General features: G+C 38.5%; 2 protein-coding genes across 2 annotated transcripts in view; both read right to left on the bottom strand.

The window, feature by feature from the left end:
- Positions 1–26884: 26884 nt before the first annotated feature.
- On the bottom strand, positions 26885–36530 carry LOC114027176 (GTPase IMAP family member 4-like). The gene is made up of 3 exons (XM_027841112.1): positions 36369–36530; positions 33571–33643; positions 26885–29275 (listed from the first exon to the last, which is right to left on the bottom strand). Exons 2-3 carry the CDS (start codon positions 33590–33592, stop codon positions 28344–28346), a joined length of 954 nt encoding a protein of 317 aa, XP_027696913.1. The 5' UTR covers positions 33593–33643; positions 36369–36530; the 3' UTR covers positions 26885–28343.
- A 32419-nt stretch (positions 36531–68949) lies between these two features.
- LOC114027099 (GTPase IMAP family member 4-like) overlaps positions 68950–72089 on the bottom strand; it is a 17797-nt gene continuing 14657 nt past the window's right edge. The window contains exon 4 of the mRNA XM_027840965.1: positions 68950–70853. Coding sequence (XP_027696766.1) covers positions 69931–70853 — 923 coding nt within the window. The 3' untranslated portion in view covers positions 68950–69930. The remainder of the gene's footprint in view (positions 70854–72089) is intronic.

The raw sequence follows: 72089 nt of genomic DNA, 5'->3' as shown, positions 1-72089 counted from the left end.
CACCACTCTATTTTGTAGCCAGTACCAAGCAGTTTTGAGGATTACTGCTTTATAATATAATTTATGATCTGGAATAGCTAGGCCAACTTCCCCTCCATTTCTTTTCATTAGTTTCCTTGATGTTCTGGACCTTTTGTTCTTCCAAATGAATCTTGTTATCATTTTTTCTAACTCTATAAAATAATTTTTTGGTAGTTTAATTGGTATGTCACTGAATAAGTAAATTAGCTTAGGTAGAATTGTCATTTTTATTATATTAGCTTGGCCTACCCATGTGCAACTGATGTTTTTCCAATTATTTAGATCTAGCTTTATTTGTGTGAAAAGTGTTTTGTAAATGTATTCATAGAGTTCCTGGGTTTGTTTTGGCAGGTAGACTCCTAAATATTTTGTAATGTCTACAGTAAGTTTAAATGGAATTTCTCTTTCTATCTCTTCTTGTTGGGCTTTGTTGGTAATATATAGAAATGCTGATGATTTATGTGGGTTTATTTTATAGCCTGCAACTTTGTTAATGTTGTTTATTATTTCAAGTAGTTTTTTTTTTTACTTAATTCTCTAGGATATGATCGTATCATCTGCAAAGAGTAATAGCTTTGTTTCTCCTTTGCCTATTCTAATACCTTCAATTTCTTTTTCTTCTCTTATTGCTAAAGCTAAGGTTTCCAATATGATATTGAACAACAGAGGTGATAATGGACATCCTTGTTTCACTCCCAATCTTATTGAAAATGCTTCTAACTTGTCCCCATTACATACGATGCTTGTTAAATGTTTTAGGTAGATGCTATTTATTATTTTAAGGAAGACTCCATTTATTCCTATGCTCTCTAGTGTTTTTAATAGGAATGGGTGCTGTATTTTGTCAAAAGCTTTTTCTGCTTCTCTTGAGATGATCATGTGAGATGATCTGATAGTTTTGGTGTTGATATGATCAATTATGCTGATAGTTTTCCTAATATTGAACCAGCCCTGAATTCCTGGTACAAATCCTACCTGCCCATAGTGTATTATTCTTGTGATAAGTTGCTGTAATCTCTTTGATAATATTTATTTAAAAGTTTTGCATCTATATTCATTAGGGAAATTGGTGTATAATTTTTTTCTCTGTTTTGACTCATCCCAGTTTAGGTGTCAGCACCATATTTGTATCATGAAAAGAATTTGGTAAGACTCCTTCTTCACCTATTTTCCCAAAGAGTCTATATAGTATTGTATAGTATAGTATCTAAATGTTTGATAGAATTCACTTGTAAATCCATCTGAGCCTGGAGACTTTGTCCTAAGGAATTCATCAATGGCTTATTCAATTTCTTTTTCTGAGATTGGGTTATTTAAGTATTTTACTTCCTCTTCTGTTAATCTGGGCAATTCATATTTTTGTAAATATTTATCCATTCCATGAAGATTGTCAAATTTATTGGCATACAGTTGGGCAAAATAGTTCCTAATTATTGTTTTAATTTCCTCTTCCTTGGTTTCACCCTTTTCATTTTTGATACTGGTAATTTGGTTTTCTTCTTTTTTTTTTTAAATTGAATTAATCAAAGGTTTATCTATTTTATTGGTTTTTTCACAAAACCAGATCTTGGTTTTATTTATTAGTTCAATAGTTTTCTTAATTTCAATTTTATTAATTTGTCCTTTGGTTTTCAATATTTCTGATTTGGTGTTTAATTGAGGATTTTTAATTCGTTATTTTTCTAGTTTTTTTTAGTTGCATGCCCAACTCATTGATCTCCTCTTTTTCTATTTTATTTATGTTAGCATTTAGAGATATAAAACTTCCCCTAAGAACTGCTTTCACTGCATCCCATAAGTTTTGGTATGTTGTCCCATTCTTGTCATTCTCTTGAAAGAAGTTATTGATTGTTTCTATGATTTGTTGTTTGACCCAATCATTTTTTAGGATTAGATTACTTAGTTTCCAATTACTTTTTAGTCTATCTTTTCATAGCCCTTTATTACATATAATTTTTATTGCATCAAGATCTGAAAAGGATGCATTTAATATTTCTGCCTTTCTGCATTTGATTGTGAGGTTTTTAATGCTCTAGTATATGGTCAATTTTTGTGTATGTGCCATGTACCACTGAGAAAAAAAGTATATTCCTTTTTATACCTATTCAGTTTTCTCCAGAGTTCTATCATAACTTTTCTAATATTCTATTCACCTTCTTAACTTCTTTCTTGTTTATTTTGTGGTTAGATTTATCTAGTTCAAAGAGGGGGAGGTTGAGGTCCCCCACTAGTACAGTTTTGCTGTCTTTTTCTTCCTGTAACTCCCTGAACTTCTCCTCTAAGAATTTGGATGCTATACTATTTAGTGCATATATGTTTAGTAATGATATTACTTCATTGCCTATGGTGCCTTTTAGCAGGATGTAGTTTCCTTCCTTATCTCTTTTGATAAGATCTATTTTTGCTTTTGCTCTGTCTGAGATCAGGATTGCTACCCCAGCTTTTTTCACTTCAGCTGAAGCATAATTTATTCTGCACCAGCCTTTTACTTCTATCCTCTGTATGTTGCTTTTTTTTTTCAAATGTGTTTCCTGTAAACAACATATTGTAGGATTATGGTTTTTAATCCCTTCTGCTATCTGCTTCCATTTTATGGGAGAGTTCATCCCATTCACATTCACATTCACAGTCTGGGTCTTTCTCTCTATCCTTCCCCCCCCTCCCCATTTATACTTTTCTTTCTCCTTTCTCCTTTTCCCTCCTCACTAGTGTTTTGCTTTTGACCACTGTCTCCCTCAGTTCTACCTCCCTTCTATTAGCCACTTCCCTTTTCTTCCCCTTTACCCTTACTACTTTTTCCCTTCCTTTCTATCCCCCTCCCTTTTCTTTCCCCTTTTTCCCCTCCTACTGCCTATAGGGAAACTTAGATTTCTATATCTAACTGATTATATTATTCCCTTCTTGAGCCAAATCTGATGAGAATAAGGTTCAAACAATGCTCATTCCCCTCCCTTCTTTACCTCTGCTCTAATAGATTTTTGTATCTTTTCCCCTAATGTAAATTACCCTTGTCTGCCTCCTCCTTTTCTTTTCTCTCAGTACATTTTCTTAGATAAGATTAATCCACTTACTTGGATCCATTTATCCTTGATTAGATTTTTTTAAATCATTAAATCAAAGTTAACTTATACCCACTCCCTTTAAGCATACCCCTTTAACATGGTGTAATAACAATACAGTTATCAAGAGTTACAAGTATCATCTTCCCTTGTAGGAATGTAAACTGTTTCCCCTTATTAATATCATGTTGTATCTTTCTGTCCCATTCACCTTTTTATGTCTCTCTTGAGTCTTATATTTGAAGATCAAATTTTCTGTTGAGCTCTGGTCTTTTTATCAGGAAGGTTTGGAAGTCCCCTATTTCATTGAATATTCATCTCTTCCCCTGAAAGATTATGCTCATTTTCACTGGGTAGTTGATCCTTGGTTGTAATCCGAGCTCCTTTGCCTTATGGAATATCATATTCCACACCCTACAGTCTTTTAATATAGAAGCTGCAAGGTCCCATGTAATCCTGACTGTAGTTCCATGATATTTAAATTGTTTCTTTCTGGCTACTTGCAGTATTTTCTCTTTGACCTGGTAATTTTGGAATTTGGCTACTATATTCCTTGGCGTTTTCAATTTGGGATCTTTTACAGGAGATGAGCAGTGGATTTTTTATATGACTATTTTACCTTCTGGTTTTAGGACCTCAGGACAGTTTTATGATGTCCTGAAAGATACTGTCCAGGCTCTTTTTTTCATTGTGATTTTCAGATAGACCAATAATTTTTAAATTGTCTCTTCTGGATCTATTTTTCAGGTCAGTTGCTTTACCGGTGAGGTATTTTACGTTTTCACCTAGTTTTTCATTCTTTTGTTTTTGTTTGACTGATTCTTGTTCTCTCATAGAGTCATTAGCTTCAATTTGCCCAATTCTAATTTTTAACAAATTGTTATCTTCTATTAGATTTTGTACCTCTTTCCCCATTTGGCCAATTGTATTTTTAGGGACTTGTTTTCTTCAGTGTAGTTTTTTTCCAGTTGGCCAATTGTATTTTTAAGGGATTTGTTTGCTTCAATGTACTTTTTTTTTTGCAGTTGGTCAATTGTATTTTTTAGGAACTTGTTTTCTTCAGTGTACTTTTTTTTCAGTTGGCTAATTATATTTTTTAAGGACTCTTCTACCATTCTCATTTGAATGTTAAAATCCTTCTTAAGCTCGTCTAAGAAGGCTTTCTGGGCTTCAGACCAGTTTATATTCCCTTTTCAGGTTTCAGATGTGGGTTTGTTAATAATTTTGTCCTATTCAGAATTTCTGCCTTGATCTTCACTGTTCTCGTAATACGAATCTATGGTACATTTCTTTTTGCTCATAGTGTTTGCTTATTTCCAGGCCTTTAAAGAGATTGAGCTTTCCTGCTGGGGAGCAGAGGGCACTGACTCAAGCTTCTTCTGTTGGGAGCCTTGGGCCTGGTCACTGACTTTGTATGATGGGGCCTCCAATGTTGGCAGTTGGAGGCTGTAGAGTTCTGGCGGCTTACCTGGTGTTGGACTGGAATCAGCAACACTGGAACTCTAGGGGTAGGATTGGGTAGTCTGGCCCCTGGAGGTTGCCTGCTTTTCCTTTCCTTTTGCTTTTCTCAGTTCTTTTCCGATGGATGTTGCAGGATGTTTATCCACTTGGGGCCTCTTGGAGCACTTCACAAAGTTTTGCTGAGGCACTGGGATACTGATGTAGAATGCTGAGGCACCTGGTAGTTTTCTGAGCTGATTTCCATCGGTTCCCCCCACCCCTCACTGAGGCGCTAAGGGGTCCAGGTGTTGGTGTTTGCCTGCTCCACCACCTGGATTTCAGTATCTCCTCTTGGTATGCTGAGGTGGCACTTCCTGCTAACTTGCTGTGATGCCTCCTGTTCTGTACTCTCCCCCTTCCCCAAGGCAAGAGGGGCCTTTCCCATTAATTTCTCAAGCTACCTGGGTTACTGGACTGCTGCACCCCATCTTTCTTCTGATTTTGCTGTTCCAGGGTTTTTCCTGGGGTGATATTTTCTGGGCTCTCAGAGGTTGATAAGGGAGGGTAACAGTGACTTACTTCTTACTCCACAATCTTGCCTCCCAGAAGCAGAAGTCCTCATCATTTTTTATAGTATAATAGTATTCCATCATAGTCACATGCCACAATTTGTCCAGCCATTCCCCAATTGATAAGTGTCCCCTCAATTTCCAATTCTTTGCCATAAGGAAAGACCTACTATTAATATTTTTTATACATGTAGATCCTTTTCCTTTTTGCTTTTTTTTATTATTATTTCTTTTGGGACACAGAGCTAGTAGTGGTATTGCTAAGTCAAAGAGTATGCATGGTTTTATAGTCCTTCAGGCATAGTTTCAATTTGCTCTCCAGAATGGTTGAATCAGGTCACAACTCCACCAACAATGCATGAATGTCTTGTTTTTCTGACATCCCAAAAAACATGTCATTTTCCTTTTCTGTCATATTAGCCAATCTAATAGGTATGAGGTAGTACATTAGAATTGTTTTAATTTGCATTTCTCCAATAAATAGTGAATTTGAACATTTTTTCACTTGGCTATAGATAGCTTTGATTACTTCATCTGAAAATTATTCATATCTTTTGATCATTTATCAATTGGGGAATGGATCTTACTTTTATAAATTTGACTTAGTTCTTTATATGTTTGAGAAATGATGCCTTTATCAGAGAAAGATGCCTCAAAATTTTTTCACAATTACTTTTGTTTACTTTATTTCCCTCCATCCTATTTTCCCCCAGTTTATTCTATTCTCTCTCTCCTTTCACCCTGTCCCTCCTCAAAAGCATTTTGCTTCTGACAACTGCCTCCTCTAAACTACCCTCCTTTTTATCTATCACACACACTCCCTTATCCACTTCCCCTCCTACTTTCCTACAGGATAAGATAAATTTCCCTATCCAATTTAGTGTGTATGTTGATTCCTCTTTGAGCCAATTCTGATGACAGGAAGGGTCTCCCATTCTCCCTTAATTCACCCCTCTTCCCCTCCAGTGTAAAAGCTTTTTCTTGCCTCTTTTATATGAGATAAGTTACCCTATTCTACCTTTCCCTTTCTCTATCTCCCAGTACATTCCTCTCTCATCCTTTAATTTAATTTGTTTTTTAGATATCATCCCTTCATATTGAATGCACACCTGTGCTCTCTGTCTATATACACTCCTTCTAACTACCCTAATAATGAGAAAGCTCTTATGAAGTACAAGTATTATCTTTCCATGTAGGAATGTAAACAGTTTAACCTTATTAAGTCCCTTGTGATTTCCATTTACTCTTTACCTTTTTATGATTCTCTTGAGTCTTGTACTTGAAAGTAAAATTTTCTATTCAGCTCTGGTCTTTTCATCAAGAATGCTTGAAGCTCAGATTCTTAAAATCTAGCCAAAGACATAGATTCTTAAAATTTAACCACTGCTAGAATTCTTAAAATCTAGCTAGTAGCTCAGCAATGTTGAGATTCCTTAAGAGTCTGGCAAATAGGGTGGATGTTCTAATAAACTTTGTCTTTGGCTGAAAGAACCATTGGATCAAATTCATTTGGGCAGGACCTGTGCGTCATGAATTTGGGGTCCCAACACCCCTAAACCCCTGAACTTCAACATTTTGGTGGCCTGTATGGGGAAGCTGCCTAACTCCAAGTTCTTCTCCAGTCAAGACTGGAATGTATGTAAGCCTCCCCCACTTCTTTCTTGCCCTGCAGTTGGGGTCACTCTCCAAGCACCTGGGAAGGCTTGGAGGTGCTTTTCAGGCAGACAGTTACTAGGCTGTCTTGCACTCAGGCTGATACTTTCAGGCTCTAGGTCCACTGGTTTAGTTTGAGGCCATTGACCTGGGTACTGCAGCATAGAGGACAAGGACAGATGCCCTACCTGGAAGTGTATGCCCAATTCTGTCAATTCTTTTGGTGCTGGGGAATTGGGAAAACTGCAGGTGCTTTTTGGTTCCCTGGGGCTTACTTACTCCCTTCCCTCTGCACCCCTGAATCCTCCTTAGTGGAGGCTACATGGAAAAGTTAGAACAGCTAAAAACATCTTAGCAGATTCTGGAAGTTTTGTGATTGATCATTAAGGAGTTTTGAAACACTTCCTTACAACCCTGGTCACTCCCTTCTCTTGAGTAAGAAGAGAGTTTCACCCTACCCCCCGCCACCTCTGAATTCACTCTCTACAGCATGTGCCCCACTGGCAATGGCTTTGGGCCCTGGGGCAACTTTTGCCTGGAAGCATCACCCTGGTTCAGCACATCTTGCTCAAGGCAAAGAGGCTAGTCTCCAATCCTGGGCAAGCACACTCTTTTAAAGTTGTAGTTTTAACTGTTAATAATGAGATGTTGATTCTCTGTGTAAAGTAATTTGGAAATGCATTTAACAAAACTGAAGTCACTTGAATGATAATGAGTTTGTTTCAAGTTTCAAATTGGTGAATACTTTTTATCAGTTATGTCAAGCAACTTTTCATAATTTGGTTACCGCTAAAATAATTTGGCTATTGTTGGTTATTGTTTTAATGTGTAAACTTGCCAAAAAGTTTGTTTGGGTTTTGCCTGCTGAGAATTTCAAATATATAGAAACAATCTCTAATGATAGGCTTTTTGCACCAGGACAAATTTAAATTTGAGATGTAAATCCTGGAAAAGTTTTTCCTAAGTTGTGATTAGTGAAACTTGCTATTTGAGGTAAAATCTCATGGGATTTTATTTTGAGTTGTCTGATGGATCATAATAATCCATCAATGATCAATAATCCACCATCTGAGAGAAATGCCACAAGTTACTCAGAGAGAATATGATACTGGTGAGAAGTCAGCATCTGGAAAAGATGAGAGGACAATTTTAGCCTCAGTCTAAGATGAGATCATCCTGGGTCAGTTTTCCCATTGTGTTCCTTTGAACAGGAATGTTACCTACCTGGCTACTCCTGAGTCTGGCTATGAGGTGAATTTGATACTGCATGATTGGAAAATGGAATCATCTGAATCCAAACTCAGCTAAGGATGTTTTATCCTGTCATATCTGGGCCCTGAAGTCTTTTCTGTCAGATTTGTGTCTTCCAGACTACAGGTCATTCACCTACAGTTGGTAGCAAACAGCGAGTATCAGCCAATGTCCCCCCATCATTCCCTGGATGCAGCCTGTGCTTGGTGGCAGTCAACTTCCTGTTTGGGACCCCCCTCAAGGCAGGGACAACTCTATGCCCCTTGCCAGCAGGAAGCAGTTTCAGAAGCCAAGACCTTCACTCCTTACCCCAAAAGAATTTGGGTCCCATTTGTTTGAGGGGGGGAATGATGAGCATGGGATCTGGACCCCAAAAAGGAAAAACCCTGGACTTTCCTACATGGGCAAATCTCTAGAGTTCACCTGAGGCTATAATCTATCAACTGGCCTTTCATTATCACCTATGCCCAATCTACCTCCAGATAGCCTCCGGCCACTTCCCACCCTTAATCCTATCTAGACTCCATTCGCCCTTGGCTACATGGTCCTGGTCCCAGGTGTTCTGTTCACCCCAGCTTTCTGGCTATTCCCATCCAGATCTTCCTTAGACCTTTCCTCCAGTCACCCTAAACTAGTTGGCCACTCCTAGATCCTACCCACAGTGTTTCTTTCTGTACATGAGGTCCATCTTGTCTCCATTAAGGTGCTCAGATTCTTAAAATCTAGCCACTGCTCAGATTTTTAAAATCTAGCCAATAACTCAGTAATGTTCAGATTCCTTAAGAGTCTGGTCAATATGGCAGATGTTCTAATAAACCTTGTGTTTGGCTAAAAGAAAAAAAATAATGCTTGTATATCCTCTATGTAATTGAATGTCCATTTTTCTCCTGAAAGATTATATTGTTTTGCTGAGTAGGTGATTCTTGATTGTAATCCTAGCACCTTTGCTCTCTGGAATTTCATATTCTAAGCCCTCTAATTTTTCAATACAGAAGTTGCTAAATCTTGTGTTATCCTGACTGTGACTCCACAATACTTGAATCATTTTTTTCTGGCTGCTTACAATATTTTCTCCTTGAACTGGAAGCTCTGGGATTTGGCCATAATGTTCCTGGAATTTTTCATTTTGGAATCTCTTTTAGAAGATGATCAATGGATTGTTTCAATTTGTATTTTACCCTCTGGTTCTAGAATATTGGGACAATTGTCCTTGATAGTTTCTTGAAAGATGATGTCTAATTCTAAATTATCTGTCCTGGATCTATTATCTAGGTCAGTTGTTTTTCCAATGAGATATTTTGCATTGTCTTCTATTTTTTCATTTTTTTGGTTTTTTTTTATTGTTTGATTTCTCATAAAGTCATTAGCTTCCATTTGTTCAATTTTAATTTTTAAAGAATTATTTTCTTTAGTGAGCTTTTGTACCTCCCTTTCCATTTAGTCAATTCTACTTTTTAAGGAGTTTCTTTTCTTCAATGAATTTTTGTGCCTCTTTTTTTCCATTTGGCCAGTTCTGCTTTTTAAGACATTCTTCTCTTCATTGGCTTTTTGTGCCTTATTTTACAATCTGGCCTAGTCTGTTTTCTGAAGCATTATTTTCTTCAGTATTTTTTTTATGTCTCCTTTATCAAGCTGTTGACTCATTTTTCATGATTTTCTTATATCACTCTCATTCTCTTCCCAATTTTTCCTCTACCTCCCTTACTTGATTTTCAAAATCCTTTTTGAGCTCTTTCATGGCCTGAGACCAATTCATATTTTTTTTCGAGGCTTTGGATGTAGGAACTTTGATTTTGTTATCTTCTTCTAAGTGTGTGTTTTGATCTTCCTTATCACCATAGTAACTTCCTATGGCCAGATATTTTTCTGTTGTTTTCTCATTTTCCCAGGCCATTTCTTGACTTTTAACTCTTTATTAAAGTAGGGCTCTGTTTCCAAGGAGGAGGGTGCACTGTCCCAAGCTTCATTGGTTTTGTTCAGCTGTTTTCAGATATAATTCTGGAGACCTGTAAGTGTTCAGAGGGGAGAACTCAGGCAAGTATCTGTTTTTTCTCCACCATCTTGGCTTCACTCTCTTGATACCAATTGTCGTTATGGAATATACTAACCATGTAATGCTGTCTCTCCTGATTAAATTTGGTTAGTCAGTCAGTCAATAAGCATTTATTAAGTGTCTACTATGGCCAGGCATTATGCTAGACATTGGGCATTTAAAAAAGAGGCAGAAGACATTCCTTGCCTTCAAGGAATTAAAAGTCCAATGATAGCTCATATTCAGTGAGGTGTAAGAGAGATAAGAGATTTTCTGTGTGTCTCAGTATGTGTCTCTCTCTGTCACTCTCTCTATGTCCCTCTCTCTCTCTCTCTCTCTCCTCACATACACACACACAGACACACACACACACACACACACACACAAAAGCAATTGTATGTTGGCAAATATTTAAAAATTTTTTCTCTCTGCATGAAGCATCTTAAAAGTTTAATCTGCATTATTAACATTTTCTCCATCATTCCTCAAGGTTAGACAATCAAAACAATAAAGCCCTGATTTACAGCATTTGCCAATTTCAGAGTTATAAATACATTGAACATTTTTAAAATTAATTTTTATTGACATTTTCTGTTTTTATCCATCATAGTTATGCCCAATATTCTTCCCCCCTCTGCCTCCCCATGAGCTTTCCTATTTAACAAATATTTTAATATTTGCCATATAACAATATTTTCCTATAACAATTATTTCCCATATAATGAAGTTTTTAAAGAGGAAGAAAATCACCACAAATGATTGACACATTCATAAAATACAAGAAAACATGTGCAATGTTAAACATTTGTGAATTCCCCCCCACCTCCATGAAGAGGTAGTTTGGGGGTATCCTTTCATATCTCTTTATTCAAGTCATGCTTGACCTTAATAATTTTATTGCATTCACCTTTGATTTTTTTCCTGTGTGGTTATTCTTTCTATTTACATTTTTGGAGTCATCATGTACATCGTTTTCTTGGTTCCACTTATTTCATTCTGTATCAGTTCATATAGATCTTTCCATTTTTCTCTGTATTTATCACACACATTATTTTTTATATGACAGTAATATTCTATTACATTTATGTTCCTCAATTTGTTTAGCCATTCCTCAATCAATGGGCATCTCTTCTGTTTCTAATCCTTTGTGACCACAAAAAAGGCCTCTATAAATGTCTTGGTGTATATGGGGACTTTCTTCTTACTAATAGCTTTCTTGGAGTATAAGGCAAGTAATAGAGTCTCTGCTTCAATGGATATAAATATTTTAGTCACTTTAATTGCATAATTCCAGAAATGGTTGAGCTTCCACATCTCTAGCAACAATGTATTATTCACACTAAAAATTTAATAATTAGATCTGTTTGATTCAAACTGGCATTAGTACACCCTGGAATATATGTATGTACATATACATAAATATATGCATAGTTCTAGTTCCCCTAAATAACAAATTTTTACATCCTAAGCAGAAATTTAAAAAAAGATGACCCTTCTGATCTTAAATAGGTCACTCATTACATTCAGTTAATTAGTGTCCTAGAAACATAGGGAACTAGAAAATTGAAACAATTCTAATGTGCATCCAAGATGTACAAAAAAGGAACTTTTCAGCCATCTTTAGTGGTGAGCTGCTACATTTCCCCCAGTGCCACATAGCCATCAGTGAAAGTAAAATCTAAGGGTTCTTACACCTAGAACTATAATGAATGCCAGTATCTTTCTGCTTCTTCAATTTGCTGATTGGAGGCTATGGGCCTCTGTGCTGCCTAGCTAGCAAATGAAAAACCATCTTTGGTGTTTCAGCTCTCTTAAGAACCAAGAAAGTTGCCCCCTAACTCCCCTCTAGCCATCTAGCAACTATCACCTTTTCTGCTTCCTGTCCCCAATCCCTTTTCCCCTCTCAATGACCTGAGACTCCAGAACTCTGTGCTTCTCAGATAGCTAGGGTGGAGATGGGGTGTAATGTACCTTGACACATAGGTCTAAAGAGTCTCCATTTTATTTCTGGCTTTCCTCAAACTTCCACTGGTTACAATGAATATCCTTTAATAAACATCTTTAGCATAATGAGTTCTATGCCTGTGTCTTATTTTTCCCCTAGGTCACCTAATCATAAAATCATTTATTTAGAAGACAATTGCTGCTAAATGGAGAAAATAATATGAATAGAATCTGACCAGCTCCTCTTTTCAATTATTTTCTACAAACCTCAAATACTGGACACATTGGAGAAAAGGAACAGGGTCCTAAAACATTCTTCTCCTTGTTAGCCGTACCAACACTTTATGAAAATCACCACATATTGTGAGCAGTCTGTGATTCCCATTTCTCCGGGTATTTCTGCCATTTTAGAGGGAAAAAATGATCAGAGTGGAGCTAACAATATGACAGGAACATCCACAAGAACAAGAGTGTAGGTATTTCATATTTGCATGACTCACATATATGGAGGCAGTGCTAATATTAATACAGAAGGGGATTGAAGAATGAATTTACATTGCTCAGAGTAACTCACAATTCTGATGTCATTGATCCATTTAGTACTATCTGTGCAACAGGAAACAGTTTCTCTGCTCACTTGTTTATCTTTGCCACTCTTCAGCCATTTTCTTTTCTTCTGTGTTCAAATATAATATTTACAATCTCCTTCACCTCAAAACCTCCCTTAAGCAGCATTTAGGGGCAGTTAGGTGGTGTAGTGAACACCAGCCCTGGAGTCAGGAAGACCTGAACTCAAATCCAAGCTCAGACACTTACTAGCTAGCTGTGTGACCCTGGGCAAGTCACTTAACCCCCCCTCGCCTTTCAGAAAAAAAGGCATTTAGAATGTGTAACTTCTTGATTTAAATAGCAATAGTCACTATGCTGACAGGAAAGATCAAAACATAAACTCAGAAGACAAAAAAGTCAAAGCTGCTGTGTCAAATCCCTCAAAAAAAAATGTGAATTACTCTCAGGCCTAAAAGGAGTTCCTAGAAGAGCTCAAAAAGGGTTTTAAAAATCAAATTAGAGAGGTAGAGGAAAAAAATTAGGTAAAGACATGACAGTGATGTGAGGAAAACATGAAAAAAAAAGAGTCAACAGGTTGATAAAGGAGGCACAAAAAAATTACCAAAGAAAATAATACCTTAAAAATAGAATAGGCCAAATTATAACAGAGGCACAAAAATCCAATGAAGAGAATACCTTTGGAATCAGAATTGGCCAAATGGAAAAAGATATTTTAAAAATTGACTGAAGAGAAGAATTCCTTGAAAAGTAGAATTGGCCAAATGGGGAAAAAAAAGGTACAAAAGCTCACTGAAGAAAAAAATTTCTAAAAACTAGAATTGAGCAAGTGGGAGTAATCACTCCATGACACATCAAGAAACAATACAACAAAATCAAAAGAATGAAAATATAGAAGAAAATGTGAGATATCTCTTTGGAAAAAGACTGACCTGGAAAATAGATCCAGGAGACATAATTTAAGAATAATGGACTATCTGAAAGGCATGAACAAAAAAAAAAAGAACCTAGACATCATCTTTCAAAAAAAATTATCAAGTAAAACTGCCCTGAAATTCTAGAACCAGAGGGCAAAATAGAAATTGAAAGAATCCACTGATCATCTCCTAAAAGAGATCCCAAAATGAAAACTCCCAAAAATATTATAGCCAAATTTGAGACCTCTCAGGTCAAGGAGAAAATTGTTTAATACATACTTCTATTTATCAGTTCTTTCTCTGGATGTAGATAGTGTTTTTCTTCATATGTTTTCATAGTTCATCTGGCTATTTATAATAATGAAAATAACATTAATTCAGAGTCATTCTTAAAACAGTATTACTGTTATTGTATACAAGGTTCTCTTGGTTCTGCTCATTTCACTCTTCATTATTTTGTTCAAATCTTTCCATGGTTTTCTAAAATCATTGAGCTCATCATTTCTTACAGCACAGTAACATTCCACCACAATCACATACCACAACTTGTTCAGCCATTACCCAATTGATGGGCCTCCCTGCAATTTCCAGTTCTTTGCCATCACAAAGAGCTGCTATAAACATTTTACAATGTATTTTCCTCTCTCCCTAATTATCTTTGGAAATAGAACAAGTAGTAGTATTGCAGGGTCAAAGGGATTTTCATTAATTGTTAACCAATCTCAGTTGATTGCCACACTCAGGAACACCTAGTCTTCTAAGGGCATATAAACTCTAAGCCCACCACCATGATTAGTCTTTAGCATTAGAGAGTGTCACTGACCCATGTTCTTTGTAATATGCTAGCATCATTAATGAAATGGTTAACCAGAAATTATGTCTCTGGAACTTTTTAAATGTCACACTAGGAATTGGTCAAGGTAAGCCAAGTCAAAATAATTAACTGATACCATTTTAAGATCCAGACATAGCATTGAAATCATAATCAAGAAAATAATAAAACACTTAATCAGTATTGAAAAAATAGCAAAGTAACAGGAAAATGAAATCAGCACACATTGTGAAATGAGTGCAATTTCATCTCCTTAGTAGTATTATTACTCCTTACTAGTATTAGAGTAGTTTATAAAAAAGATCTTCCATCACTCATGGTTCTGGAATGGGGGCAAAGTATGGGTAAAGTGTCAGCCATCTTTTTGTTTTGGGGCCTGGCTTGGTTTGACCAGAATGCAAAGTGTTTTACTTAAGGTTGGTGGGAATGAGGAAGACAAGACTAGATTAAGTAGCAATGACTGAACAATTGAGGACCAGAGTGTGTGAAGGAAATTATGATTTTTCATATTAATCAATATATGTGTAATGAATATACTGATACATTAGATTTTCAAAATTGCCCTTCTTGCCTGACAGTCAGAATTAGCAATGCAACTTGAAATGATTCATCAAAACCTTTGACAGCCTCTCACAATCACTTCATTCTTGTACCTGTGTACCTTAAGTGAATCAAACCAAAGATTGTAGAACCTGTTCCCATCACAGAACCCTGATTCTGTGCCTTGAGGCTGGTCAAGACCCCCCAAATTTGAAATAATCAGAGATTTTTTGTATTGTGGGATTTGTGGATTTGTGGTGGGAAACCACTCAGACCCTGGGATATGATTGTTTGTAATCCACCTTCTCCCTTCCTTCCCCTCCTGTGATTTGTGTATATAAGCTGTGCTTTTACTTCAGCTTAAAGAGCATTCCTCACTCTGAAATTGATTAATTAAACCACTACTTGATTACTAGCACTCTCATCTCTAGGCCTGCTTTGTACAGCTCTGAGCATTCCCAGTTAGAGACTGGCTCAGTAAAAATCCTGTTAACAACTGTAAGGTACTTAACTATACCTAGGTGTGCTTTCAATTTTGTTCTCTTGAGTTCCATTTTAGAGAGGCTTAGTTTTAGACATCAATAGGACATTAACCTATATGTAACAATCATCACAGCAGCAACAATGGCCATAATCTGTACAAATAGTGTTTCTTGGTATGTATACTCTTGGTTTTTTAAAGACATCCAGAGACTAGAGTACTTCTTTTTGCAGGTAATAATGGGGAAAATTAATCAATTATTGATCAATCACTTATGTTTGGTCACATCCTTTAATCACTTATATTGCTCGGTTCTTATTAATCATAGTGGATTAAGAAGCGTATATGGAAATCTGTGTAAGGCTGACAGGGCAGAGTTTTTTTATTTTGGTTTTCAGCCAAACTTCCCTGCTAACTGATTTCCTCTTTTCTGCATAGCTGAACCTCTGCAGCTCAACTACCAGGCCAAATTCCTCATTTCCATTAAAAGCCTCTGTCAGCATTAGCTCCTTATTTTTAAGAGCCTTGCCACCTTTCACAATCATGGTTATTCCATGGTCAAACACAAGTCACATGAGAATGGAAAACATCCTGAGCTTTACTCACTAGTCACCATTGCAAATTCTCTGTTCTCCTCAAAGATAATTATGTGAGACAGACTTCCATGATGACAATGGAAAACTTCAAAGCTACCCTAACCAATCAGAATGTGTAAATGCCTATGTGAATCAATATCATGTTCTTCAAATTGAGACTTGTGTCCCTCATTGTTTATGTTCCCTTTATGTCTGTTAAATGCCCTGTGAATTCTGCTCTGGGTCCTTAAACCAACAGAGAAGGTCTTGGATCCACTCACCATGTTGGGTGAAAGGTGAAATGACTGAGGAAAACAAGGTTTAAATTTCTGAACATATTGATTTATTAAGCAATGCATGGCAATTACTCAATAAACCAGGACCAGACCTCCTCAGCTTAGGCCTGAATCCCAAACACAGAGGGAGACAGACTACATATATTCAAAACAATTAGTCAAACAAGATCAATCAATTAAAAGGAAACAATTAACTAGGATATGTGAGGGACTGTCTGATGTTGGCAGCTACCAAGTTGGGCGCTGTGGCAAGAGTAGGGTAAGATCTAGGTATTTTGGAAGTCAAAGCAGGGACTGTGGTAGGCAGAGTCGTGTGTACTGGGATGGGCTGGATCAGAGAAGCCCTGAGGCAATTGGGCAGTGCTATGAGATAAGCTGGGTGCAAGGAAGTAGCTGAGCTTGAGCTCCTGAGGCAAGGGGCGGTGCCACGTGGGATCGGGATGGCAGAGGACTGAGTTCCCTCTGCTTAGTCCCCTCCCTATATGCAACGTCATCCCCAGATGCCTCTTGTGACCTTCCTGACTTCCTGGGTCCCTTTGTGCAGCACTGACCCAGACCCCTCCTCCCAGTGTCTGAGCCTGACTTCCTAGGTCACGTACTCTTGTCTATGCATCAATCCCAGATGCCTCCTTCCTGTATCCAATCCTAGCCTCCTACGTCACTCCCTCCCCCTTGGTGTGCTAAACTCAGACAGCCCCTTCCGGTATCTGACCCTACAATCTTTGGCTAGTAGCGGGCTGGGGAGGAGGGGCTAGGTAGGTACTTAGGAACAAGCGTGGTCAGATTACACGTGCGCTCTCCCCTGGCTCCTGCCCTGTTGCTCTGGCCTTGCTGCTTGGGCTTGCTATGATGGCTTGCTGTGTTGGCCTCTGAATAAAGCTCTGGTGTTGGCACCTCCCGATGGCTCGTCTCTGTGTGGTGATCTGGCTGAGAACCGAAGACCCAGGTGTGGGTAAGACTCTGGTAGTGTGCTCCTTATAGAAGGAGTGGGTACTGGCGCACAGCTGGCAGAAGGTCGGCGTGCGGCCAGTACAAGGATACAACATTAGGTAATCTGATTTCTAATTGGAGGAAACATTAGGGATTTTCCAAGTTGGGAGGGGGAGAACAAACAAGCAATTCTCTGAAATCAGAAAAGGAGGTGTCCCACTCCCCCCAGGTGCTTATAAATAATCAAGAGAACATGGAAAACAATACCTGATTGATCAGTATGGGGCCAGTTTTTAGATGAGACATACGGGTTACTTGAGATCTATAACTGTGAGAAAACTCCTTGCATCATTCTTTGAATGTGACTGGGTTTCTGGTCAGCATTGTCTGTTTACTTAGCTAAGGGTCTCTAAACAGCAGGTACAGGTGATCCAACTTACCAGTCACACAAGGCTAAGCTCAAACAATGCAATAAGGTTTTCTCCCAATTCTAACAACTGAATAAAGTTTTCACAAAATAGAAATTGCTCTAGACCCATAATTGAATAGAAAGGGGATGGAGCAAGCTCCAGAATTGAGTCACAAGATGGAGTTAATGTGGTTCACTCAGTTCCTACAATTAACCACTACCACTTGCTGCTCCATTCCCCTCAATGCCCTCAACATCTTATTGGCAAACTGCTAGCTATTGCTGATAAATTGATTTGCTTGGAGGTTTTTGCCTCTGTTTTTCAGGTTTTAATCATGACAATGCCATAGTTGGAGGCCTGATGTATCTAAAAAGATATAAGCTGCTTTTATAACAGGAAAACCACATCCTTAGTCAAAGCATAAGCATTTTAGATACTTATCATTATATCATTCTTGGATTCACTTTAGCTTTTTTGGATCTGCAATTACAGGTTTTGAGACCTGAAACACAGATTCAACATTCAGAGGGGTACTCAAACTTCTCTCTATTCCTTTAGAAGGGATATCACCTTAATTGTTCTTTCCTATTTTGTTTTCCTTTAATGCCAAGGTGGGAATGGATGTATGAAGAACAACTTCTGATACTGATTTTCTGATCCTTCTATAAAAAGTAGGCAACCAGTTATACTTCTTAATTCTCTATCTGACTTCTATCCTCTCATTCAACTGAAAACTTTTCTCTCCAAATTTACCAATGATCTCCTTGCAAAGAGGCTTTTCTTGAGAATGCCCAGATTGCCTAACATGGAGGCACCCTGCATTCTTATCTCTCCTGCTATAGGGGTGAATGTAGCTTCTTTTGATTGACTATGTAGCTGGAACAGCCTGTATCTTTAAACTGGATAGACTGGGAGAATCTTTCTTTTCTGCACAACATTCTTTCTTGCTGTGTCCAGAAGGTGAGGATCACACAGTTCATTCACAGCACAGGCACCATGAACTGAATGAATGAGAGGGAATGGGGATTTTTTCCCCTTTTCCCTCTTCTCCTTTTCACCCCTTCCTTAAAGTGTTTGTCTTGATTCCTTTGCTTGCCCTCAGTTTCAAGTGTAAGCAGTAATCCCCACCTGAATGTGAGTTCAAGCCATGATGATCTTGAAGCCAGGATTCCAGGTAGAATGTTGCAGCAGAAGATCCCAGAGAAACCAGAGTGCCTGGGACTTGAGCCCAAGTTAGGTTTTGAACTTGGAACATAGGACTGTACTGTATAGTACCTGAACTAAACTGTAAACCTAATTCCCTTCTCCCCAGAGACTGAGGGTTTATTGGGGGGGAGGAGAGATTAAGCCCCATGTGTTATGGAGTAATATATGTGAATATGCCTTTGATACAAGTATTATTCTGTAAAAACTAATCTATTATTGACTAAATGAAACTGAGGTGCAGGGGACCAACCCCTATAATTGGGCAAACACTGTCAATTGAGGCTGGAGCCATTGGCAGAGGACCTAGACCTGATAATCTGTTTAAGGTTACCAAAAACCCTGGAGGATGGGAGAAAATTGACATACATGGCCTTCAGGAAATCAGAGCCCAATCCCTTTTTAGGGTCTTGGAGTCACTTCATTTCCTTACTCTTGACATCTTCACTCACTGTCCCCCATGCCTGGAATGCTCTCCCTTCTCATCTCTGCCTCCTGGCTTCCCTGACTTCCTTCAAGTCCCAGCTAGAATCCTACCTTCTACAGGAACCCTTTCTCAATTCTTCTTAATTCTAGTGTCTTCCTTCCATTGATTATCCCCAATTTATCAAGTATATATCTTGTTTGTATATAGTTCCATTTGAACACAGTTGACCATTATTTCTCCCAATAGATTGTGAACACCTTGAAGGTGGGAACTGTTTTAACCTTTCTTTGCATCCTCAGCATTTAGCATAGTGCCTGGTACCTAGAAGGCACTTAATAAATATTCATTCATTGACTGATTGATTACTAAGAGGGAACACTTGAATTGCCTGAAGTTTCCTCATTACTTACTCTTTTGGATTAACATGCAACTGTTCTCTGGGAAGCATATAAATTGGAGGAGGAGGAGGGGAGTTACCATTATAAATGAAATCAATTAACAAACACCTTGCCCTTGTAGCAAGGGAGAAGGAGACATGTCACTGGTACTCCAACTCTCATTCTCTTGGCTGCCTTGCTCACCCAACTTGCATTTAGACTGCTGGTTCTGGAGCTCACAGAAACAGTTATGCAATGCTGCCATAATTCAAGATACTCTATCTGAATCCTAGGGTTAAGCTGGTTATAGGGGAAGATATACTCTTACTACTTTCTATTTTAGCTATTGATTCTCCTTCAGTGTCCCTACCTGGTCCTCTTCTAGACTCTCAGACTTCCAAACCATGTTGTCCCACCCTGGAACTTCCCTAATCACTTAGAACCTCTTTTACCTGAAATATCCAATCGTGCCTGTGAGTTCCTCAACCTGAAATCTTCCCCCGGAAGAGTATGTTCCCTTTCTCACATTGGTGAATCCCTTCTAAAACCTGCACTTAGTGGATGGATCCAAGCTGATCTTCAATCTCCTCTCAACTTTGTTCCTGGCTCTCAGATTTCAAAAATATGTTGTTCTGCTCTAGAATTTCCCTTAGTGCTTGGAATCTCCTTGTCATGGAACATCCAGTGTGACCCCTGCAGTCTCCTCAACTTCAAATATTCCTGCCCCCCCTTGTCCCATTGACGAGTTCCTCCTGTAGCCTCCATTTCCTGGGGAGAGCCCTGGCCAGCCTTCCTTCCCCTCCCAGACCGAACCCTGGTGAGCAGAGTATCTTTTCCTCCTCCCTTTTCAGCTTCCTTTGGTGTGTTGACTTCCTGCATTAGAATATAATCTTCTTGAGGGTAGGAACTGTTTTCTTTCTGCTTGTGAGTGCCTGGCACATAGTAAATACTTAAAAATGCTTGTTTCCTTCCTCCATTCTTTTGCTCATTTGTCCTTTCCTCCCTTCTTTCCTTCTTTCCATTTAAATGAAACCAGTAACCATGACATCATGCATTCTAGCACATATATCTATTTTTTAAAAATAAAGCAGAATTAGGAATATTCATAGCAGGTATTCATGAGAAAGAAGAAACAGGAATAATCAATACCAGTTACTCAATCAAAGGGATAAGCAGGGATGATCAGAACATCTGAGTCCATACATGAATCTGAGTCATGCTCTTGCACTAATACATGCGATATCTGTAGAGGAGAATGAGGACAGATTTAGAGAAACCTGGCAGGGAGGCCACATAAATAAGGGAAACCATATGCCAGGGGAACTCATAACTCTGGACTACAGGTCTTGATGTCCTTGGCGTCTTCAAGAACTCTTTATGGCACACAAAGGCTCTCTTCCCTGGAGAGGGACCATAGTCAGGAGCCATGGACTGTCAGGAGGTTGATAGAAAGGAACTAGGAGCAGGGATAGGAGGAGAAGAGAATTGAAAGGAGGATGCAGAAGTACAGAAGGCAGAAATTGCTGATCTCACTGTGTTTTATGATAATATTTAACCCATTTGAGATCCATAATTTTTTTCACCAGGTCATCCAATTGACTTTGCTGCTTTTCTTCTTCAGCAGTTTTGTTATTGAAAGCACAGTATGGAATCTTATGTTTTTTAATGAACTTCTTAAGATGCTTATTGTCTGAATTTTTCACATAATCACTCAGACTTCTACTCTCTAAATCTTCTTTCCTTGTAAAAAGGAGAACCATTTTCTTATAGGGCTTATTAAAAACCTTTTTCACATATCTGTAGACTTCCCTGTCCTCTTCTGTGTACAGGCCCAATTCAATCACCATAATTAGAATGCAAAAATCCTTTTTCCACTTGTTTATCAAATCTACATTCTTCAAAATGGGAGGAGTATCCACGATAACCAGTGTCTCTCTTTCCCATGTCCTGCTACTTTCCTATACTGCCTCAGTTACAGGTCGTGCTGACATTTTTGAAAGAAATACAGTTTTCTTGAGGATATTGTTTCCTTTTGCACTCTTCCCAACTCTACTTTTCCCCCCAAGAATTATAGTCAGATGATCTGTTGGAGAAATTTTTTTGAAAGTCTTTTTTTTTCATAATGATGGATTATCAATTGATAATATTACACTGAAAACATACCTTAGAATAATATATAGCTCTTCCTATTTAATAATATCTAGTCTTTTCTCTGATTTGGCTGTCTCCTACATTAGTGTAACGTTTCAACAGGATTTCTCTCATTTCTACCCTTCCCTTTATTCTTTTTTTTTTGGCGAGACAATCGGGGTTAAGTGACTTGCCCAGGGTCACACAGCTAGGAAATATTTATTATGTGCCTGAGGCCAAATTTGAACTCAGGTCCTCCTGACTCCAGGTCCGGTGCTCTATGCACTGCACTACCTAGCTGCCCCTCTTCTCTTTATTCTGTCGCTCAAGATTCAGGTGAAGTCATCCAGGCAAACCAGAATGGTCTCATGGCCTTTCAGTAGCTCCAGAGAGACAGTGCCTTTCAAACAGAGGAGACTTGTTGAGAATGAGAAGGGTTTGGGTGAGAAAGAAAAAGAGTGAGAGATCACTTGTCAGAAGATGATTTATAATAATTATTTATATATCAAGACATTAGAAATTGGTGCTTGCTAGTAGACATGTTATTTAATATCTGTCTATTTGAGCCTCTGGGGGCTGTTTCTGTTTCAGAAAGAGCAATCTCCTTCACCTTCACCCTCATCTAAAATGAAGGGGAGACCAGAAACCTCATGAGAGGCAAGAAATGAACAAGTGTTCTGAAGGTAGGAGATGAGAAGTTACAGCAGCACTGATTGGAAAGGGTTTAGTGCTATTGCATTGGAGAAGCTTGGGGATGCAGTAAGGGAAGACAGTGCATCCATGACAGTGGGGACAACAGTGGGCTGTTGTTTGTTTTATGCCACAGCCTACCAATTGGCTTTAACTTTGATGCTATGGTAAGTGAGGAGAGAAAGATACTGTGACTCTGATAGACTCTGATGAGCCCTGAGTGTAAGATGGAGATACAGGGTATTGCATCCATTGAGCTAAAGAGACAGAACTCAGTAGATCCTACATTTCCATGCTCAGTCTCTCTTCTTACCTCCCCCAACCCTGGCTCTGTTCAACTGTCTCTCTCTTTTTTCCTTTTTCTTTTGCTCTTTCTCTATTTGAATCTGTTTTACCAATCTTTTTTCATCAAGAGATTATTTGCTGTTTTGTCATTTCCTGTAAAGATACTACTTTTTCAAGCACCAAGAGGTTATTATAAATGTTTAATACCTTTTTATGTGTCCTTGTTTGAGGTCTCTAGGTTTTACAGTGAATAAAGCACTAAGAGAGAGGGAGGGTGGGAGAGAGGGAAGGAGAGAGAGAGAAAGAGAGATGAAAAAAGATTTTTATTGATTTATATTTTGTGACTTTTCAAAAAGAGAAAGACCTTCAAAAGGAACCAAGGCATAACTGAGTTTTACAGCAATTTTTGTGGGAGGAATAATTGCTTCAGGCACCTTTGGGCCATTTGTTATTCCTGCACAGATTAAAGAAATCCATACCCCTAAGGAGTACATCTGAGAGTATTACTAAAGGAAAAGTCACAACTGAAAGGAGTTGGGAACCATTGGCACTACCCACATGGGACTGGTTTTGTTACAGGAAGATCTTAAAAGAAGTAGGAATGAGAAGGCAAAGGAATACAGGGGAATGGGGGGAGGGAAATCATCTCACATAATTAGGGTGCACAAATAAAAGCCTTTGTATAGTTTTTATATAGAAGAAGAAAAAAGTGGGGAAAGTGGGTGACCCTTGAAATTCACTTTAATCTGAATTGCTCAAAGGAGGGAGAAATACACACATACATAAAGTGGAGAAATACCTTTTACTAAATTGAGAAAGGGGAAGTAAAGGAGAAGGCGGGTAGGAGAATAAAAGGGAGGGTAAACTGAGGGAGGGACTAGTCCTAATCAAAACAAGCCCCAATCATGAAAGGTGGATTATGAAGAAGGGTTTAAGAGGAAATGAAGAAAGAGAACCTGTGATTAAGGTCTAGGAGAAAGAAATAGAAGAGGAACTGAAGTTCAGACATAGGTTCCATCAAACTTAGCACACTGGTGCTGTGTGTACTTTTACCACCTTCTTCTTCTTTACAAAGAAGGGGTAAGAGACAAAGAAAAGGAAAAATATAATAATAGGGGTAAAAGAATATACCTCGAAAGAGGCTACTACTCTTTCCTAAGAAATTTTAAATAACAGTCAGTTGTGACATTGGGGAAACAACAGAGCCTAGAAACAATTCCAGTCAACATAGACTCAAACCCCTTGCTAAACAATGAGATATGACAGTCAAAGGTAACAAAAATTGGAATATAAAGCCACTTTACAATTATTACAGAGGAGAGTGAAAGATGAGTACAATTGCCTCATAAAATAGCAAGAAACAGTGAATTGAAAAACAAGTTTGGTGAGAGGCCTAACTAAGCAAAGTCACCCCAATGGTATTTAGCAATATAACTGGGAAGAGGACAGCAAACTGACCAAAAAACAGAAAATATCTATTAAAATACTTTATAATAAAATTTTTACCATTTATTAATAGTAAAGCCACCAAATGTGGTTTCTGCAATCAAAGTGCCTGCTGAGAACATAGAAATGGCACCAGAGAAAACAATTATGAGAAGAGTAGCTGGACTAGACTAAATATACATAGAGAAGGTACCTATGGTGGTGACAACAATTTTGAGGGAATTGGAGGATTGATCTCCAAGTTATCTGAAAGAGGGGAGTCAGCACAGTTTATGAAGAATAGGTCATGCCATACTGATCATAATGTTCTTTTGGGTAGGCCAAGTCAACATAATAAAAATGACAATAATACCTAAATTAATTTATTTATTCAGTGCCATATCAATGAAACTACAAAGGAAGTACTTCATAGAACTAAAAAAAAGTAATAATAAAATTCATTGAAAGAAACAAAAAATTGGGGCAGCTAGGTGGCACAGTGGATAGAGCACCAGCCCTGGAGTCAAGAAGACCTGAGTTCATATCTGGCCTCAGACACATAATACTTCCTAGCTGTATGACTCTGGGCAAGTCACTTAACCCCAATTGCCTCACTAAAAAAAAAAAAAGGCAAAAAATCAAGGATATCAAGTAAACCAATGAAAAAATTTGGAAGAAAGGGGTCCAGACAGTACCAGATATCAAATATACTACAAAGTTCTAATCACCAAAACAATTTGGTATTGCATAACAAATAGAGAGGCTGATTGGTGTAATGAATTAGATACACAAGACACAGAAACAAATGGGCATCCTAAACAAGGGTTTGATAAGTCCAATGACTCCAACTATTCACACAATAATTCAGTGTTAGACAAAAGTTGTTGGGAAAACTGAAAAGTAGTCTGGCAGAAACTAGCATAAACCAATATCTTTCTCAAGATAAATCTCAAAATGGACACATGATTTAGATATGAAGAGTGATATAAGCAAATCAGTGGAATATGGGGAAAAATAAATTGTCAAAACTTTAAGTAGAGAAAGAGTTAAGAACAAAGCAAGAGTTAGAAAGGTTCATAGGATGTAAAATGTATAGTTTTAATTACATAAAATTGAAGTTTTTATACAAACAAAATCAATACATCTAGAATTAGAAGGAAAGCAGGAAACGGGGAGTTTCTTTGCAGCCAATTTTTGATAAATAACTCATTTCTAAAATACATAGACAATTGAGTCGAAGTTATGAAAATAGGAGCCCTTTTTCCAATTGATAAATGGTCAAAGGATATGAACAGGCAGTTTTCATAGGACATATCCAAGGTATCAACAATCATATGAGTAAATATGCTCTAAATCACTAATAATTAAAGAAATTCAAATTAAAACAATTCTAAGGCTTCGCCTACCTGATTGGATAAGATGATTAAAAAAAAGGAAAATGGCATAAGCAGGATGGCATGCATGAAAACAGGCATAGTAATCACTAGCAATTAAGCCTAGGTAAAAGTAAATCATTTTGACAACATTTAGTTTAATGAGTTATACATTTGAGCTCAAGAGTGACAGAGTACTAAGTATCTAAGCTCAAGTAAATATAAATATATAGAAAGTAAGGGCAATTCTGTAGTGATTTTTATAGAGTATGTTTCTTATACTTCTAAGGAACAGTATGTTTCTTTACTGGAAGAGAAAGCAAAAGGGCTGGAGCAAGGACAATATATTTACCAAATAAACAAGTGAAATAATGTGCACCTTAAAATGATGAAAGATATACTTGATATCTGAAAAAAATTTTCTAGGGACCTGTGAATTTTCAGTTCTTCCAAGTTGGTATGATAAGGGGCGGGGTGTTTACTCCTTTCCTGGCCTGTGCTGTGGTCTATGAATGACCACAAGCACTCTTTTCTGTCTTGGAACTCTGAGGAGAATTTCCTCTCCACTGCTACTACAAGCTCCACCATGCCAGTGCTCCTCCTTGCCCTAGGACCACCACCAAGAACTATGACCCAGATCCAAGCACAAGCAAAGCAAAAGAATCCTGCACTGGCAAAGAGATCCCTCAATTCCCTCTGATCAGGCACTTGATTCCCCCTCAGTCTGTGGGCTGGAAGCTCCAGAATCAGGTGGCACCCTGGGGCTGCGCTTGAGGACTGGGGCTGAGCTTCTCTCTCATCATAGACGCAAACTTTTCCTACTGACCTTCTAAATTGTCTTTGGTGTTCATGAGTTGAGAAGTCTGGAAACTGCCACGGTTGCCCATGATTCAGGCCTCTGAGGCCTGCTCCAGGTTCTCTGAGGTCTGGTTTGCCTACGTGCCCATGCCCAACTGTGCTCCTCTCCCCACCTGGTGCAATATACCTTTCCAATCAATCATCCAGGTTGTCTTGGGCTGGGAATTTGTTTCACTCTGTCATTTTGTGGGTTCTGCTGCTTTTGAATTTGTTTAGAGCCATTTTTATAGGTATTTGGAGGGGTTTGGGGGAGAGCTCAAGCAAGCCCCTGCTGTTACTCTGTCATCTTGGCTCCACCCCCCAGCCCATCTATTTCTATACTCACATTGTGTGTCTTGCTGATCTAAGGACGAGAAAGGAGTGTCTATGTGTGGAGCAAGGTGGGGAACTGCAAAGGTGACACCTTTGGCCTCACTCCACACATATCCAGCTTATTTGGCAAGGTATATGGGTTATCCTGATATGAGACAGTAGACTACTTGGGATATGGGGTGATCACATGAGGATGGGTCCAAAGAAGATCTGGGAACAAATTGTGAAGAACTTCATTCAACAGATCTCTACAATAGGGTAGAAACCAATTCATACACAAACACAAAGACATTTGTATTTTTTTATTTTTACAAGAAAAAAGAAACCTGTCTTCATTTGCCGAGGGATTGTGATACTGTTGCTTTCCTCTCCTCTCCCTATGTCAATACAGAACAGAAATAAAGCCTGGAAAAATCAGAAATATCAAATTTTATTAAGATCATGCAGTTCCACTAGCAGAGTGAAATGAAGACATTAAACCACATTGTCTCATCTGTTGGGTCAGAGTCACTGCCTATGGATTTATAGGGATTTAACATTCCACTTGCCCCATTATTATACTCTGAATATGATTGGCACAGGAAAGATTGAATTCAGAGATGTTTGGTGAACAGTTGTTTAATGAAAGAGGTGATGTGGTAAAGTAAAAAGGGCACTGGAATCAGAAGAAATCCAGTCTTGTATTCTAACCCTGACACTGACAACTTTATGACAATGAGAAAAACCAATTTTTTCTGAGTTGCAATTTTCCCCTGTAAAATAAGAGTAATACCTGCAATATTATTTCAGAGATTTTCTGTGAGGAAATGTTTTGTAAATCTTAAAGAGCTACATAAATGAACTGTCAACAAACACGGCAGTCAATGATATAGAATTCTGACAATTTAAATGAGCAGGTAATCAGAGAGAATGGATCATTAGGAAGGAGAAAATCTATGGGCAATTCCAGTTTAGGATTAAGAAAAATGAATATAATAGGATTTCATCTTCTCCCTCCATAAGTACTATTTGATTAAGATGAATAGCAAGGATATAATGGCCAATGTGAAACTGGCAAGTAGGTGGTGTAGTGAGTAGAGTATCAGACTTAGAGAAAAGAAGTTTTGAATTCAAATACTGACTCAGGCACTTACTAACCCCATTATCATGAGAAACTTTAGATTCTAGATTTAATTTCCTTATTGATAAAATGTGGATAATAATAGCATCTATCTTACTGGGTTATTATGAGGATCAAATCAGATGACACAATTTATATGTAATTGTTTGTAAGTAAACATTATGTAAAGTGTTCTGCAAACCCTAAATTCCTACACAAATATTAGCTATTATATGTTCCTTGATGATGACAACAATTGAAATGTGAATGAGAGTCACCACACAGAGAATACATTCCCTTTCTAGGGAGGAGAGGATGGAGAAATATTAAAAACCATTTGCATTCTTGACTATTGTTCCATTTTTCCTCCTCTAAATCTTGGAGGGAAATTTTCCAGTTCAGAATGAGTTAGAATTTCCTTTTCTGGATTTTCACAGGAAAATAATCTGTCCTTTTATTTTTAGACTGAGATGTTATTTACTAAATATTAGTGTAGTTGTTATATACCAAAAGTTTGCAACTATCTTTATTCTTGGACACATGAGTGGTAGGGTGGACTTGTGATGCCTGAGTATTCATTAATAACCAATAGAGAAGGAAGATGCTGGGAAAGCAGCAGAAAACATAAAACAGTTTTGCTAAGTTCCTTAATCCTTAAATAGACATTTAATGAAGTCAGAAGCTACTCCCAAGATTCTCAGGAAATTTTCAAGGAACTCATTAAGGTTTATAACCTCATGTCTGGCATCTCTTTGCTTATTTTCATAGAAAGCTTCTTTTTCTGCAAGTTCCTTATGCATTTCTTTTTCTCTTTCTTTTCGCTCCAGCTCATCCTTTAAGTTTCTGATTTCCTTTTCATATTCTTGTCTTATTTCCTTTTTCAATCTTTCCAGGTCTTGCATGTAGGATCTTTGCAATGCTTCAGTTTCTTTCTGAATCTTCTTTTCTGCCAGTTTATACATCTGGTTTGTGTAACAAGAGTCTCCATTCTTCTGTACTACTTGCTCAACCAGTCGCAGAAGTTCTATTAGCTGGCTCTCCTGCTCATTTCCAGTGGCCCGGTTGTTGAATGCACAGTATCTTCCATCAAACTGACCAATCAGGTCTTTCAAAGCTTCATTCTTAGTTTCACCTAAGTATTGATGCAAATCAGAACCTTCCAAATCATCCTTCCGAGTCAATAAAAGGATCATATATTTCTTGGCTTTGGAACCAAAAATCATCAGGATCTTCTTCACTGCATCTTGTTCCTCCTTGGTATAACGACTGAGTGGGACCACCAGGATGATGGCATGAGGCCCAGGGGAGGACATAATGAGGCAGCGACTGATCTCCTTTGAAGTGTCCACATCAGACACATGGGTGTCAAAAATCCCAGGAGTATCCACAACTACAATTTCTCGCTCATTCCACAATCTGCTTGTTTTCACGCTGTTCTTGGTCACCGACTTTGCTGCTAGTCTTGCCTCAAATGCTCGTTTTCCAAGGATGCTGTTCCCTGTTGCACTTTTCCCAGCTCCTGTTTTACCCACCAGGACAAGTCTCAGTTGCTTTTTGCTGGGGTCTTGGTGTCCATAACCTGAGATGTGGGTAATGAGAGGGACAGGGTTAAGCTCTACCTTCAACTGCTGTCCTTTCAGTCTCGCTTTCCACCCAGGACAGACATGTCTCTGCTCTTAGCTTCAGCCTCAGAGTCACATGCACATTGGCATTAGGTCCTTCAGTAGTAACAAGCATGTAACTCTCTGGCTCAGATATAGGTTCACCTTACGGATGTTTGGCACCTAATATTGACTCTTTTGTTGGTCTGCCCATCCTGTATCCCTCAAATGCTTCTAGAACTAACCTTATTTATCTTCACAAAACTTTTTGGTTTTTAATATAATTTAACAAAACATTTATTGAGTGACTGCTATGTGCAAGGCGCTGCACTGAGCCTGGAGAGAATTATAAAGGTAAATAATTCACAGACCATGTTGTCAATGAACTTATGTGTTTCTCTCTTCTGTCCTTAACTTTCCATTCCCATTCCTAATACCCTACTTCAGACCTGGATTGCTATAGTATTTCTATAAGTGGAGTCCAATCTCTCTTTCTCAATCCATAGAACCACAGTGGTGCCATGGAAAAAATCCTGGATTCAGAATCAGAAGACCTGGGCTCTAATGCTGGCTTTGCTTCTTATTACCTGTGTGATCTTGGGGAAGTCAACTCACCTATGTGAACCTTGGTTCCCTCACATGTAGAATGAGGAAGTTGGATTAGATCAAGGCTTATTAAACTTTTTCTACTAGTGACACCTTTTCACCTGAGAAATTTTTACATGACCCCAGGTACATAGGTATATAAAACAGGTATACAAATCAAACATTTACTGGCAATAAATCGTAAAGAAATTTATTTTAAAACAATTATTTGGTATACATATGATTTTACCATTTATTAAAGAGGAAAACAAATTTGCACACTAATGAGATGGATGTGCTTATTTATTTTTACATAAAGAATTGAATCTTGGTGGAATATTTGATACTACAGGACATAGAGCATCTTCAACACTTTTCAGAGTTGATCTATATTTTGATTTTGCAACCATCAATGCTGAGAATGCCTCTTCACATAAATATGTAGTACAAAATGGCAGAAATATATATAGGGCCATTTCAGAAATTGTTGGAAATTTTGTTCTAATCCAAAGCAAAAATTCATTTAACAATTTTGCATGTACAGTAAAAACACTTCAGTTCATAATACACAAATCTTGAATCTGAGCCAAGGTGTTTGTGGCAGCACTCATTGCATTGCTTGACATGATGGCATGCACAGTGCAAAGTGCACATTTATGTGTTCAGAACCAAGGCTGCAATGAAGTTGCACAATGCAACATGGGCAAGCATTGCCAGAAATACCTTGGATTCATTATGCATTTGATTTTGAATTAATTTTTGGTCATTGCATATTCAGAAAACTTTTACTGTTGCCAAATTTTTCACAACCTCAACATTCATTTATGTGACCCCATATAATCCCCATGGGGTTGTGACCGACATTTTAAGAAGCCCTGGTCTAAATCACTTTTGATTACAGAAATGAAATTAAAACAACTCTGCGGTACCACCTTACACCTATCAGATTGGCTAATGTGACACAAAAGGAAAATGATAAATACTGGAGAAGACGTGGTAAAATTGGGACACTGATGCACTGTTGGTGGAGTTGTAAACTGATCCAACCATTCTGGAGAGCAATTTGGAACTATGCCCCAAGGGCAACCAAACTATGCATATCCTTTGATCCGGCAATATACTACTAAGTCTGTATCCTAAAGAGATCAAAAAAAAAGGGAAAAGGACCTACTTGTACAAAAATATTTAAGGAAGCTATATTTGTGGTGGGCAAAATATTGAAAACTGAGGAGATTCCCATCAATTGGAGAATGGTTGAAGAAGTTGTGGTACATGAATGTAATGGAGTACTATTATGTAATAAGAAATGATGAATGGGCAGATTAAGAAAATCGTGGAAAGACCTGTACGAACTGATACAAAGTGAAATGAGCAGAACCAGGAAAATATTGTACACAATATCAGCAACATTGTGTGATAATCAACTATGAATGATTCAACTCTTCTCAGCAATACAACGATCCAAGACAAATACAAAGGACTCACAGAGGAAAATGCTAACCATATCCAGATAAAGAACTCATGGACGCTGAATTCAGATTGAAGCCTATTTTCTTTTCATTTACTTTATTCTTTCTCATGGTTTTATTTAAAATGTGTCTTCTTTCACAATTGTGATGAATATGGAAATATGCTTTACATAACAGCATACGTATAAACTATATCAAACTGCCTACCATTTTAAGAAGCAGGGGAAGGAGGGAAGGTGAAAAATTGGGAACTTGAAATCTAGTAAAAATGAATGCTAAAAATTTTCTTCACGGGTAACTGTGGGGAAAATATTATTATGAAATAAAATAAAATAAAATATCTTATTCATCACATCACTTCCATCTTATAAAACCTTTTGTGGCTTTTATGCCACTTTATTGTATGGGATGAATACTCAATACTTTAGCCTGACATTCTAGGTTCTCTACCATCCAGTCCCAGTCTACTTTTCTAATCTTGTAACCCACTCCTTCATAGATTATCCTCTCTATCCCAATTAGGTGAGTCTCTTCACTGTTTCCAAGACTCACTGCCAGCATTCTCATTGCCAAGACTTTGCTCACTCCATTCTCCACATAAAGAATGTCAGATTGTTCTTTGCTTCCCTAGAACCTAGCTAGACTTTGTTCAGGGCTTAGTTCTTTCTTGAAATCTTTCCTAATGACCTCAGCCCATGGACTTTTCATCCTCAAAATTTATATAGGGCTTTTTGTCTCTGCCATTCTTTAGGTACTTCTCTAACCTGCCTTGTGCTAACAGTTATAGTTTTACATACACAGTGAATCCTTTGTTAATTAAAACAGATCTATACCCAGAAGTAGTTTATGTAGAGAGGCAACTGACATGATAGAATTCTGGATGTGGAGGCAGTAAGACCTGAATTTGAATCTTCCCTCAGATACTTACTACTTATGTGGTCCTAGAGAAGTTGTCAACTCTCTTTCAGCCTCAGTTTCCTTTGTCAATCGGGAATAATAAAATTACCTACCACATAGGAGTGTTGTAAAGACCAATTGAGAAAACCTGTGAAAAGTGCTTTGCAAACCCTAAAGCCCTTATGTAAATGTTAACTGTTATGTGTGCATGCGTGAATAATTGTATGCATGAGTGGAAAATAAAGACTTTATAAAAAAGAAACCATATCTAAGCATACCTGAGTAACCATAACAAAAACCTGAAAAAGTCAAATGCTATAATATCACATCCAACATTGTGTTGATTGGTTGGCAAAAGCCAAGAGGAAAAATGGGCAAAAGAGAGAAGAAAGGGTTAGGTCCGGTAAGCAGCAAATGCTCCAAGGATGGAGCCAGGGATGAAGAACTATCTGCAATTGGCAGGGGGGGTCTAAGATTCTATACATAATAGTAACCATTCTTGGTAGACCTTGAATGCTCTGGCAATTAAATTTTTAAGCCCTAAAAACAAATATATTGAAGTATTTTTCCCCTGGAACAAAAACAGGTGATAGGTGAAAATTGAAGGGTGGTATCATACCAATATTCTAATTAGGTGGAGGGGGTAGCTGATCCAATTACTCTCCTCTCCCATCCTCTGTTGGCCCTCCACCTAACACTGCTGGCATTTCCACTACCTTTCTTTCCCCTCAGGGGTGGACACTAGTGGAGACATTGGGTTATATACAAGAAGGAAGGGTGCCTCCTGAATGTCAGCAGCTGATCCAGTCTAGTTATAGCCCTCAAACAAGCAGGGAATATTTTCCCACAAAGGATGTAGTAGTCACTAAAGCAGCCATGTTCTCATTTCTTCTTCCCATTCCACACTACACAAGTACAACATCTTATCAGAAAGAATAAATAGGTTAGATACGGAGTGGCAACCCTCAGATGTCCTGGTTATGGCCAACCTCATCCAGTAGAGCCCATTTTAGTGATGGAGGAAGCAAACAGATTCTTATTCCCCATTTTTCCTATTGTTGTTGCTGTGACAAAAAGGGAACTGGTTAAACATACAGGAAGGAAAAAAGGAGAAAGAATTAGAGAATATGAAGGAAAGAGGAAAATAAAGAAGAGAAACTGAGTGAAGGCCAGGCAAATGGAGAATGCTGCTCAGAGAAGCTTTGGTCTACTTAGAAAAGGACCAAAATCCTAGTTGTTAAAAAAAAAAAAAGGGAACCTTATCTGATCTTAGTCACCTCCTTTCCCAACCCTGTCCAGGGGAGTCCTGAGTGTGTGCTCACCATGGCTTGTCTCCTCACTCATGTTGTCAGGATTGTCTTCACTATAGCCTTTGATGATTACAGGGTGCAACTTCTGTAGAAAAAGAATGAGAATTGAAGTCATTGTCAATTGTGTTGAAGTAAAAAGAGACTGTGACTCAGGGTCAGGAGACCTAGGTTCTGGTCCACACCTCTGCCTTTAACTGGCTTTTTGGACTTGGCCAAATCACTTGCCTTCACTGGGTCCTGGACTGGAGATAGTGTAGCAAGGGCGATGAATAGCAAGAAGACAAGTTTAACTGGACTGGAAAATGCATGAAGGGGAGTATTACAGATATCATAGGAGAGGTAGGTTGGGGCCAGGTGGCAAAGAGATTTCTATGCTAAACAGAGGGTTTTATATTTTACTGCAGAGGGAGTAGGGAGCCAAGAGAGATTATTGAATAAGGGAGTGACTTGCGCAAACTGAGCTTCAGGAAAATCAATTTGATAACTATGTGGAGGATGGACGGGAGAAGGGAGAGACTTAGAGGGAGACCAAGTAGCCGAGCACTACCCTCTTGGAGGGTGACAGGTTTCACAGAGAGCAGCAGCAATGCTCTATGTGCTGAAGGAAGCCTGAAGAGACATCTAGTCCAGCCCTGTGCTGTCAAATGGATTATATTCATGTGGCATGAATGGCTTTCTTGCTTTTTTGGTTTTTCTCTAAAAAATAGAAAGAGTAAAGTATGTGTGACAGCAAAACTGTTCATTTTCAAATGTAAAGATCCATGCAAAAAGGGAGATGTAAAGAAGGCTATAGATGCACCCTCTAGAAGCTTCTAGGCTGCCACCCCATAAACAGTAGCATTCTGGAGCCAAACAGGAAATGCAGCTGCTTCTCTCAAACAGAAACAAAATAAAACAAAATAAAAACCCTAAAGAGGAAACATTTGGAACCCTTGTTTTATTTGCTGCTTCTCAGTGTAACTCTCAATGTCCAAAAAGAAACCAGGGATAGAAGGAATTGACTTGTCTAAAGCCAGAGGTTAGTCTACCCCAGGGTTGGCAGGGAGTCAGAGCAGAGGCCCTCAGCTTTTCCTATGGCATTGGGAAGGACAGGCTTTACCCAAGTCCAGGGCCCCCACCAGTCTCTGGGGGAAGGGTAGGGACCGGTGATGGAAACTATCTTCTAAGTATCTCCACAACTAGAAACGTTCCGTCTATCTAAGGTGTTTCTTATTCATGATCATAGCAGATGGTCTGGCTACATTACATCTTGGGGTCTAAAGGACACCAAGCAAACCTCTTCTCCTAAAATGTCTCCCTTCCTCTTCCTGAAATTTTCTCCTTGGTAGGGCATTCTTTTGAATTAGCATTGCCTCCTCCTTGAGATCCTGTTTTAGAGGACAAATGGTTTGTGGGCAGGATGATAATACACTGTAACTCTAATACTTTTGTAGCAGTTATGTGTGAGTCTTTTAGATGACTTTACTCTCTGACAGGAGAAATAGGGCAGCATTAGGACCCTGGGTTGCTGGTGAAGAAGGGAAGCTTGTGGAGGAAAGTACAGAAAGAGGAGGTTGGGGCCACCAAAGATAAATTGCTCAGATGTCAGCTTCCCTGGGACACTGACCCTGCTGGGGAGATGAGACTGTATAGTCGCAGAATTCCCCGAGAGAAGACCTAAAAGTTGTCTTCATGGCAGGAGAAATGTGTTAGAGTAAGAAAGAAAACTTCTAAGTTTAGTTTAAGAAGATGAGTCAGCTCAGGCTCCCCATCCTTCCCCAGACCTTCCTGGTGGCTGCCGTGGCCATTCTTCATTCCTTTCCCCCCTTCCCTCCCACACACACACTAGGTTAGACAAATGGAGCCATCCAGCCCCGCATAATTGCTTCTGCAGGGCACTTCCAGCTCCATAACATGGCCCTCCCCTGTGATTTCAGGGGTTCTTTGTGAGTATCACAGCAGCCATGGTTGGGTACTCTCAGCTGGCTCACTGCAGAGTGCAGCAAAATTGTGAAGTGAGCTCATTCTGCCTTTGATGCCTTTTTGCCTCCTTTGGCTCCCCCTTTCTTTTTTTCCAGGGGGCTGCTGTGAACACCCAGGAGTGGAGAAGAATGGCCAGAGCACCCAGAAGGAAGGTCAAAGGAAGGGGAGCCTGGGCTGGCTTTCTTCCCTTCCTTTGGGAAAGGCTAAGTAAATCTTTGTCTAGGAAGAGAATGTAGCTAAAGGACACCTGGAGAAAGCAATGCTTAACCCAAAGAAATTAATGTCTAAATGAGATATATATCTGGAACAGGTATTTGAGGCAGGAAAAAGAAAAGGGGACATTTTGGGGAAATTGAAATTGGTCTTTCAACTGCAGCGCTCAGGACACCACCTTCTGTGATTAAGGGTAAAGCTGGCTTTTCATTTTAGGGTAATAACTTTGCTATGAGTCCCTGTTCTTTTATAGTGACCCAAATCTCAACTCAATAATGACCTTGACCCACTCTATAGGCAAATTTGTTTGTTCCCTCCTTTAGATTTGCTGATCAAGTGCAGGTTTTCTTCCTCACCCACCACCCCTCAAGAACATTCCTCACTCGCAAATTTGGCAAAGTGTGAAAGGACAGCCAATCTCTTGGGAAGGGATCATCCTCTAAGAACTAACTCTGGGGCTCTTGGAGGAAGTGGGGATTCAGCCAACACACGTGTACTTCACCAGACTCAGCGGGAGCCAAAGCTAAGATTTTAAACAATCAGAGAAATAAAACAGACTGTCTGAGAGGGACAGGTCTGCCCCCTGGACAGAGCAGGGAGCCCACCCTCCTGAAGAGGTGCCATCAACCCCTTACCTGGCCAGTCTGGGCACTATGGCTTTACCAAAATGCACAGCTTTCTCTCCCTCCTCAGAGAGCTGAGTTTTGGGATCAGTGTTGGTGTGGGGTGTTCCTGGAGCCCGGCTGTGTGTGAGCAGCAAAAGGCAGATGGAAAATGAAAGTTGTCTGACAAAAAGACCTCCCATTTCCTGAAACTGGGGAGATAAAGACAAAGAGACGTCTAATATTACGTAACTGGGTGTGCTGTCCCTGTTGAGCCCCTTAGAGGCAAAAGGGTCACTGAATTGAGGAACCAGGAAAAAGAGATTTTTACTTGGCACAAAACAATCCTCTGGACTAACATGTAACCAGCTCTTAATTATTAGATTTCTGGCTTAACTAGACCTTTGCTCACTCTCTCTCCTTCTCTGTTTCCCTTTGTACCTTAGAACCATTATCCTGCTTGCTCACCTGGCCATGATTTTCAAGCTCCTCCTTCCCCTCCCACTAGAATCTTCTGATAAGTAAATTATCCTCCTTCTCTTGTCTAGTAATCTACACTGTCCTGCTGAAAGAAAAATTCTTCATTTGGGCTTTCACCCTGATTAAAGAGGCAAAATTCAGGACAAAGGGAATTAAATGGATTATATTATAAGTATGTCAAGGTAGCAGCACATTGAAGGCTGGTCACTGACAGGTAACTTTAAGACAAATCAGATAAGTCCACCAGAAGAGACTGGGCCCTTGTGTCTCAATTCCTCCCCGAGGTAGGAAGAACATGACAATCTGTAGGTTGGGGTATGTGACAAAGAGCAGGTGATACAAAAAGCTGCAGACTTAGTGTCTCATTCCCTACCAGATGTCCCCCCATCCTGATTGATGATCAGGACTGGGAACAATGGGGAACTGAGGCAATGTACCTTTCAACAGTCCTTTTAAGGTCTTCACAAGGAACAGTTTTGTGAAGAAAAGGTGAGAAAAGCTATTTTTGTATAAAGAAAAGATATCTTCTTTTTTTCCTTTTTTAATTAATTTATTTTGATTTATCAATAATCACTTTCATATGCTTTTGAGTTTAAAATTTTTCTCCCCCTTCCTCCCCACCACCCTCCCCAAGATGGCACATAATCTGATATAGGCTATACATTTACATCCATATTAAACGTATTTTCACATTAGTGATGTTGTAAGTAGAAATTAAAACCAATAGGAGAAACCATCAGAAAGGGGAAAGAAAACTCAACAGAAGAGAAAAAAATTATCAATTTGGCTTCCATAGTTCTTTCTTTGGGTGTGGATAGCATTTTCCATCACAAGTTCTCTGGAGATGTCTTAGATTCTTGTATTGCCAGGAAGGGTTAAGTTTATGAATATTAGTCATCACACAACATGGCTGTTATTGTGTACAATGTTCTTTTGGTTCTGCTCACTTCACTCAGCATCATACCATACAAGTCTTTCCAGGTTTTTCTGAAGTCAGCCTGCTCATCATTTCTTGTAGCACACTAGTATTCCATCACCTTCGTATACCACAACTTGCTCAGCCATTCCCAAATTGATGGGCATCCTCTCAATTTCCAATTCTTTGCCACCACAAAAAGAGCTGCTATGAATATTTTTGTACATGTAGGTCCTTTTCCTGTTTATGTCATCTCTTTGGGGTATAGCCCTAGAAGTGCTATTGCTGGGTCAAAGGGTATGCACATTTTTATCGCCCTTTGTGCATAGTTCCAAATTGCTCTCCAAAATGGTTGGGTCATTTCACAACTCCACCAACAATGCATTAGTGTTCCAATTTTCCCACATCTTCTCCAACATTTATCATTTTCCTGTTTTGTCATGTTGGCCATTCTGATAGGTGTGATGTGGTGCCTCAGAATTGTTTTGATTTGCATTTCTCTAATCAATAGTGATTTAGAGCATTTTTTTATATGACTATAGATGGCTTTAATTTCTTCATCTGAGAACAGCCTGTTCATATCCTTTGACCATTTATCAATTGGTCATGGAATGGCTTGTATTCTTATAAATTTGACTTAATTCTCTATATATTTTAGAAATGAGGCCCTTATCAGAGACACTGGTTGTAAAAATTCTTTCCCAATTTTCTACCTTCCTTCTAATCTTAGTTGCATTGGCTTTGTTTGTGCAAAAACTTTTCAATTTAATGTAATCAAAATTATCTATTTTGCTTTTTGTAATGTTCTCTATCTCCTGTTCGGTCATGAATTCTTCTGTTCTCCACAGATCTGACAGGTAAACTATTCCTTGCTCTCCCAGTTTGCTTATAGTATCAGCCTTTATATGTAAATCATGAACCCATTTTGACTTTATTTTGGTATATGGTGTGAGATTTTGATCAATGCCTAGTTTCTGCCATACTCTTTTCCAGTTTTCCCAGCAGTTTTTTTCAAAGAGTGGGTTCTGGGGCATCTAGGTGGCTCAGTGGATAGAGCACTGGCCCTGAAGTCAGGGGGACCTGAGTTCAAATCCAGCTTCAGACCAAACACTTGACACTTACTAGCTGTGTGACCCTGGGCAAGTCACTTAACCCCGATTGCCCAAAAAACAAAACAAAGCAAAACAAGAAACAAAAACAAAAACAAAGAGTGGGTTCTTATCCCAGAAGGTGGGGGGTTTATCAAATAATAGATTACTATAGTCATTTACTACTGTGTCTTGCATATTTAACCTATTCCTTTGATCCACCACTCTATTTCTTAGCCAGTACCAAGCAGTTTTGATGATTGCTGCTTTACAACACAATTTAAGATCTGGAATGACTAGGCCACCTTCCCCTGCATTTCTTTTCATTAGTTCTCTTGATATTCTGGATCTCTTGTTCTTCCAAATGAATCTTGTTATTATTTTTTCTAATTCTATAAAATAGTTTTTTGGTACTTTGATTGGTATGGCACTGAATAAGTAAATTAGCTTAGATAGAATTGTCATTTTTATTATATTAGCTCAGCCTACCCATGGGCAACTGATGTTTTTCCAATTGTTTAGATCTGATTTTATTTGCGTGAAAAGTGGTTTGTAATTGTGTTCATAGAGTTCCTGGGTTTGTTTCGGGATATAGACTCCTAAATATTTTATAATGTCTACAGTAAGTTTAAATGGAATTTCTCTTTCTATCTCTTGCTATTGGGCTTTGTTGGTAATATATAGAAATGCCAATGATTTATGTGGGTTTATTTTATAGCCTGCAACTTTGCTAAAGTTGTTTATTATTTCAAGTAGTTTTTTACTTGATTCTCTGGGATTCTATAAGTATAATATCATGTCATCTGTAAAGAGTGATAGCCTTGTTTCTTCTTTGCCTATTCTAATGCCTGCAATGTCTTTTTCTTCTCTTATTGCTAAAGCTAATGTTTCCAGTACAATATTGAATAGCAGTGGTGATAATGGACATCCTTGTTTCACCCCCAATCTTACTGGAAATGCTTCTAGCTTGTCCCCATTACATATTATGCTTGCTGAAAGTTTTAGATAGATGCTATTTATTATTTTAAGGAAGAGTCCATTTTTACCTATGCTCTCTAGTGTTTTTAATGGGAAAGGGTGTTGTATTTTGTCAAAAGCTTTTTCTGCATCTATTGAGATGATCATGTAGTTTCTGTTAGTTTTGCTGTTGATATGATGAATTATGCTGATAGTTTTCCTTATATTGAACCAGCCCTGCATTCCTTGTGTAAATCCTACCTGCTCATAGTGTGTCATTCTTGTGATAAGTTGCTGTAATCTATTTGCTAATATTTTGTTTAAAATTTTTGCATCTATATTCATTAGAGAAATTGGTCTATAATTTTCTTTCTCTGTTTTGACTCTTCCTGGCTTAGATATCAGCACCATATTTATATCATAAAAAGAATTTGGTAAGATTCCTTCTTCACCTATTTTACCAAATAGTGCATATAGTATTGGAATTAATTGTTCTTTAAATGTTTGATAGAATTTGCATGTAAATCCAATTGGCCCTGGAGATTTTTTCCTAGGGAGTTCATCAATGGCTTGTTCAGTTTCTTTTTCTGAGATTGGGTTATTTAAGTATTTTACTTCCTCTTCTGTTAATCTGGGCAATTTATATTTTTGTAAATATGTACCCATTTCACTAAGATTGTCAAATTTGTTGGCATATAGTTGGGCAAAATAATTCCTAATTGTTGTTTTAATTTCCTCTTCCTTGGTGGTAGTTTCACCCTTTTCATTCTTGATACTGGTAATTTGGTTTTCTTCTTTCTTTTTTTAAATTAGATTAACCAAAAGTTTATCTATTTTATTGTTTTTTTTCATAAAACCAGTTCTTAGTTTTATTTATTAGTTCAATAGTTTTCTTAATTTCAATTTTGTTAATTTTTCCTTTGGTTTTCAATATTTATAATTTGGTGTTTAATTGAGGATTTTTAATTTGTTCTTTTTCTAGTTTTTTTACTTGTATGCCCAATTCATTGATCTCCTCTTTTTCTATTTTATTTGTGTAAGCATTTAGAGATATAAAACTTCCCCTAAGAACTGCTTTCACTGCATCCCATAAGTTTTGGTATGTTGTCTCATTATTGTCATTCTCTTAAATGAAGTTATTGATTGTTTCTATGATTTGTTGTTTGACCCAATCATTTTTTGGGATTAGATTATTTAGTTTCCAATTATTTTTTAGTCTATCTTTCCATGACCCTTTATTACATATAATTTTTATTGCATCATGATCTGAAAAGGATGCATTTAATATTTCTGCCTTTCTGCATTGGACTGTGAGGTTTTTATGCCCTAGTACATGGTCAATTTCTGTGTATATGCCATGTACCACCAAGAAAAAAGTATATTCCTTTCTATCCCCATTCAGTTTTCTCCAGAGGTCTATCATACCTAACTTTTCTAATGTTCTATTCACCTCCTTACCTTCTTTCTTGTTTATTTTGTGGTTAGATTTATCTAGTTCAGAGAGTGGGAGGTTGAGGTCCCCCACTAGTATAGTTTTGCTGTCTATTTCTTCCTGTAACTCCATGAACTTCTCATCTAAGAGTTTGGATGCTATACCATTTGGTGCATATATGTTTAGTAATGATACTTCATTGTCTATAGTGCCTTTTAGCAGAATGTAGTTTCCTTCCTTATCTCTTTTGATAAGATCTATTTTTGCTTTTGCTTTGTCTGAGATCAGGATTTCTCCCCCTGCTTTTTTTTTTCACTTCAGCTGGTGCATAATACATTTTGCTCCAGCCTTTTACCTTTACACTGTATGTGTCACCCTTTTTCAAATGTGTTTCCTGTAAACAACATGTTGTAGGATTATGGCTTTTAATCCACTCTGCTATATGTTTCTGTTTTATGGGAGAGTTTATCCCATTCACATTCACAGTTATGATTACTATCTGTGTCTTTTTCTCCATCCTTTCCCCCCCCATTTATGCTTTTCTTTCCCCTTTCTCCTTTCCCCCCCTCACTAGTGTTTTGTTTTTGACCACCACCTCCTTCAGTCCCACCTCCCTTCTATTATCCCTTTCCCTTTTCTTCCCCTTTCCCCTTACTGTTTCTTCCCTCCCTTCTATCCCCCCTCCCTTTTCTTTCCCCTTTTCCCTCCTACTGCCTATAGTGCAAGTTAGATTTCTATACCTAACTGATTAGGTTATTCACTTCTTGAGCCAAATCTGATGAGAGTAAGGTTCAAACAATGCTCATCCCCCTCCCTTCTTTACCTCTGCTCTAATAGGTTTTTGTGTCTTTTCTTCTAATGTAAATTACCCTTGCTTGCCTCCTCCTTTCTCAGTACATTTTCTTAGCTCAGACTAATCCACTTACTTGGATCCATTTAACCCACTTGATTAAATTTTTTTTTATTATTACATCAAAGTCAAATTTTATCCACCCCCTTTATGTATACTCCGTCAACATGGTACAATAACAATACAGTTCTCAAGAGTTGCAAGTGTCATCTTCCCTTGTAGGGATGTAAACATTTTGCCCTTATTAACCACATATTGTGTCTTTCTGTACCATTTACTTTTTTATGTCTCTCTTGAATCTTGCACTTGAAGATCAAATTTTTTGTTGAGCTCTGGTCTTTTTATCAGGAAGGTTTGGAAGTCCCCTATTTTATTTAATATCCATCTCCTTCCCTGAAAAATCATGCTCATTTTCACTGGGTAGTTAATCCTTGTCTGCATTCCAAGGTCCTTTGCCTTATGGAATATCATGTTCCACACTCTATGGTCTTTTAATGTAGAGGCTGCAAGGTCCTGTGTAATCCTGACTGTGGTTCCATGATATTTAAATTATTTCTTTCTGGCTGCTTGCAGTAATTTCTCTTTAATCTGGTAATTTTGGAATTTAGCTATTATATTCCTTGGCATTTTCAATTTGGAATCTCTTTCAAAGCGGGGAGTGGTGGAATCTTTCTATAGTTATTTAACCTTCAGGTTCTAGGACTTCAGGGCAGTTTTCCTTTATGATTTCCTGAAGGATATTGTCCAGGCTCTTTTTTTCATCATGATTTTCAGGTAGGCCTATAATTTTTAAATTGTCTCTCCTGGATCGATTTTCCAGGTCATTTGTTTTACTCATGAGGTATTTTACGTTTTCATTTAATTTTTCAGTTTTTTTGTTTCTGTTTGACTGAGTCTTGCTCTCTCATAGAGTCATTAGTTTCCATTTGTTCAATTCTAATTTTTAACATATTGTTTTCTTCTGTTAGATTTTGTACTTTCTTGTCCAGTTGGTCAATTGTATTTTTAAGGGATTTGTTTTCTTCAGTGTACTTTTTTTCCAGTTGGCCAATTGTACTTTTTAAGGACTCCTTTACCTCTGTCATTTGACTTTTAAAATCCTTCTTGAGCTCTTCTAAGAAGGCTTTTTGGGCTTCAGACCAGTTCATATTTCCTTTTGATGTTGCAGATGTGGGTTTGAAAACAATGTTGTCCTCTTCAGAATTTCTGTCTTGATCTTCACTCTTCTCATAATATGTGCCCATTGTACCTTTCTTTTTACTCATGGTGTTTCTTTATTCCCTGGCCTTTAAAGAGATTATGCTCTGCTGGGGAGCAGAGGGCACTGACCCAAGCTTCTTGTGTTGGGAGCCTAGATCTTGGTCACTGACTTTGTGTGCTGGGGCCTCTTATGTTGGTAGTTGGAGGCTGTAGGGTTCTGGCAGCTTACCTTGTATTGGGCTGGAATCAGCAAGGCTGGAACTTTCAGGCAAACCTAGGTTGCCTACTTTTCCTTTCCTTTAGCTTTGTTCAACACCTTTTAGATGGATGCTGCCAGGTGTTTATCTGCCTGGGGCTCCTTGCAGTGCTGCCTCCCTTAGTTCTATTGAGGCACTGGGAGACTCCTTTGCTGTAGAATGCTGAGGCACCTGGTGGTTCTCTGAGCTGATTTCCACCGGTTCCCCTGCCCTCACTGAGGCACTGGGAGGTCCAGGTGTTGGTGTTTGCCTGCTTGACCACCTGGGCTTCAGGATCTCCTCCTGGTTGGCAGTTGGAGTCTGTAGGGTTCTGACAGCTTACTTGGTGTTGTGCTGGAATCAACAAGGCTGGGACTTTCAGGCAAATCTCGGTTGCTTTCTTCAGCTCCTTTCAGACGAATGCTGCAGGGTGCTTATCTGCCTGGGGCCCTTTGTAGTGCTGCTTACCTTATTTTTGCTGAGGCCCTGGGAGACCCATTTGCAGTAGAATGCAGAGGCACTCAAATCTCCTCCTGGTGTGCTAAAGTGGGTCTTTCCACTTGCTGGCTGGGTGACTCCTGGTTCTGTACTGCTCCCCTTCCCCCAGGGTAAGAGAGGCCTTTCCCGTTAATCCCTCTAGCTACCTGGGCTACTGCACTGCTGCACCCCATCTTTATTCTGGTTCAGCTGTTCCAGGGTTTTTTCTGGGGTGATATTTTCTAGGTTTTCAGAGGTTGATAGTGGAGGGTGAGAGCGGCTACCTTTTTACTCCGCCATCTTTGAAAAGATATCTTCTTGAGGAAGATAAGATATTGCCATTGTTGCAAAGACACCTTTGGGTGCCTAAAATGAGCAGGGAAAGAACTTCTGAATAGAAAAAGCAAAACTAGTAAAGTAGATATGTAATAAGTATCCTAGGCCCAGTTTCCTAGCACTAGCAGGCTGCTACATATCCCTAGAGGTAACCCTCAGGCCAGGGGTATCCTTTATATGGTCACTGGAGCCACAGTTCTATTTAGCTATTTAACCTCAATTGTCTTTTTACAAAGGGATATTTACTTTAGAGATATAAGAAGAACAAATACAAATACCTCCCCCATCACCTCAGGGACATACTCTCCCTTATAATTCCTTGGCCTCTGGGGATACGGTGAGCTCACACACCTAATAGACTTTCTAGAAACAAAATTTCCACCAAATTCATGTCCAAATGCAGCCACTCAAAGCAACTGCTATTGACCATGTGATTAATGGGTAGAGGAATGAGTGAAAGAATGTTTGTGCACACTCCAAAATGTGCATACTCCAAATGCCTTTCCAAGACATTTCCATTATACAGTCATCACAATTTTCCTAAAGCAACTCCCCTGCCTTTTCCAAATGATGAACTGCATCAACTGCACTCTGCTAAGGCTCATAGGAACTGGACTTATTAATCAGTCCTTCGTTACATGTTTATAAAGAAACATAGCTTTCAAATAGAATGTGAACAGCTTTGGGCAGAAATGAATTGTGGCATAAATATGATAACTCAAAATCCTCCCTTGGGTCTTCTGGGAGCCAAGATGGCAGAGTAAGCAGGAAATCACTGTAGCTCTCCCATATTCACTTCCAAACAATCATAAAATAGCACCCCAGAGCAAATCCTGGAACAGTAGAGCCAGCAGAAAGAAGGGAAAGAGCAGTGTTTTAGCCCTGGAGACTTGGAGGATCTGCAAGAAAGGTCTGTCTTATGCAGGTAAAAAAGGAGTTCATAACAGAACAGGAAGCATCCCAGAAAGGCAACAGCGAGTGACACCTCAGCAATCCAGCAGGAGATCCTGAGCCCCAATATGGTACAGAAGGAAAATGCCAGTACTAGGACCCCACCCCCAACACACACACACATATGCCCCAGCATATCCAAGGAAACAGCAGACTCCAGCTCCCACCACATGCTTCAATATAGCTGCAGGCACAGGTTACCTTTCCAGGCCAGAACTCCATGTGCTTCAATGTATCCATAGGAAAATGCAGAAAAACCCCACCTGACCTCAGGACATGCCAGGCACCACCACTAGGACCCTCGCCCAGCACCAGACAAGCTGCTAGACTCCTATGGCCTCCTGCAGAACCAGCCACCATCCCAGACACACCCCCTTATTGTAACACCAGACACAAGGATGCCCCATGGGCCTCAGGGCAACATCAGCATAGCACCAGGTAAAAAAGCCACAGCCTGCAGCCCCTGGTACAAGAAGCCTAAGACAGAGCCTTTTCCAAGCTGGGAGTAGAGATCAAATTTAAAAGAAAGGAAAAAGGTAAAAAAAAAAATGAGCAAAAAACCAAAACAAAACAAAAGAATCTGACCATAGAAAGTTATTATGGTGACAATGAAGATCAAGACACAGATTCAGAAGAGGACAACAATGTCAAAACACCTATGGGTAAAGCCCTCTCAAAAAATGGGAAGTCAACTCAAGCCCAGAAAGAACTTATGGAAGAGCTCAAAAGGTAGCTTAAAAATCATATAAGAGAGATAGAAAAAAAATTGAGGAAAGAAATGAGGGTGTTGCAAGAGAATTATGAAAAAAGCTTCAACAGCTTAGAAAGCTGCTGAAAAAGTAGAAGTGGCCAAATAGAAAAGGAGATACAAAAATCCAGGGAAGAAAACAACTCCTTAAAAAGTATAATTGGCTAAATGGGGGAGTACAAAAGTTAATTGAGGAAAATACCTTAAAAGTGAGAATTGGGCAAGTGGAAGCTAATGACTCTATGATACCTCATAAATCAATCAAATAAATTCAAAAGAATGAAAACATGGAAGAAAATGTAAAATACTTTATGGAAAAAAAAACTGACCTGGAAAATAGATCCAGGAGAGACAATATCAGAATCATTGGACTAACTAAAAACCATAATCAAAAGCAGGACCTGGACAGCATTTTTCAAGAAATTTTCAAGGAAAACTGACCTGATGTTCTGGAACCAGAGGACAAAATAAGCATTGAAAGACACATAAATTGTATAGGTAATGGTAAAGAAAGTGAAATTATTTTCTCATTACTAAAGTATCTGTCTGATAATTTTAAAAGGCAGAAGAGTTTATTTTATGGTTGGACCCTCAAATTTAAAAAAAAAAGATGTTTGTGTCAGGTAAGGATTTAGGTAAGGATAGAAACAGCAAATGATAGCAAACTGAAATTCTCTGAAGTTTCAAAATTGGAGAACCTAGTTTAAGTGATTGTACTAAATTATACTAAGTGAGAATTATATAGGAACTTCTAGATTTCGAACTGGAGAAGCAGAGTCCTTTTTAGAGCTGTCCTGAGAATAAAGCCTATTGTCTAAGAAAAGATGTCTAGGGACAAGATAAGTACATGAGACATTTGGGACTCAAAAAGTGTTGATTAAATGGATATTGAGAATGGGATACTGAAATACAAGGAGACTTCATATTAGTTAATGTTGGTAATAATCATTGTATTATTTTGCAAGGTTTATGTTTAAGTTTCTTGGTTATCTTGGTGACATGTAAATCTTACTCCTCAAAACTAGTCCATTTTCAGCCCTCTAAGTAGTTTGATCTGTATCTGACTTAATATAATTATTCAATCATGGGAATTGTGAGGAAAACTTTATTGCATTATTTGAACCTAGCCCTGTGTGGTTGGGAACTAGACCATCTCTATGGGCCTTTAACCAAGGACTTACGTTATGCTAACCAAAAACTCTAATCCAAAGATTGGTACAAGGAGTTTTCTCTCAATGGCCAACTCATGTGTCTTCTAAGGGCCCCTACCAGTCCTTCTGATCACTTCCACAGCTGCCAACTTGTGAGTGTGAATTCCTAGATCATCTGAAGATGACCCCATCTCTGAATGGATGTCTGAATCCATTGGAGGCCTTGCCCTTTGACCTCATGAGGGCCTGAAGAAGATGACATCTGACGCAGATGGCTCCCCCAGGAATATGGACCAGGCCTGCAAGATGAAGGGCTCCTTCCCCACTTGAGTCCTCTCCACCCTTTAAAGATCCTTACATGCCATACAGCTCAAAGGGCAATCAAAATGTGCATAACTTTTGATCCCGCAATATCACTAGCAGGTCTGGATCCCAAAGAGATCATAAAAAAGGGAAAAGAACCTACATGTACAAACATATTTATAGCAGCCCTATTCATGGTGGCAAAATATTGGAAAATGAGGGGATGCCCATCAGATAGGGAAAGGATGAACAAGCTATAGTATATGAATATAATAGAATACTATTGTGCAATAGGAAAAGAGAAACAGGCACATTACAGAAAAACCTGAAAAGACTTGTACACCAGATGCAAAGTGAAATGAGTAGAACCAGGAAAACACTGTCCACAGTATCAGCAACATCATGTGATGATCAACTATGAATGACTCAGCTTTTCTGAGCAACACAATGATCTAAGACAAGGACAAAGAACTAATAAAGAAAAGTGCTATCCATATCTATATAAAGAACTGATGAATTCAGAATGCAGATCAAAGCATATTTTTTTCACTTACTATTTTTTCTCATGTTTTTTTCCCTTTTGATCTCTTTCTTCTTCCACAACTGTGATGAGTATGGAAACATGCTTTACGTGATAGTATATATATAAACTATGTCAAACTGCCTACTATTCTCAGAAGAGAAGAGAGGAGGCAGGGAGGGAGAAAAATTTGGAACTCAAATCTTGTAAAAATGAATTCCAAAAATTTTCTTGATATATAATTGTGGGGAAAAAATAAAATACTATTTAAAGCAAAAAAAAATCCTCACTTGATGCTACCATCCCTGTTAGCAATCATCCTACATATCTCCTACCCTTTGTCACTAAATTCTTTGAGAAAGCCATCTTCAACCTACATTCTATGCCTCTACTTCCTCTTCTCTAACTTGCTGCTCAAACCTCTCCAGCCTAGCTCCTGACCTCATTATTCAACTGATATAACTCTATCCAAAGTTACCAGTTATTTCTTAATTGTTATACCTAATGGCCTTTCCCCCAAGCTTCATCTATAGCATTTGACACTATTGATTACCTTCTCCTAGAACATCTCTCTAGCCTTTATAACACTCTTCTCTCCTGTTTCACTTCTTTTCTTTCTGACTTCTTTTTAATTTCCTCTGCTAGCTCTTCCTTTATGTCATGGGGCATCTAGGTGGCATAGTTGATAGAGTGCTGTGTCTGGAGTCAAGAAGAATCCTCTTTGTGAGTTCAAATCTGGCCTCAGACACTTACTAGCTGTGTGACCTTGGGCAAGTCACTTACCCCAGTTTGCCTCAGTTTCTTCATCTGTAAATTGACCTGGAGAAGGAAATAGCAAATCATTCCAATATATTTGCCAAGAAAACTCCAAATTGGATCATGGAGCTTCTGAAATGACTGAACAAACATTTATCATGTCCAATAACCATGAATGTCCTCTAAGGTTCTGCCATGGGTGCTCTTCTCTTTTTGCTTCATGCTATCTCACTTGGTGATCTTATTTCCCATTTCCCATCAGTTCCCATACAAGGCCAACTATTGTCTTTATGCAGATGATTCCCAGAGCCATATATGCAGCTCTAGTTTCTCTCCTGATCTCTAGTCATGAATCACCCACTGCCTCTTGAACATCTTGAACTGGATGTCTCATAAGCATTACAAAGTCAATATGTTGAAAACAGAATTAATTCTATTCCTTCAACCCTGCCCCAACTTTCCCCTCTCATGAACTTCCCTAATACTCTTAAAGGTACCATCATCTTTCTGGTCATCCAGACTCACTCCTCAATGTTTTTGTGGACTCTGACTTCTCCTCACCTCACATATCCAATCTGATCAATAAATCTGATATGTCACCCCTTCCCCAGACCCTGCCCTCTCAATGAGCCCCAAGGACTCCCTATTACCTCTAGAATAAAATCCAAACTCCTCTACTGGCCATTTAAAGCTCCTCATCACTTGGTCCAATTAATTTCTATTTTCCAAATCTCACACTTTACTCCACTCCATGCACTCAAAGATTCAGCTACATTGGCCTATATGCTGTTCCCCAAACAAGGTACTCCAGCTGACATCTCCATGCCTTTATATTGGCTGTCCCCCATACCTGACTGTTCTCCCCACCTCCAGACACCTCCTTTATCTCTGCCTCTTTAGTTTCCTTGGTTTCCTTCCAGACCCAGCTCAACTATTACCTTCTGCAGGAAGCCTTTCTTGGGGCCCCTAGCTACTTATCCTCTATCTACTTTGTGTATATCTTGTATTTACCTAGTTACTTACATATTATTTTGTTCATTATAATATAAGCTCTTTTCTTTGTATCCACTGTGTTTAGTACAATGCCTGGCATATAGCAAGTGCTTAATAAATGATTCCTGACTGACTTAGTGAGTGATGTAAAACAATGCCTTGTTGTATATGAACTGTTCAAAAAAGACTTTTGTTTCTTAAAAAATGGAAAGATATGAGTATGAAAAAATAGTTTAAAGGTCAGAAAATGAGATGTTAAACCGTACTGATGACTTAGAATTGCAGGGGTTTCTTCCACATTAATGCATTTGCATTTACCTGGGGTTTTTTGTGTGTGTGTGTGTGTGTGTGTGTGTGTGTGTGTGTGTGTGTGTGCGCGCGTGTGTGTGTGTGTGTATGTGTAAAAAGGATTAAACTAAGAAAAAAGAAGACAACAATATGAAAACAGCTACAAACAAAGCCTCAAAGAGAAATGCTAATTGAACCCAAATCCAACAAGAATTCCTGGAAGTTAAAGAAGTAGAAAAGAATAGTAGAGGAAAATTGGGGAAAAGAAATGAGAGTGGTACAAGAAAATTATAAAATGAGAATAAAAGCTTGGGAAATGAATGACAAAAAAATACTGAAGAAAATAATAGCTTAGAAAACAGAATTGTCTTCATGGTAAAAGAGACAGAAATTCACTAAAGGAAAGTACTCCTGAAAAAAAAAAAACAGAATTAATGGGTAGGCTGAGATAATATAATAAAATGACAATTCTCCCCAAATTAATTTACTTATTCAGTCCTGTATCAATCAAACTACCAAAGATTATTTTACAGAGCTAGAAAAAATGATAACAAAACTCATCTGGAAGAACAAAAAGTCCATAATATCAAGGGGATTAATGAAAAGAAATGCAAAGAAAGGTAACCTAGCCTTACCAGATCTAAAACTGTATTATAAATTAGCAATCATCCAATCTACTTGTTATTGGCTAAGAAATAGAGTGGTGGATCAGTGGAATAGGTAAGCAAAACATGGTAGTCAATGACTATAGTAATATACTGTTTGATAAACCCAAAGACCCCAGCTTCTGAGATAAGAACTCACTATTTGACAAAACTGCTGGGAAAACTGGAAAATAGTATAGCAAAAACTAGGCATAGACCAACATCTTATACTGTATACCAAAATTAAGTCAAAATGGGTACATGATTTAGATATAAAGGCTGATATTATAAGCAAATTAGGAAAGCAAGGAATAGTGTGCCTATCAGATTCTATGGAGCATAGAAGAATTTATGGTGAAATGAGAGACAGAGAGCATTACAAAATACAAAATGGATAATTTTAATTACGTTAAATTAAGAAATTTTTGCACAAAGCCAATGAAACCAAGATTAGAAGGGAAGGGGAAAGCTGGAAAACAATTTTAACATCCAGTGTCTCTCATAAAGGCATAATTTCTAAAACATATAGAGAACTGAGTCAATTTTATAAGAATGTAAGTCATTCTCCAAATGATAAATGGTCAAAGGATATGAATAGACAGTTCTCAGATGAAGAAATTAAAGCCATCTGTAGTCATATGAAAAAAATGCTCTAAATCACTATTGAATAGAGAAATGCACATCAAAACAACTCTGAGGTACCACATCACACATATTAGATTGACTAAATTGACAAAATAGGAAAATGATGAATGTTGGAAAAGATGTGGAAAAATTGTAACACTAATGCATTGTTGATAGAGTTTTGAACTGATCCAACCATTCTGGAGAGCAATTTGGAACTATGCCTAAAGGGCTATAAAACTATGCTTACCCTTTAATCCAGCAATATGATTTCTAGGGCTGTATCCCAAAGAGATCATACAAATGGGAAAAATATCCACATGTACAAAAATATTTATAGCAGCTCTTTTTGTGATGGCCAAGAATTGGAAATTGAGGGGATGCCCATCTTGGGGAGGGAGTAAATGAAGGAAGGGGAGAGAATTTAGAACTCAAAATCTTATAGCACTAAAACAGTGTTATAAATATTTTTGAAAATATAGGTCCTCTTCCTTTTTGTTGTTTATCTCTTTGGGATATAGACCTAGTGGTTGTGCTGGGTCAAAAGACATATATGGTTTTATAGGCCTTTGGGTGTAGTTCCAATACTTCTCAAATTAACTCCTTGATCTACTTTGCAAGTCAAGTCTTTTTCCAAAGAGATATTTCACATTTTCTTCCATTTTTTCATTCTTTTGATTTTGTTTTATTGCTTCTTGATGTTTCATGGAGTCATTGGCTTCCACTTGCCCATTTCCAATTTTTAAGGAATTATTTTCTTCAGTAAGCTTTTGTACCTCCATTTCCATTTGGCCAATTCTGCTTTTTAAGACATTTTCTTCATTAGATTTTTGTGCTTCTTTTACCATTTAGCCTATTCTGTTTTTCTAAAGGTATTATTTTCTTTAGGTTTGTGTGTATGTGTGTGTGTGTGTGTGTGTGTCTATGTGTGTGTGTCTTTGACCAAGCTGTTGACCCTTTTTTCCATTATTTTCTTGTGTCATCATTTATTTCCCCAATTTTTCCTCTACCTCTCTTTTTTTTTGATTTTTAAAATTCTTTCTGAGCTTTTCTAGAAATTATTTTTGGGCCTGAGACAAATTCACATCTTTTTTTTTTTGAGTGTTAGAATGTAGTAATTTTGACTTTGTTGTCTTCTGGGTTTGTGTTGTTTGCTCATTTTTTCCCCAGCTAGTCGCCACCTAATAGCTAGCCTGACTGGGAAAAAATGAGCAAACAACAACGAAAAGATCAACAAAGTGGTAATTAGCTAATATGATAACAAAATTCGTGTTGGTTTTATAAAGAGAAAGGGATATTCTTCCAATACAAAAGTTAAAACAGATGGGTAATGGGAGAGGTTCAGTATCTGGCTATGTTAAATTTGCCAGGCATTGGCTTCCTGCATTCTATGTGCCAGAAACTGTACAGGGTGTTGAGAATATGACCACATGAATGAAAGCAGCCCATACTCTTAAGGCACTTAAATTCTTAAACCATTACACAAATAAATAATATAAAATTCATACAAAGACAGTGTATGTATGGAAAAGGTACTGGCCCTCAAGTTAAAAGGCTCTGAGTGTGAATTCTACCTCTGACACTAGATGTGTAACATTTGAAGCTTAGTTTCCTCATCAGGAAAATAGATATAATAATAGTACTTAATTTACAGGGTTACTGTGAAGATCAAATATGGCAATGAATGTAAAGTACTTTGTAAGGCTTCAAATACTATATATGTTAGTTATTATTATGTTTTTAAAAGTAAAGATAAATTAATTTCTAAGGTTAGGGAGACTGGCATCTGGTTGGATCAGAAAAGGTCTTGTGCAGCATTTGAAGTGACATGGCAAATGAAGAGTCATTTGAGTTGAACCTTGGATGAAGCTAGAAATTCTAAGAGGTAGAGGGCAGACATTCCAGGCGTGAGGGACAATGCGTGTAAAGACATACACATAGGAATAGCAAGTTGACTAGTTGGCCTGGAAAATAGAGTATGTGGAGCGGGGGGAAGCAGTTTGTAATAAATCTAGAAAGGTAAGGTGGAGCCAGATTTTGAAGGCCCTTAAATAACAAACAGAAGATTTCATATTAAATGTGAAGAGGCAATAGGGATCCACTAAACTTTTTGAGGAAGAGAGTGACATGATCAGAATTGTGTTTTTGGAAATATCAATTTGGAAGCTATCTGTATGGGAGAAGTGAGAGAGTTTGGAAACTAGGAGTCCAATTAGGAGACTGTGGCAAAATCCAAGCAAGAGGTGATGAGGGACTGAATTGAAGCCACTTGCTACATGAGTGGAGATAAGGAAAAAAATATAGAGATGTTTTCCAGGTAGAATTATCAAGACTTTGCAAGTGATTGTATGTTTTGGTGAGGGTGAGTGTAGAATTGAACATTACTCCAAAGTTGTGAACCTGGGTAACTAGAAAGATGGCAATGCCCTTGACAGAACTAGGGAAGGTAGGAAAAGGGGTATGTTTTAAGATGATGAGCTCTGTTGCTGCTCTGAATTCATGTTCAAAGCTTTGTTGAGGTTGAAGTGCCTCTGGGATGTGCAAGTTGAGAAGTACTACAGGTAGTTGGAGGTAAAGAACATTTACCCAGGAGAGAAATGAAAGTTGGCTATGTATCTTGGTGAGTCATCTGCACAGAGATGACAATTGAACCCAGGAAAGCTTGATAGATCTGTAATAGAAAGAGAAGGTAAGAAGAGAAGGCATAGAATGGAATATATTTTGCTATGGTCTACTTGAGACAAGGGCCCTGGTTTTGGTGAATACACTAAAAATTTAATCTTAGAGATTTCATGTATGAAAGGAGGGTGGTTCATGGCCAGGCAGTGAGAGAGGTGCCTTTAAGGGGGGCAGAGTCAAGATGGTGGAGTAAAAGTAGTGACTTGCTTGAGCTCTCCCCCCGACCCCTCCAAATACCTGTAAAAATGGCTCTCAACAAATTCTAAGGCAGCAGAATCCACAAAAAGACATAGTGAAACAAATTTCCAGCCCAAGGCAACCTGGAAGGTCAGCAGGAAAAGTCGGTTGTGCCAGGCTGGGAGAGAAGCGCAGCAGTTCATCATGGGCATGCAAGCAAAGACCAGGCCTCAGTGAACCTGGAGCAGTCCTCAGGGGATTGAATCAAGGGGAGCTGTGGTGGTTTTCAGACTTCTCAACCCACAAACACCAAAGACAATTTAGAAGGTCAGTAGGAAAGGTGTGTGACCAAGGTGAGATAGAAGCATGGTGTAGCCCCAATCCCAGCGCAGCCCCGGGGCGATGGCTTCTAGAGCTCTTGGCCCACATAGGGAAGGGGGATCAAGTGGCTGATCAGAGGGGAATTACAGGGATTTCTTTGCTGGTGCTGAGGCAGGATTTTTTGCTTTGCCCATACTTGGGTCTGGGTCACAGTTCTGGGTGGTGGGCCTGGGGCAAGGAGGAGTGTTGGCATGGTGGAACTTGTGCTTTGGTGGAGAGGGAATCTTCTCATAGTTCCAACACAGAAAAGACTGTTCATGGTCACTCATAGACCAGAGCACAGGCCAGGAAAGGAGTAAATACCTCACCCTTGATTGTACCACCTTGGAAGAAAGTAAAATTTATGGGTCCCTAGAAGTATCTCTGAAAACAGCTGCACAAAACCCCCAAAGCTTGGGACAGTACATTCTCCACACTGGAAGCAGACCCTTACCTTAACAAAGAGTTTAAAAGTCAAATAATTGGCTGGGATCATGAATAAACAACACAAAAAAGTCAAACCATAGAATCTTATTTTGGTGACAAAGAAGATCAAAACCTACAACCAGAAGAAAACAGAATCAAAACTCCTACATCCAAAGCCTCCAAGAAAAATATTAATTAGTCCCAGGCCATGGAAAAGCTCAAAAAGGATTTTGAGAATCAAGTAAGAGAAGTAGAGGAAAAACTGGGAAGAGAAATGAGAGTGATGCAAGAAAATCATGAAAAACAAGTCAACAGCTTGCTAAAGGAAACCTGAAAAAATGCTGAAGAAAATAACACCTTGAAAAATAGCCTAACCCAAATGGCAAAAGAGGTCCAAAAAGCCAATGAGGAGAAGAATGCCTTAAAAAATAGAATTGGTCAAATGGAAAAGGAAGTCCAAAAACTCGCTGAAGAAAATACTTCCTTAAAAGTTATAATGGAGCAAATGGAAGCTAGTGACTTTTTGAGAAATCAAGACATTGTAAAACAAAGCTAAAAGAATGAGAGTAAAAAAGTAGAAGACAATGAGAGATGCCTTTAAGCCAGGAAGAAAATTTGAGCATGTTGGTTCAGGTTGCATAACACGGATAGATGTATGCTCCCACTTAAGTTTACCATCAGCCCTAACTGCAATATTTTATTGTTGTTTTCTTCCTTCATTAGGAGTAGGAAAGGATTATTTTTCTTACTAGGTGTGGCCCACCACAGACACCAAATTTCTTCTCCTAAGATCTATTCAATATCAGAAAAGGAAGTGAAATTGGCTGTGGGGTTGGGGTGAAGGAGAGGACAAAATAAAAACAGGAAGTCACTGTGAGACAAACTGAGAACCAAGAGATCTGAAAAATTAATACAGGAAGGACAGGGAGAATAAGAAAGAGACAAAGGGGAGACAAAGCTTGGAGAGAAAGGGGGCCAGCATCTGCATTGGCTAGCCCAGATAATTTTAGTACAAAGCAGCTCCAATTGCCAAGGGGTCTAGCCCTTGAATGCTCAGGATGGTCATTTGAAGGGCATTTTGTTCTGGGAGATTCGTTTTCCTATATCACTTTTTATCGAGGCAGAATGATATACTGTAGGGCAAAGAGTGCTAGACTTTGAATCAGGAGAGCCCTGGGTTTGAATTTCATTCTATGATAATTACTAGCTATTTGACCAAATATATATCACTTGAACTTTCTGAGCCTCAATTTTCTCATTTGTAAAATTGGGAGAACATTGCCTATCTCAGAAATTGTTGTATCAAGTGAGATAATATATGCAGCGTATTCGCCAGTCTTAAAACCCAATCTAAATGTCAAGTATAATGATAATTATTATCTTCTGGAAGCATGGCTCACAGCTTCACTCATTCCATCCCATAACTCTCTTAGTTCCCTAGTTAGATGTGCTGACTTCTAAAAGTCCACCTGTGTTGGGAGAATAGAAAGCATGGTGTGGTGAGGTCACTGAGGCCAGAGAGAAACTGGCCAGTGTCACTTTGAACAACATGTAGGAGATTCTCCAGAGAAGCCTGCATGGTCCTGGGGCTGCAGGGAAAGGGTGAATACAGCAAGTGATGTTTGTATCTGCACTTCTGCAAGGACATTAAAGGGGCAATAGATAGGGAAGGCTGTTTTGTTATTTATCAAACCAATTGTTTTTGTAGTTTTGAGCAGAGCATGTGTGGGGATTGATTGACATGAGTATAGGTGAAGAAGTGGACAAAGTTGCAAAAAATAATGCAAAGGCAGTGCTTGTAGAGTTGATATTCTTTCCCTCCTTGGAACTAAATTCTGGTTAGTGGGACTGTTAAGAACACAGAGGTCTGTTTGTGTTGATACAGGCTCCTGGTCTGTGATGCTCCAGAGACAACACATAGCATATGTCGAAATCAGAGGGCTAAGTGATGATGATGCTCCCTTCCTCCTTTAGCCTAGTGACTACTAAGGGATGGTCCTCATACCATTTATACCTTATTCCTGTTAAAGTGTCAGAAATGCTAAAGGCTCAATGACGTAAGACTGGAAAGGTAGCAAGGAACATATATTTGAGCAGGGAGGGAGTTTTCACAGCCTGGCTCAGCTCACACCATGTAGATGAAGGTACTTATTGGCCTAACAGTAAAGTAGCCACCTCTTATTGTTGATTTTTCATCTCCTTTGGAACAGCAAGAATTATTTTTTTCTCACTATACTAAACTCATGATAGAAGCCAAGAAAGAAATAATAGTGAGGATTCCATTGGACTGTTGTTAACAAAAGGCACGCACTTGAAATGAAACAGAGTCTGAGCACAGATTACAAAGTAATTATTGTCTGAGAAAAAGCTTGAGCTGGTTTGTGCATGCTGGAGAGAGAAGATTCTATAAGAAAGTAGAGAGGGAGAGAGTTTTCAGCTGCTCAAAAGAGATAATATAGTTTCTATAGGCTTTCAAGCAGGAATCAGAGGTTAGGGGGAGCGGGAAGTAAACACAATAAACCAGGATGTTTAAAAAGTCTCAAACAAGGTCTTGAGTTTGCAGCTGCTGCTTAAGGTTGCCCTTGAACTGATCAAGACTGGTTCTGGGTTTCTGACAGCTATAGGCATATCCAAATTTGTCTACAATTCACTCACAAAGGATCAGTAGTTTGTCAAGCACTTTTGGGCTTCTGAAGCCTTTCTGATTGGCTAGTTGCTGTGTAGCTCCACTGTCTTGCTCCCCTGGGAAGAAGGGAAGTTCTAATATATAGTACAATTATTAGAGTCTTTGTTAACATTCTCTCCTCTTGGTCAAAGGACTCACTACACCCCCCGAAGATAAATAAAAGCATTCCATAATTTTGGGGCTTATCAGTGGTTGGTGTCTTAAAAGGGCAGGGGACACAATGAAAATTTCAGTGGCTCTAAGACTACAGGACATAAAGTCCATGAGCAACAGGGCCAAAGAGCAGAAGCATAAGCAAGGGGCAGATGCACATATAACAAATACTATGAAACAAAAGACCAAAGCAATATAATAATGATCAAATAACAACGTAAGCCAGTAACCCACTCCCAATGCTCAGTTAATGAGCACATTTCATCTTGAGTCCCAGGTTTCCATGCAGTTGTCTGGTCGCTGGACACATCTTTTCTCACAACAGTCTGGAAAATACCATGTCTTCAGTGGTATCACTTCAAAAGTTTTGTTTCTCTGGTTCCAAATAACTTGTAGAACCTCCTCGGATGTTCCTGCTAAGATTTCTTACAAAACACATCTTAATGAAAGTTAGCACAGAGACTCAAATTTTACTTCTCCAATAACTGGTTCATGTTATGAAAACCAGCTCAAATCTTACAGTACTGATCTTAACAACAGAGCTATAAGGGGAACATCACATTAGGAGCCCATAGTTCACCTGAAACTTCAGAGAATTTAGTTTATAAATACCCCATGCTATCCATACCTGACACAAATGTTGTTAACAATAAGATAAAGTGTTACTGTTACATTGATGTGTATGACATTCAAATACAAACTAAATATTTAAATGCCACAGAAGGCATGAACTCAGACTTCAACCGTTCCAAATTACATATATATTCATTTGTTCTTTTCTCAAAAGTTTTTACTCAGTTGCTTACTTTGCAATTTTTACCATGACTGTTAATTACTTTAAAATTCCCAACTTTAATGCCACTTACTTTAAATAAATTTTCAATTCAATTCAATTATTCAATGCCCTCCTTAAGAGAAGTAGAGATAAATAAGAATCTAATCCTCACATAAAATCATAAGGTATAGAACACTTTTTATAGGAAGTTGACTTATGATATACAAATGTTTTACAAAAAAGTTAACTTCAATTATAGCAAAAGACTTGGGATTTAAGTAATTTAAGTAATCAATTTCAAAACATTGCATGTCAAATAAGCTGTTTATAATAAAACATGTTTCTCCCACAGGACGTGCTCTATAAATAGGTAGTATTTTCATATTAAATAATAATCTTGAATAAAATTGAATTTTCCATAGATGTAACACAGAATATTCCATAAATTACCCTCTCCTAAGAAAAGAGATTGCATTAAAATTCTTTTCTTCAAAACAAAACTGAAGATGTTTCTAATTTAGTTTGAATAATTAATGGAATAACAGCTTGGTCCCATAAATTGTTGTATCAATACCCAATTATTCTTACATCATTTTGAAACATTTAGGGATCTTATTTTATACAGAAATATATATTCTAGTAACAAGCAGATGATTAGGTCAAATGCTCATTTACTAAAATGCTTAGGATATAGAAAGGACTATAACTCTAGGCTGAATAGCTCAGCTCTTACACACATGCATTTTATTATAGTAGGTCAGATGTGTTCCAGCTTTAATCTATGGTAGAGTGGGAAAACTTTTCACATTGCAAGGCTGCATTAATATTTAGCTGTAATAATATAAAATAAAAATATAAAAGATGCACAAAAATGTATTAATAAAAATAAAAGGATTGGTTCTGTGAAATCTGGATTCAGTCAAATGGCTGTACTTAAGGACCTAGAAGGCCACATGTGGTATTAAGGCCATAGGTTTCCTACCCAGGTCTATGGGATAATGATTTAACATAGTGTTTACATCTTTGTTTCCCACGTTTCTTTTACCTTTGTGTAATTATTTCCATATTATTCAGAAAGATCATGAGCTATTTCAGGAACTTAATTTTACACATGACTACGTAAGTATTAGCAGGCAGATGACAATCCCGAGTAATAATTTACTTAGTTGTTTGGGATATGGAATGAATACACGTTTAGACTGAAAATAGTAAGACCTTACATACTTCCATCATGCTCATATCTTCTATTGACCACTTGTTCTGATGATAGAAATTTGCTATAAAAGGAAAAGGCAAGAATATGATTATAACAGCATCCAAACTGGTCCTTTAGAACTTGGCCTAAGGGCACAGAATGACAACACAGGTATGCCAGCATGAAGCATCCTTAGCTCTGTTTGACTTCAGGTAAGAGTCACAGTGGACAACCAACCATGCAGTAACAATTCTACCTCATAGCCAGACTCAGGAATAGCCAGGTGGGAGACATTCCTGTTCAAAAGGAAATAATACAAGGGAGCTGAAAGGATTCTACCTTCAGCTATTCCAAGGTCATTTTCTTGTCCTTTTCTGATATAGATGTCTACTTGTAACAGTTCAGGATCACATTCCCTCCGAGTAGCTTGTGGCATTTCTCTCGAATGGTGGATTACTGATTTAATAATACATCAGACAACCATACCTGAATTCAAAACTTAGAACAATTTCAATTACCTTTCCCTCAAATGGCAAATTTCACTAAGATTGTCAAATTTGTTGGCATGCAGTTGGGCAAAATAGTTCTTAATTATTGTTTTAATTTCCTCTTCCTTGGTGGTAGCATGACCCTTTTCTTTCCGATACTAGTAATTTGGTTTTCTTCTTTCTTTTTTTAAATTAAATTAACCAAAGGTTTATCTATTTTATTGTTTTTTTTTTCATAAAAACCAGCTCTTAGTTTTATTTATCAGTTCAATAGTTTTCTTAATTTCAATTTTGTTAATTTTTCCTTTGGTTTTCAATATTTATAATTTGGTGTTTAATTGAGGATTTTTAATTTGTTCTTTTTCTAGTTTTTTTACTTGTATGCCCAATTCGTTGATCTCCTCTTTTTCTATTTTATATATGTACACATTTAGAGATATAAAACTTCCCCTAAGAACTGCTTTCACTGCATCCCATAAGTTTTGGTATGTTGTGTCATTGTTGTCATTCTCTTGAATGAAATTATTGATTGTTTCTATGATTTGTTGTTTGACCCAATCATTTTTTAGGATTAGATCATTTAGTTTCCAATTATTTTTTAGTCTGTCTTTCCATGGCCCCTTATTACATATAATTTTTATTGCATCATGATTTGAAAAGGATGCATTTAATATTTCTGCCTTTCTGCATTGGACTGTGAGGTTTTTATGCCCTAGTACATGGTCAATTTCTGTGTATGTGCCATGTACCACCAAGAAAAAAGTATATTCCTTTCTATCCCCATTCAGTTTTCTCCAGAGGTCTATCATACTTAACTTTTCTAATGTTCTATTCACCTCCTTACCTTCTTTCTTGTTTATTTTGTGGTTAGATTTATCTAGCTCAGAGAGGGGGAGGTTGAGGTCCCCCACTAGTACAGTTTTGCTGCCTATTTATTCCTGTAACTCCCTGAACTTCTCCTCTAAGAATTTGGATGCTATACCATTTGGTGCATACATGTTTCGTAATGATATTACTTCATTGTCTATAGTGCCTTTTAGCAGTATGTAGTTTCCTTCCTTATCTCTTTTGATAAGATATATTTTTGCTTTTGCTTTGTCTGAGATCAGGATTGCTACCCCAGCTTTTTTTTTTACTTCAGCTGAAGCATAATATATTCTGCTCCAGCCTTTTACCTTTACCCTGTATGTGTCACTCTTTTTCCTGTGAACTACATATTGTGTTTCCTGTAAACTACATATTGTAGGATTATGGCTTTTAATCCATTCTGCTATGATTATTCTCTGTGTCTTTTTCTCCATCCTTCCCCCCCCCCATTTGTGCTCTTCTTTCCCCTTTCTCTTCCCCCCGACTAATGTTTTGCTTTTGACCACTGCCTCCTTCAGTCCCTCCTCCCTTCTATTAGCCCTTACCCTTCTCTTTCCTTTTACCCTTACTGCTTCTTCCCTCCCTCCTATCCCCCTTCCCTTTTCTTTCCCCTTTATCCTCCTTCCCCCTATAGAGCAAGTTAGATTTCTATACCTAACTGATTATGTTATTCCTTTCTTGAGCCAAATTTGATGAGAGTAAGGTTCAAAAGATGCTCATCCCCCTCCCTTCTTTCACTCTGTTGTAATAGGTTTTTGTATCTTTACCTGTAATGTCATTTACCCTTGTCTGCCTCCTCCTTTCTTAGTACATTTTCTTAAAGCAGACTAATCCACTTATTTGAATCCATTTAACCCACTTGATTAGATTTTTTTTATCATTACATCAAACTCAACTTATATCCACTCCGTTTATGTATACTCCTTTAACATGGTGTAATAACAATTCGATTCTCAAGAGTTGCAAGTGTCATCTTCTCTTGTAGGGATGTAAACAATTTGCCCTTATTAACAACATACTGTATCCTTCTGTCCCATTTAACTTTTTATGTCTCTTTTGAATCTTGTACTTGAAGATCAAATTTTTTGTTGAGCTCTGGTCTTTTTATCAGGAAGGTTTGGAAGTCCCCTTATTTTGTTGAATATACATCTCTTCCCCTGAAAGATCATGCTCATTTTCACTGGGTAGTTGATCCTTGGCTGCAGTCCAAGCTCCTTTGCCGTAAGGAATATCATATTTCACACCCTATGGTCTTTTAATGTAGAAGCTGCAAGGTCCTGTGCAATCCTGACTGTGGTTCTATGATATTTAAATTGTTTCTTTCTGGCTGCTTGCAGTATTTTCTCTTTGACCCAGTAATTTTGGAATTTGGCTATTATATTCCTTGGCGTTTTCAGTTTGGGATCTCTTTCAGGAGGTGATCTGTGGATTCTTTCTATGGCTATTTTACCTTCTGGTTTTAGGACTTCAGGGCAGTTTTCCTTTATGATTTCCTGAAAGATACTGTCCAAGCTCTTTTTTTATCATGATTTTCAGGTACACCAATAATTTTTAAAATTTTTCTCCTGGATTGATTTTCCAGGTGAGTTGTTTTACCAATGAGGTATTTTACATTTTCATCTATTTTTTCATTTTTTTTGTTTCTGTTTGACTGATTCTTGCTCTCTCATGGAGTCATTAGTTTCCATTTGCTCAATTCTAATTTTTAACAAATTGTTTTCTTCTATTAGATTTTGTACTTCCTTCCCCAACTGGCCAATTGTATTTTTAAGGGATTTGTTTTCTTCAGTATACTTTTTTTTTTCCAGTTGGCCAACTGTGTTTTTTAGGGACTTGTTTTCTTCAGTGTACTTTTTTTTTTCCAATTGGCCAATTGTATTTTTTAAGGACTCTTCTACTTCTCTCATTTGACTTTTAAAATCCTTCTTGAGCTCTTCTAAGAAGACTTCTTGGACTTCAGACCAGTTCATATTCCCTTCTGAGGTTGCAGATGTGGGTTTGTTGACAATGTTGTCCTCTTCAGAATTTTTGTCTTGATCTTCACTCTTTTCATAATATGAATCTATGGTACATTTCTTTTTACTCATGTTGTTTCTTTATTCCCTGGCCCTTAAAGAGATTGAGCTCTCCTGCTGGAGAGCAGAGGGCACTGAGCCAAGCTTCTTGTTTTCAGAGCCTAGGTTTTGGTCACTGGCTTTGTGTGCGAGGGCTTCCGGTGTTCACATTTGGAGACTGTAGGATTCTGGCAGCTTACCTGGTCTTGGGCTGGAATTAGCAAGGCTGTAACTTTTGGGCTATTCTTGGTTCCCTGATTTTCCTTCCCTTTAGCTTTCTTCAGATCCTTTTAGATGGGTGTTGCAGGGTGTTGATCTGCCTGGGGCCCTTTGTAGTGCTGCTTCCCTTAGTTTTGCTGATGCACTGGGAGACTCCTTTGCTGTAGAATGCCGAGGCACCTGGTGGTTTTCTGAGCTGGTTTCCACTGGTTCCCCCGTCCTCACTGAGGCACTGGGAGGTCCAGGTGTTGGTGTTTGCCTGCTTAAACACCTGGGTTTCAGGATCTCCTCCTGGTTGGCAGTTGGATGCTGTAGGGTTCTGACAGCCTACCTGGTGTTGGGCTGGAATCAGCAAGGCTGGAATTCTTGGGCAACTCTAGGTTACCTACTTTTCCTTTACTTTAGCTTTCTTCAGCTCCCTTCAGATGAATGTTGCAGGGTGTTAATCCACCTGGAGCCCTTTGTAGTGCTGCTTCCTTTATTTTTCCTGAGGCACTGTTAGACTTGTTTGCTGTAGAATGCCAAGGCACCAGGATCACCTCCTGGTGTGCTAAAATGGGGCTTTCTGCTAGCTCACTAGGGTGCCTCCCATTCCATACTGCTTCCCTTCCCCCAGGGCAAGAGGGACCTTTCCCGTTGATCCCTCAAGCAACCTGGGCTACTGCACTGCTGCTCCCCATCTTTCTTCTGGTTCAGCTGTTCCAGGATTTTTCCTGGGGCAATATTTTCTGGGCTCTCAGAAGTTGATAGGGGAGGGTGAGAGTGACTACCTTTTTACTCTGCCATTTTGGCTCCCAGAAATTTGTTTCACTATGTATTCTGCTTCACCAGAAGCAGAAATCTCTTGCTTTATTCTAATTTTTAAGGAAGTATTTTCTTCAGTAAGTTTTTGAATTTCCTTTTCCATTTGGCAATTTTGCTTTTTAGGGCATTCTTCTCCTCATTGGGTTTTTAGACTTCTTTTGCCATTTGGGTTAGGCTATTTTTTATTTTTTTAAGGTGTTATTTTCTTCAGTATTCTTTTGGGTCTCCTTTAGCAAGTTGTTGATTTGTTTTTCATGATTTTCTTGCATCACTCTCATTTCTCTTCCCAGTTTTTCCTCTACTTCTCTTAATTGCTTCTCAAAATCCTTTTTGAGCTCTTCCATGGCCTGGGACCAATTCACATTTTTCTTGGAGGCTTTGGATGTAGGAGCTTTGACTTCATTGTCTTTTTCTGGTTGTATGTTTTGATCTTCTTTGTCACCAAAGTAAGATAATATAGTCTGACTCCTTTTGTGCTGCTTGCTCATGATCCCATCCAATTACTTGAGTTATAAACTCTTTGTTAAGGTAGGGGGTCTGTTTCCAGTGTGGAGAATGCACTTTCCCAAGCTTCAGGAGTTTTGTGCAGCTGTTTTCAGAGATACTTCTAGGGACCTGTAAATTTTCAGTTCTTTCAAGGTGCTATGATCAAGGACGAGGTGTTTACTCCTATCCTGGCCTGTGCTCTGCCCTATGAGTGACCACAAGCACTCTTTTCTGCCTTGGAACTGTGAGGAAGATTTCCTTTCCACAGCCACCACAAGCTCTACCACACCAGCACTCCTCCTCTCCCCAGGACTGCCACCTAGAACTGTGACCTAGATCCAAGCATGGGCAAAGCATGAGAATCCTGCACCAGCAGAGAGATACCTGCAATACCCCTCTGTTCAGCCATTCGATTCCCCCTCAGTCTGTGGGCCAGAAGCTCAGGAGGCAGCCACCACCCCGGGGCCAAGCTCAGGGAATGGGGCTGGGACCCTGCGCTTCTTTCTCACCGTAGAAACAGACTTTTCCCACTGACTTTCTAAGTTGTCTTTGGCATTCATGGGTTGAGAAGTCTGGAAACTGCCACAACTGCCCACGATTCAGTCCTCTGAGACCTGCTCCAGTTTCGCTGAGGCCTGCGCACCCATGCCCACCTGTGTTCCTCTCCCAGCCCAGTGCAATATGCCTTTCTGATCAACCATCCAGGTTGTCTTGGGCTGGAAATTTGTTTCACTATGTCTTTTTGTGTGTTCTGCTGCTTTAGAATTTGTTTAGAGCCATTTTTTATAGGTATTTGGAGGGATTTGGGGGAAAGCTCAAGTAAATCACTGATTTTACTCTGCCATCGTGGCTCCGCCCCCCTGCCTTTTTTTTTTTTACAGAACTGTTGCATCAAGAAAAAGATTGTGTTCTATTTTCTAAAATGAACATGAAGCACAACTTTCACAACCACATTGAAAGAAGGTACAAAGACTGACAGTGACATTGGGGTAAATGTAGATTTGTAAAAAGAAAAATACCTAATAATTCAGTGCCCTTTCTGATTCTTGGCAAACTTTGTTTTTACATAAAAGGTGGTCCAAACTTACAAAGAAAAAGTACAGATGTTTATAGTTCAGAAGATCTGCAATAGGGTCATAAAATGCTTGTGTCCCCAAGTTTAGGTACACTAATACCTGCAAAAATACAAAATAAAATTGCTAAATACAATCTGAAGATGTACAGTCCAGAGATCTAGTTTTCAGAACAGCATGAATTTAATCCAAGCTGAGTTTTTTGTGTGTAAGATTTTTTTTTAGCTATTCTATGCAAGACCCTTTTCCACATACAAAATAAAGCTGTTGTTGAATTAACATTACTCAAATCTACTGGATTGTTGCTTAAAATTGCAGCTCAGAAAAGTCTTTCCAGATAAAAATGGTGTGCCTGAGGAAAAACAGTTACTCAGTAGGGCAACCCTCTGCCTCACCCTCTGCTTGTAGATGTACTAATGTATAACCTGGATTTTTGGGAATAACCAGGGCCCTGGAGGCAGTGGGAAGGCCATGTTTGTCTGTGCAGAAGGCCAGAGCTCACTGGGCTTTCCTGTAAATTGCCCCAATGGTTGGAGTTGTGCATCTTGGCTGGCAAAGAGTGAATGCTCTCAGGCCCTATGGCAGGGTCCCTGCAATTGGCCAGAGCTGCAATTGCACTGTAACTATACTGAAATCTGTGGTCTTTATCTCCACTAAATAACATGGAACCAGTGTTGAAGTACATGTCTCCTTACCCAGCTACTGAGCTGGAGAAGGATTCTGAAAAGGCAGGCAACTGAGGTGGCCACCAGAATGAGATGAAGCCATGCTGTTGGTCTCCAAATACTGTATTTCTAAGTCTGCAATGAAGCTTCATCTTTCTCAGACTGGAAAGAGATCCACTTCCTAAACCATCATTTACATTAGAGAAAGAAGAGGAGGCAAAATTATCCTTGTTGTCTGAAGTTGGAACATAGGTATAGCCTGCTTGATAAATCATATTTATTTCCATTTTGGGTTCATCCTGGGTCTGATGTAGAGCATGGAGCTGCAACAGAGCAGTCTTCACTCCACCATGAGGGTCAGTCAATGAAGACCTAGATGTGAGCACATGCTGGTTTTCTGACTGATAATCCAGATCTTCTTCAGAAGGGAGGGGTAACTGGGATGGGGGGAGAATTTTGTGGGGGGGAGGCTAGCTTGGAGGCAGGATTCATGGGCACTCTTTTTCGGAGGTTAGCTCCAACATCCTCATCTCCATAGGATTGACAGGTTCATCTTGCCCTGCAAAAAGGAGGGCTGGGTTCCAGAGGCAGATGCATTCCTCCTCCTCCACTCCTACTGGGGTGTTGGTAGGATCTGTCTGTTTTTGACCAAATGCTACTTTGTTGTTGCCCTGACATTTGAGTTGTGTGGTTATTATTTTCTCTATAACTTCCAGTCTTAGAGAGTTGCCTATAGCATTGGAAACTTAATTAAACCAGATAAGATGTGACAAAAATAGGTCTTAAACCTAGATTTTCCTGCTTCCAGCTCCATATCCACTAAACTACACTGCTGCCTCGTTTTTTAATTAACATTTCGGGGAAATTCCATGATTGAACTATGACCATTGGAAAATGGACAATGTACCTAAGGGTTGAAGTAGGAAGGGAGTTTTCAAACCACTCAGACAAAGGTAGATATGGTATGTCAATGTATCACCAGAAGAGGAAAAGGAGGCATTGGCAGGAAGATGGGAGGTAGGGGCAGAGAAGGGGCAGGGCAGTTTTTCTGGGCACCAGTTCTGGCTGAAATGTTCCAGGTAACATCATAGTTCCTGGGGCAGTGGAGGAAGGAAAAGAGACATCCAACTTGGTGCCAGCTGTGGCTATGGTTTATAATATATAAGAGGAGTTGCCAAACTTTTTGCCCTCAGGACTCCTTTATATTATAAAGATTATTGAAGACTTCAATAAGTTTTTGTTTTTGTGGGTTATACCTAGCAATATTTAACATATTGGAAATGAAAATGTCTTAGCATTATTATGAAAACAGTTTTGACTTCAAAGCTCCTTGGAAAGGGTTTTGGGATGTGATTTTGAGCTCCCAGGGATGCAGGGAGGGAGTACAACTTATCCATACCTGATGGACAATCTCTTTATATCATTACCTCAAAATACTTCTCCAGAGGTCATTTGAAGACCTTAAGTTAGGAGAAGCCCATCAGCTCCAGAGGCAGCCTATTCTATTCTTGGATAGAATAAGTTTTTAACATTTCCTTACAATGAGCCAGAATCTGCCTCTGGAATGTCCACTCATTATTTCTAGTTCTTCCATCTGGGACCAAGAAAAACTACAAGTCTAATCTGTCTTCCACATGATAGCCCTTCCAAAACCTGAAGATACTTATTAGGTCCAACCCAATCCAACCCCAAATCTTTTGTTCTCCAGAGTAAATAACCTCAGGATCTTCAACTGATGATCATCTTATATCATGATCTTGAAGCCATTCGCCATCATGCCATCAACAGCTGACTTGAAAAACAAACAGGCAAGCCTTTGAAATCCAGTACTTGATCGCAAATGGCCATTGTTCTATGGCCCACTGCAAATCAGAATTCCACTACCTGGCAGACATATATACACTTGTCAGAATGACAAGAGTTGTAGATGAAAGAGTGAGGATAATATCACTTCATCATACAGGCACCATGTTTTTCTAAGAGCATATTATAATGACCAAGGATTTAGTCTGAGATATTTTTAGGATCTGTAAGAGACATGCTATCAGATCCCTAAATCTTGATATCAAGTAGAAGTTGAGAGAATGAACATGGGAGGACAAATAGAAGCTTGAAGAACCATCAAGGATCCAAAGAAATGTTCTCCAGGATGTTGTTCTGAATTAAGAGGTTCTGTCATTCAACTATGAGGATCTGACTTCAGGAGAATGTGCTATTACAAATAACCGAAGCTCTGATCCAAGGCAAGACCCAACCAATGTGACTAAAAATTAATAAATATCTTTTTTTTTAAAAAATCTACCTCCTGAAACTAGAGAGAAGAGCCCTTGGGAATGGGTGTGGTCAGCAGAGAATAGGTCCAAGAAAGGTCAATGGGCACTGACCATGAAGAACTGCAAAGCAAGGGTCATTACCATGGGGAATAAACCAACTCTTGCCCACAAGACAACCTGAAATTTTACCTGGAAGGGATCTTCCTACATTTGTCTAGATAATATGGCGATGTACTCTCCCCAAATTGTCCTCATGCCAACACCCCACAGAAATAACTCCTGGAAAATGACAAATATGAACTTTTATTATTTAAAGCATATAATCTAGTAGAATGAGAATAAATACATCGAAGTACAGTTTCCCATCTTCTGAGTCAATTTCTTTCTTTTACCTTCTCTGGTCATTACAATTTGGTCACTCCATTTATCCCATCATTATATACTGTATATACCAGGCAGATTAAATTCTGACACATTTAACCAACAGTAATTTAGCAGGAAGGGTGACATTATAATAGAAAAAGTGTTGGACATGGAGTGAGAAGAGATGCAGATTTGAATATTATTCTGTACATTTACTAAGTATATGACAATGAGTAACTTATTTAGTCTTTCTGAGTCTCAGTTTCCTCATCTGTAAAATGGAGATGATACGTGCCATAGTCTTACAAAGTTTCTGGAAGGAAAGACTTTGTAAATTCTAAAAAGCTCTATAAATTAGTTGTCATCATCATCATCTCCATTATTTTTAGTATCATTAACAACCAACGAGAGAATTTTATAAACTTCAGTAAAGGAATAATGAGATAGGTCATATGATTATAATATAGGAATTCTCTGGGCAACTCCAGCCTTATAGGCTGACTGAATATGAAGATAATTGAATATGATTTCATCTCCTCACCCTTGGAATATCACTTCATTAATATGAGATAAATGCCAAAAGTCAGTTAGATTAGCTAATATGAAATGTTTCTTGATGTCATTAGAAATGGAAACGTGCATGAGGTTCAGGATCTAGTTGGTACCTTGTTCTCTTTTATTAGAAAAAAATTTCCCTGAAATATTAATTAAAAAAAAGAGGCAGCAGTGTAGTTTGGAACCGAAAATTCCCAGGATCTTCTTTACTGCATCTTGTTCTTCCTTGGTGTAACAAGTGAGTGGCACCACCAGGATAATGGCATGAGGCCCAGGGGAGGACACAATGAGGCAGCGGCTGAGGATTAATAGAAGAAGCTAGAGCATAGAGTAAAAGATGGTTTTCTTTAAGCCTTAAATACGTTTTGAATGGTAGATTTCAACATATTTATTATTCTTTCAATGAATTTATTTTGGCTCACAACCTCATCTCTGGCAACTCTTTGCTTGTTTGTATAGAAATCTTCTTTTTCTGAAAGATCCCTGTACATTTTTTCTTTTCTTTCTTTTTGCTCCAATTTATTCTTTAAGTTTTTGATTTCTTCTTCATATTCCTGTCTTATTTCCTTTTTCAGTCTTTCCAGGTCTTGCATGTAGGATCTTTGCAATGCTTCAGTTTCTTTCTGAATCTTCTCCTCAGCTAGTTGATACATCTGGTTTGTGTAGCAAGAGCCTCCATTATTCTGTACTACTTCCTCAACCAAATGCAGAAGGTCTCTTAGCTGGGCCTCCTGCTCACTTCCAGTTGCTCGGTTGTTGAATGCACAGTATCTTCCATCAAACTGGCCTATCAGGACTTTCAAAGCTTCATTCTTAGTTTCACATAAATATTGATTCAAATCAGCACCTTCCAAATCATCCTTCCGGGTCAATAAAAGGATCATGTATTCCTTGGCTTTGGAACCGAAAATTCCCAGGATCTTCTTTACCGCATCTTGTTCTTCCTTGGTGTAACGAGTGAGTGGCACCACCAGGATAATGGCATGAGGCCCAGGGGAGGACACAATGAGACAGCGGCTGAGTTCCTCTGATGTGTCCACATCAGACACATGGGTGTCAAAAATCCCAGGAGTATCCACAACTACAATTTCTCTCTCATTCCACCATCTGCTTGTTTTCACACTGTTCTTGGTCACTGACTTTGCTGCTAGTCTTGCCTCAAATACTCTTTTACCAAGGATGCTGTTCCCTGTTGCACTTTTCCCAGCTCCTGTTTTACCCACCAGGACAAGTCTCAGTTGCTTCTTACTGAGGTCTTGGTTTCCATAACCTGAGATGTGGGTAATGAGAATGATAACGTTAAACTCTACCTTCAACTGCTATCCTTTCAGTCCTTCTTCCCACCCAGTGTAGCCATGTCTCTACTCTTAGCTTCAGCCTCAGAATCACATGCACTCTGGCATTAGGTCCTTCTCTAGCAAGAAGCATGCTAAAACTCTGGCTCAGAAATAGGTTCACCTTTTAGTTACCTGGTGGCACATAGTATTGAGGCTTTTGTTGATTTACCCTCACATGTTTCCATTTAATTAATTAACTCACAGAGTTACTATAAGGAATGAATGAGGTAATGTATATAAAGCTTGTCACTAGCCTTAAAGTAGTGTACAAATTTTAGGTAATATTCTTATTGTAGTGGTTATTATTCTCTCTAACCTCTCCCCCCAACTACCTTTGAAAGCATATAGAATTGTGTCTCTGGGAATATTAAGAAATAATCTTTTAACTATATTTATATCTGAAATCCTTGGTTTTACTTAAAACATTGGTCCAATCTGTTTCTTTCAATTTTTTTTTTTAAATTCTCAATTACATGTAAAACAATTTTAAACATTTTTTTAAATTTTGAGTTCCAAATTCTTTCCCTGCCTCCCTCCCATTTCCCCTCCTTGAGAAGGCAAGCAATTTTATGTAGATAATACATGTCCCACCATACAAAATTTCCCATATTAACACATTGTGAAAGAAGATACAGGTTAAAAAATGCAAGAAAAATAAAGTTTTAAAAGTATGATTCAATCTGTATTCAAACTCCCTCAGTTCTTTCTCTGAAGGTGGCTAGCATTTTTCATCATATGTTCTTCAGAATTGTCTTGGATCATTGTATTGCTGAGAACAACTAAATCATTCACTGTCGATCATCTTACAATAATGTTGTTATTGGGTACAGTGTTCTTATTCTGTTCACTTCATTTTGCATATTCATATGTATTCCCAGGTTTTTGGGAAAACATCCTGCTTGTCATTTCTTATAGTACAATAGTATTCCATCACAATTATGTATCATAACTTGTTTAGCCATTGCCCAACTGATTGGAATCTCCTTGATTTCTAATTCTTTGACACTACAAAAAGAGTTTCTATAAACATTTTTACATATGGTTTCTTTTTTTATATCTTTGGGATACTAGTAGTGGTATTATTGGGTGAAAGGGTGTACTCAGTTTTATAGCCTTTGGGGCGTGGTTACAAATTGCCCTACAGAATGGCTGGATCAGTTCACAACTCT

Source organism: Vombatus ursinus, unplaced genomic scaffold (genome assembly GCF_900497805.2).
Source record: "Vombatus ursinus unplaced genomic scaffold, bare-nosed wombat genome assembly UNPS02014852.1, whole genome shotgun sequence".
Lineage (NCBI taxonomy): Eukaryota > Metazoa > Chordata > Mammalia > Diprotodontia > Vombatidae > Vombatus > Vombatus ursinus.
The sequence above is the reverse complement of the archived record's forward strand: the minus strand, read 5'-3'. Positions and strand labels throughout refer to the sequence as shown.

Bases quoted from the DNA above. Each gene is read 5' to 3' on its own strand.
- LOC114027176 (XM_027841112.1), bottom strand. From the start codon at position 33,592: ATGAGTGAGGAGACAAGCCATG. The intron at 29,276-33,570 runs GTGAGCACACAC...CCCACATCTCAG, and splicing joins GAGTGAGGAGACAAGCCATG to GTTATGGACACCAAGACCCC.